The 60948-nt window shown below is 39.5% G+C and overlaps 1 protein-coding gene across 5 annotated transcripts; it reads left to right on the top strand.

Moving 5' to 3' along the window:
- The first annotated feature begins 4676 nt into the window (after positions 1–4676).
- Positions 4677–55461, top strand: Cdc27 (cell division cycle 27). Of its 5 annotated transcripts, none has more exons than XM_048367267.1 (19): positions 4677–4900; positions 16182–16257; positions 19444–19591; positions 23000–23125; positions 27302–27399; positions 28214–28368; positions 28697–28908; positions 29705–29819; positions 34001–34116; positions 36587–36686; positions 38603–38810; positions 39006–39175; positions 42459–42611; positions 43083–43291; positions 45421–45538; positions 47240–47368; positions 49644–49718; positions 51039–51195; positions 53196–55461. In XM_048367267.1, the coding sequence occupies exons 1-19, from the start codon at positions 4874–4876 to the stop codon at positions 53276–53278; spliced, it is 2475 nt and encodes an 824-aa protein (XP_048223224.1). In that variant the 5' UTR covers positions 4677–4873; the 3' UTR covers positions 53279–55461. The 5 variants fall into 5 exon arrangements, with proteins under 5 accessions (XP_048223224.1, XP_048223223.1, XP_048223227.1 ...); XM_048367266.1 differs by having other exon boundaries at positions 39003–39175; XM_048367270.1 differs by lacking the exons at positions 4677–4900; positions 19444–19591 and having other exon boundaries at positions 16190–16257; positions 39003–39175.
- The last annotated feature ends 5487 nt before the right edge of the window (positions 55462–60948 follow it).

Raw genomic sequence — 60948 nt, 5'->3', positions numbered from 1 at the left:
TCAAGGCTGGCACTCTGCCACTTGAGCCACAGCGCCACTTCTGGCCGTTTTCTGTATATGTGGTGCTGGGGAATCGAACCCAGGGCCTCATGTATACAAGGCAAGCACTCTTGCCACTAGGCCATATCCCCAGCCCCTGAAGAACTTCATTTTTAATTTCATTTGATTTTAACTGAACTTTGAATAGCTAGTGCATACGGTCTCGAACAGCTGAGACTTACGTTAGCACTTGCCCTTTGTGGGGCCACACGTATGTAAACAGAATCTAGAGGTGACTAGTGGAGAAGGATAAAATCGTGCTTTAAGAAAAAGATAAGAAACAAGTTGAACAAGAAATGTACTCACTGCCTTACATATGAATCTGTAACTCCTCTGTACTACACTTTGACAATAAAGAAAAATGTTTTTTTTTTAAAAAAGATAAGAAATTGGGAATATAGCTTAGTGGTAGAGTGCGTGTCTTGCATGCATGAAGCCCTGGGTTCAATTCCTCAGCACCACATAAGAAGAAAAGGCTGGAAGTGGTGTTGTGGCTCTAGAGTTGGAGTGCAACTAGCCTTGTGCAAAAAGAAGCCAGGGATAGTACTCAGGCCCTGAGTCCCAAGCCCCAAGACTGGCAAAAAAGAAAGAAAGAAAGACAGACAGACAGACTTCCTTCCAGTATCACCCAAAGGGAGTGACCATTCTAACTGCATTCCATCTGCACACAATTTGGAATGAGAGATATTTCCAGACAATGGAATGTATCATGCCTAGAAAAGTTCTGGATAGAAAATGAACATTGAAAAACTGTTTTGTTTGCTGAAAAACAAGATGCTAATAATTCCCTCTCTTATTCTTTTCTTTTCTTTTAGTTTTGGTCACAGGGTTTGAACTCAGGGCTTTGAGTGCTGTCCCTGAGCTCTTTTGTTTAAGGCTAGTACTCTATCACTTTGAGCCACAGTACCACTTCTGGTTTTTGAATGGTTAATTGGAGATAAGAGTCAGGGACTTTCTGCCTGGGCTGGCATTAAACTATGATCCTCAGGTCTCAGTCTCCTGAGTAGCTTGGATTACAGGCATGAGCCACTGGCACCTGGCTCTCTCATTTATTCTTAATGCCTTAACTTTTAAAAATTCTTTAAAAATTTATTTTTTTTCAAATTTTTATTATCAAACTTATGTACAGAGAGGTTACAGTTTCATACGTTAGGCATTGGATACATTTCTTGTACTGTTTGTTACCTTGTCCCTCATACCCGCCTCTCTCCTCCCCCTTTCCCTTTCCCCCCCATGAGGTGTTCATTTCACTGACACCAAACATTTTTGCAAGTATTGCTTTTGTAGTTGTTTGTCATTTTTTACCCTGTGTCTCTCGATTTTGGTATTCCCTTTCAATTTCCTAGTTCTAATACCAGTATACACGGTTTCCAATATACTCAGATAAGATTACAGAGATAGTGTAGGTACAACCACAGGAAGGTGATACAAGAACATCATCAATAATAGAAACAGATACACACGGGATGTTGAAAGTAGTCACAACAGTGATATAACAATCGTTTCCATAACATGGAGTTCATTTCACTTAGCATCATCTTATGTGTTCATAAGGGTATAGCTATTGGGCTCTTGTAATCCTCTGCTATGACTTGCCTAAACCTGTACTAATTATTCCCAGTAAGGAATACCATAGAGTCCATGTTTCTTTGGGTCTGACTCACTTCACTTAGTATAATTTCTTCCAAGTCCTTCCATTTCCTTACAAATGGGGCATCAAGTGGGCTAAAGACTTACAAAGAGACTTCTCTGATGAGAAAATGAGAATGGCCAAGAGACATATGAAAAAGTGCTCTACATCACTGGCCATAAAAGAAATGCAAATCAAAACAACATTGAGATTCCATCTCACCCCAGTAAGAATGTCATATATCAAGAAAACTAACAATAACAATTGTTGGAGGGGATGTGGCCAAAAGGGAACCCTACTTCATTGTTGGTGGGAATGTAAACTGGTTCAGCCACTCTGGCAAGCAGTATGGAGATCCCTCAGAAGGCTAAATATAGAACTCCCCTATGACCCAGCAGCCCCACTTTTGGGTATCTATCCAAAAGACTACAAACAAAATCACAGTAAAGCCACCAGCACAACAACGTTCATTGCAGCGCAATTTGTCATAGCTAGAATCTGGAACCAGCCCAGATGCCCCTCAGTAGATGAATGGATCAGGAAAATGTGGCACATATACACAATGGAATTTTATGCCTCTATCAGAAAGAATGACATTGCCTCAATTCTTTAAAATTTTTACAAAAAAAATCAGACAAAAAATGGGAGGGTGGGAGAAAAATGAGGCTGGGGGGGTAACAAGTTTGTCAAGAAATGTACTCACTACCTTAAGTATATAACTAACCCCTCTGTACATCACCTTGACAATAAAATTAAATTTAGAAAAATATAATTTGTTGTGCTTCATGGTCAATTTTTACTTACAAGAGTAAGTCTTGCTAAATGCAGCCAAGATACTTTCATTGCATGAGACTGATTTTTCAAGTTATAAATCAAAGTGACAGGAATATTCAATTCTGACTGCTTGGTGCCATGTTCCTCAGAACAGGCTAAGAGCAGTGATCCAGCATGATGAGAGCAGTGCATACCCTTCATGTAAGTGGACTGTCCTGAATAGAGCAGCTATAACCAAAAGAGAACAAAACCCACCTGAGTTCACACCCACCTTTGTTTCAAAAGGCCTTTGGATTATATATGATGTCTCAAGTACACCATGTCAGATTAGTAAAAGAAGAACATCAAGGCCTACACATAAAGTATTCTTTGCTGAGTGTTGGGGAACGTCAGGCTGGCTCCATCTCAGATTAGTTAGGGAGGGTAGAGGTTGGCTCCACCTCCACTAAGATCTCCCCTGCCCCTGAACTTCAGAGTTGAAGGCCATTCTGCACGCAGTGAACAATAGTACACTCACCCCCCAATCCGCCTGCAATTCTAACTAGAGTGATAGGTTGGTTCAAACAGATACCATGTAACAGGTTGTAACTGCATTGGGCACCTGCATGTGACTGGCATGCTCTGTAGGTGCTGTAACCTCATCGGTCACCTGAGTGTGGCAGACTTGACCATGTGGCCTTGGCCTTTATTACCAGGCCCTGAGCACAGCTTGCACGCAGCAGTTCCAGCCCCCACCGAGTCTGGGCTGCGGCCCTGGCTGGTCAGTTTTTTTACTTCCCCAACAGATCCATCTTTTTACTTGAGACTGTCTCTGAGTGGTGGACTCTTGGAGGGACGGGGAATCCCCTCCCTTGAACCCCATAACACTGAGGAGGTAGAATCTGGCAAAACATTTGTTTCAGTAAATAAAACTGGCTGGACATCTCTTCCAACCTCTCGTGGTTATGGAAAAATAGTATCAGTAGTTTACAAATTCAGTATAAATCATGAATAAGATCATTTGTCCTGGTAGTGGTGAGACTGAAATATACTATGTAGAAAAAAAGTGTTCTCTGTCCCATACAGTGGGAGCTGGAGGGAAAGCTTCTCTTCAGCACCACAAACACTGCCAGCAGCAAGAAAGGCCCTCAGTGTCCCCTGGCCAGAAATATCTGCAGGCAAAGTCTAGACTAGAGAGCCAGAAGTGGAAAGACAGGGCATGTTCTCCCTCAAGGCCCTGCATACTTTATGCCTGAGGCCTGAGTTGCAAGAACCAAGAAGCAGACTTCAATCCTTGTTCAAAGTGTATCTGAACTTTTTTCCCCCTGTCACGTCACTGTCATAGATGACCACTGCTGTAAACCACATGTGGAGGACCTTAAGGTCGACAGAGAAGGTCGCTGGACAAGAGTTTGAGCAGGGAATTCTCTCTTGGAGCCATTCGCGGTAAACTACTTCATTCATGACAAAGTTCCCAACAAGTATCCAAATGCAGACTTTCAAAGTTTCAACAATCCTACAAAGTTAAATATAAATAAAGAGAACTTGTTCAAAAATGAGAGGCCCAAGCAATGCTCACAGCAATCTTACCAGAAATAATACCTTAACTCTACCAGACCTCTCTCTTCTTCCTTCACTTTTCTTTCCTCTACTCATTCTTCAAAGCCCAGTTTAAACCTTTATTTTTATTAAGTCTTAATCCCAATTAACTTCCCATATCACATAACATAGCATTTTTGTTGTTGGTGTTACATTGCTTTTCTTTTCAATAGACTTTGAAGACAGACTTTCCTACGTGTTTGCAGAGCTGGCAATCCTTCCAAACAAATTTCCCCCGATATTCCTTGGAGTCCTGAGAAGGAACTTCTGGAACTGATAAAAACTTAAACGCAAAGGATAAATACTTTTTGATTAAAGTCAGCCCCCAAACTCTAAATAGTTTTACCCTTTACTCAATCGACCATGCATCAATTTGCCCAGAAAGGCGGAGCAGCGAACCCATATGGCAATTATGCCACGTAACGCTCTCCCGCCCACTCCGTCGCGCCACGCCCAGCGTGCTAGTTGGCGATTGGGCGTGGCCGAATCGTTAGCGTGGCCGATTGGGCGTGGCGTGCGTGGGTGAAGGCGTGCCTGGGAAGAGCAACGTCCTGATTGGCCCACACTCTATCGTTTCCGGTAATCCTCGACAATATCCGGCAACGGTCTCCTCCTCCGCCGACTCACTTCGGGTATTTCCGTCCTCCTTCGGGACTTTCCGTTTAGCTCTCGCTGGGAGCGCTCCACTTCGAGTGTTTCCGTCACCCACTCGGAGGTATTCGGCTATCGCTCGGCCTCCCCATCCCCCGGTAACGGTCGCTGGTGAGTTTAAATGAGCCGGGGCTGGCCGAGCCGAAGCCGCTACGGGGGGAGTGCCTGAGGCACTGCAGAAAGTGGGCCTGAGCCACTAGGATGACGGTGCTGCAGGAACCCGTGCAGGTAACCATCACCTCCTTGTCGGAGGCTTCGCGTGAAGCCTCGGTCGGGAAGCAGCGTTTAGCCACTCGGCGGCCTGGTGCGGCCTAGGCCTGGCTGCTTCTCCCGCCTCCCCGTCTGCGGGTCCGGCCTGGCTTTCGTCCGTGCCCGAGGCCTTGGCCGCCCACTAAGCCGTGTTGTCCCTGGCCCCGCCGCGTTACCTCTTCTTCCCCCAGTGTGAGGAGGACGTCGGGGCTCGCAGCCACCCCAGCCCCTCCTGTTCGTCTGGGGTCCTCCCCTCATCTCCCAGGCCTGGTCAGGGTGGGAGATGAGGGGCCGGAAGCGCGCCCCAGATGTCCTCTTGTCTCGGGGGTGACAGGGATACTACACATTTGAACCGAGTTGGTTCCATCTTGATGGTGGTGGGGCGAGTTTGCGAGGGAAAAATTTTTGTGTGTTTTCTTTTTTGTTGTTGTTTTTCTTAACTGTGTAAAGGTAGAGAGAGTGGTTATAGAGACTCGGTGTTAATACGAATTTCTGTTTTGGTAGCGGACTTTTCTAGCCTTTCTCACGTTGCCTTCCTCGCTCAGTGGATTTCCCATTGGACATTGATGATCTGAGAGAACTCCCAAAGATCAGTGCTGAGGTGCCAACACCTGAACTAAGGGCAAGGGGGAGATGGAAGTGTGTGAAAAGGGCAAATCTGGGCTTTTCCATTGCCTGTGATGGGGATCAAGACAGTTTTATTGTGCATGTTTATAAGGCATTCTGGAAATATAAGACAGTGTTTTTTTCCATCCATTTAATAGGCCTTAGCACACTAAGGCATGCTTTGACGCGCTGTATTTTGTTGTCAGGGAAGAAACCTTATTAGATTTTAGGTGTATAGTGCAGTGCCAGAACGCCTCTCCCCTGCCATCTGAAGGAAACTGGACCTTAAGTCCTTTGGTGATGGACCAGGTCTGGGAGACTTTAAGCCCACCCTATGGTCTCTGAATTGATGGTAGAAGTTGATATCCATCAACTATAATCATTGTGTTCTGAACTTATTTATTTATTTTTGTTTATGTAGTACTGAGGAATGGAGCTCAGGGCTTCATGCATGCTAGGCAAGAACACTACCACTAAACCACGTTCCCAGCCCTGAACTTTATTTTTAAGTTATAAAGCACTTCAATTTTTAGAAATTCCTTCAGATTGCCCTAAATAGGCTTGAGATAACAAGTAGAAAATACTTTAATAATCTCTGCTTCCATAGTTCCTTCATTTTTCTTCACAGCATGAAATACTCATTTCTCCTGGTTTGGCATGATCTCCAGCTGTTCACATGGAACAGCTATTCATATTTGGAAATATAATGAAGGGTTATATCTTAGGAAATTTACCCATTTATAAGTTGGATCAGCCCTTCCAAAGCTGTGTTTCTGTCCAAATTTCTCATACTGGTAGAGAATACTTTTAAGGCCTAACGTGAAATTAAGTGAATGAAGAAATTCCTCAAGCTGTTTAATTTCTGTTTCATGTTTTTATAATTTTATCTGTGATTCCTTGGTCTTTTTGGCCTGAAAAATCTCTTTAAGTGATAAAGTGGTTGCACTGAGGGCATATAACCATCACCATTTAATAGTAATTTCAGCCTATAGAAAAGAGTAGAAATGTGTAGCCTATTCTAGAATGTATCCATCAGGATTCCTGTTTTACTTAAAGTACTCTTAGTAGTAATACACTCAATGTTTTTTAATACATGTAATATTTTTAAGGATTAAAAAGTCAAGTTTGGGGCTGTGATTGTGGCTTGGTAGGGTGCTTGCCTAGCATGCATGAAGCCCTGAGTTCAATTCCTCAGTACCACATAAACAGAAAAGGCCAGAAGTAGCCCTGTGGCTCAAGTGGTAGAGTGCTAGCCTTAAGCAAAAGAAGCTCAGGGACAGTGCCCAGGCCCTGAATTCAAGCCCAGGACTGGCAAAAAAAAAAAGTCAAATTTTCATATTTGCCCCCCTCCCCACACTTGTTTTTTTCACTAGATTGTAGGATAGTGGTAAGAAATTTAGGATATAAGTAGGTGAGAATATTAGTAGCAATTTATAGTATAAGAAGCTAGTTAAGGAATTTCATTCCATGCATCCTTTCTCCCCTGTAATCTGAACATCTAAGCACTGGGGAGACAGAGGCAGGATGAATTCAAGGCCAGACTGAGCTTAAAAAAAAAAAAAGTAGACAGTGGAAGATAGTGCCAGTGTCAAGGAAATGGGAAAGAATTAGTAAGAAAGACATAAAAATATGATAGTTCAGTAAGGCAGTATATAAACATGTGACTGGTTCCATGAATTTGGAAAAGCATGAGAGTAAGTTGGAGAATTGCTTTCTTTCTTGGAATACCTCAGGGTTGTGGTATTACTAGGCATAGGAAAGTTGACAGAAAAAAGGTTTAAAGTCTTAACATGGAATAGCCAGTGTGATATGCTGTTTATGCTTTAAATACAAGCCTCTTCCCAAATTACTATTATTAGGCATAGGAAAAGTTGACAGAAAAAAGGTTTGAAATCTTAACATGGAATAGCCAATGTGGTATGCCATATATGCTTTAAATACAGCTTCTTCTGAAATTACCTCTCATAGACAAGTAATACTTTGCATTTATGTCTTTATACAAATAACATCTGGAGACAAATGACATGAGTTGGTGTTAATTTGAATGTTCTTAAAAAGTAATCTGAAAAAAGAAGGTTCTTTGAGTTTTGCTTTGTTTTGTGGTACTGGGAACTCAGTTCCCAGTTGAACTTTCTAGGGCAGCCCTCATCACTTACTTGAGCCATACCCCTTAGGGATTTTAATTTGTTTCTTTTGCTTTTTTTCTTTGTTTAGTTACATTTTGGATAGATACTCACACCTTTATGCCAGACCAGCCTTGGACCTCCATGTTCCTACCTGTGCCTCCCTGGAGGGCCCTACGTGTTGACTTGAGGACTCTTAACTTTTTGCCTGGGCTGCTTTGAGTAGCAATCTCATGACCTCTACCTTTTAACTTAAAGCTTATACGCATGCGTGTGGTGTGTGTGTGTGTGTGTGTGTGTGTGTGTGTGTGTGTGTGTGTGTTGGTAGTCTTCAGGCTTGAACTCATGGCATGGACACTATCCTGCTTTTTTCTTCAAGGCTAGCACTCTACCACTTGAGCCACGGCTCTAATTCCGGTATTTTTGGTGAGACATTGGTGAAAGATCTTTCCTGCCCAGACTGGCTTTGAACCACTAAAAAGAGGCAGCCTGCCTTGGTGGCAAACAACTTTAATTCCAACACTGAAGAGGCTGTGGCAGGAGGATGTTGAATTTGAAGCTAGCCTGGCCTACATAGCAAGATGCTGTCTTAACACACACACACACACACACACACACACACACACAGCAGGCATTTTATATAGATTTATCAGTTCTTCTAGGAATAAAATTTCACAATTGGAAATGTTGGATAAAGTTGTAATTGGGTACTATATTACTATGTATATACAACATCATTTGAGAGATCTTTGGATCATGAAGAACTACTGTTGGCTTGGGATAAAATGCCCATTGATGGTATGTAACATTGATTCAAAAAGTAGCCTACTTTGGCTACTACTCAGGAAATGCTGTGGTAATTGGAGGGCAAAAGCAGAAACATTAATCTTAAAGGTGAAGTAATAAGTCTCAAGTAGCAGTGGAGTAGGAAAGAATAGGTAATTTCAAGAAAGGATTTAGAAGCATAAATTCAAGAAATATTTGAGAAATTGATTTGATAGAAAAGCATCAGGAATGACTGCCTGGGTTTAATTATGGTGGTGCCATTTGAGAAATGAAGAATTCCTTTTCTGCATAGTAAGGTTAGGGCAGATTTGAAAGAGGACAGTTAAGAATTCTGTTATAGCCAGGTGCCAGTAGCTCAGGCATGTAATCTTAGCTACTTAGGAAGCTGAGATCTGAGGATCAAGGTTTGAAACCAGCCAGGGCAGGAAAAGTCCGTGAGACTCTGATCTCCAATTAGCCACCAAAAAAGTCAGAAATGGAGCTTTGGCTTAAATGGTAAAGCACTAGGCTTGAGATAAAAAGCTCAGGGACAGAGTTGGGAATGTGGCTTAGTAGTACAATGCTTGCCTAGCATGCATGAAGCCCTGGGTTTGATTCCACAGTACCACATAAACAGAAAAGAAAAGAAAAAAAAGCTCAGGGACAATGCCCAGGCCCTGAGTTCAAGCCCTAGGACTGGCAAGAAGAAAAAAAAAAGCTCAGGGACAGCATTTTGAGTTCAAAGCAATGAACCAGTGCAATAACAATTTCATTAAACAAAGTATGTTGAAGATATTTGTGAGACTACCAAGTATATAAATATAGTGATATGGCTCTTACTCCTTAAAAACAACAACAAGAAAAGACAAAACCCTCCTCATTTATTAGGAGGATAAGATTTCATAGAAAATAATAGTTTTGTTTTTTTTTAATGTTTACTTTTTTTTTTTTTTTTTTTTTTTTGCCAGTCCTGGGCCTTGGACTCAGGGCCTGAGCACTATCCCTGGCTTCTTCCCGCTCAAGGCTAGCACTCTGCCTCTTGAGCCACAGCGCCGCTTCTGAAAATAATTGTTTTAAAATTTAAGAAGATGGAAAGGTTTGGATTGTTAAAGAGAGAGTATTCTTGGCATGAAACAGCATGAGCAAAAAGCCCAAGAGTAAGTGTGTGTGTGTGTGTGTGTGTGTGTGTGTGTGTGTGTGTGTGATAGCTTGAACTCAGCCCTGTGGTTACTAGTAAGGCACTATACCACTTGAACCAGTCTCAAGCCCAAAGATGAGAAAGAAGAAGAAAACAGTAAAATGCTATAATCTTAGCCAGAATGAGAATTCTAGCCAGGCAAAGGAAGATTGTAATAGCCAGGTAAAATCAGTTGATAGCGACTTAACATCTAAGCTAGCAACTTTAGATTTAATGTATTGGTAATGAATCACCATTATTTGGATAAAAGAGGGATTGTTATTGTTGTTGTTATTATTCTTGTTTTGTCTTGTTTTGCAGTCTTGGGGATTGAACATAAGTTTTGTGCATGTTAAGAGAGAACTTTACTGCTAAGCTACAACCTTTGGGTTTGTTTGGGGTTTTTTTTTCCAGTTCTGGGGCTTGAACTCAGGACCTGAGCTTCCTTCGTTCAAAGCTACTGCTTTACCACTTTGAGCCACAGTGCCACTTCCAGCTTTTTAAAGTCATTTATTAGAGATAAGAGTCTCACAGACTTTCCTGCCTAGGCTGGCTTTGAACTGTGATCCTCAGATTTCAGCCTCCTGAGTAGCTAGGATTACAGGCATGCGCCACTGGCTCCTGGCTCAGCCTTTGTGTTTTTCCGTGTCTCTCTGTATAGCTCAGGCTGGCCTCAAGCTGGATTCTCTTGCTTCCCAGATGCTGGAATTACAGACCACACCCAGCTGAGAAGAGTTCTTGAACAGAATTATGTAACATAAGCACTGCTTTGGGAATATTAAATCTGGTAGTATTAGCAACGAGGGGAGAAGAGATGAGGGTTAGAGAGATATACAAACTAGTAGAATAACCCAGCTACATGAGAATATAGATCAAGGTTTCTTAATTTTGGCGCTATTGACATTTGGGCCAGTGATACTAAGGCAAAACAATTTATAGTAGTTATATTTTCAAGTCTGAGTAAAGTTAATGTAAACAAAGACTAAGCCGTTAATGAAATCAGTGTATTTCTCTGTAACATTTTCTTGAAGGAGGAGAGAGAAGGAATGTTGCTGCTTGGCTTCCTAACTTCTTTTAGCAGCATTTGATCCATCTGGCTTTAATTTGTATAACTGTAGAAGAGGTACACTGAGGGCTGTTCTTTTAGGGGGGAGGCCCTCATTGTCAGTTAGGCAGAGGCAGATGAATAACCTGGGAGCCCAGTTTAGCTCTCTGCTCCTCATCACCTATGAATTTGTAGTACCTCAGAGAACATTCCTGCATCCCCCAAGGGAGGCGTCACCTCTCAGGCATTCAGAGGTAACAGCCCAGATTAGGGAAACTGTATAGATTCTCTTAAGTGGCAGGCTTTACTTCTGGGATTTATGTTAATTGTTAATAAAGGAATCATGTTCTGAGCAATGCTTGATTGTTAAATCAGAAAAAGTTCAGACTCTTGAATGTGATACTTTAGTTTTTTGTTTTTTTGCCAGTCCTGGGCCTTGGACTCAGGGCCTGAGCCCTGTCCCTGATCTTCTTTTTGCTCAAGGCTACCACTCTGCCACTTGAGCCACAGCGCCACTTCTGGCCGTTTTCCGTATACATGGTGCTGGGGAATCCATCCCAGGGCTTCAGCTACAAGAGGCAAGCACTCTTGCCACTAGGCCATATCCCCATCCCCTGTGATTGGGTTTGTTGTTTTTTTTCTTTCATTTATTTAACTTTCTTTTTTGGAGGCACTGGGGTTTTGAACTCAGGGTTTGCTAGACAGGTACTCTTAACACTTGAACAATTCCCTCATTTCTTTAACTTTAAAAGTACAGAGACAGTATGGTCTAAAACTATGACTATAGTCTATATGAGATCAAAATTTCCTGATAATCAATAGTACTAAGTATCTGATGACTCCCTTAGGTCTTTTATAGGTTCATATATTTCCAAATAATGAATTGTAGTAGATATGCTATATAATACATCATATTTATTGAATTTGTTTGTATTGAGATTGGAAAGGAAAAGATTCTTAACTGCCAAATATATGCCAGTCAGTATATTTTTTAGGAGTACTATAATATATCATCTGTTTTAACCTACTCTGATTACTCAGAAGAGGACTTTGTTGAGGCTAAGTATTTTCCCCATAATTAAACTGCTGAAAGAGATGGTAGGTTTCAACATCAAATCTTTGGTATTTTCTTCTACTCAACATTTTCTTTCACTGAGAACAAAAATGAAGAAGTGAATTCTGAGGAAATACCTAGATTTAATTTTTTTAACAATTAGGTAGATTATCACTGAATTTATTTCAGTAAACTTGGATATCCTTAATAGTATATAAAGGAATTCTGAGAAATTTAAAGCTAAGACTAACAAGAATGCCAACAATGGAAAACTACAAGAAGATCAAGATTGGGGCTGGGAATATGGCTTAGTGGTAGAGTGCTCGCCTAGCATGCATGAAGCCCTGGGTTCCATTCCTCAGCACCACATATATAGAAAATAGCCAGAAGTGGCAGAGTGCTAGCCTTGAGCAAAAAGAAGCCAGGGACAGTGCTCAGGCCCTGAGTTCAAGGCCCAGGATTGGCAAAAAAAAAAAAAAGAAGAAGAAGAAGAAGATCAAGCTTATTTGCGTATTCATGAAGCATGAATTTACTGAGCACCCTAAAAGATTTTGGAATATAATGATAAGCAAGAACCTTTCTGGCTTTTTTTGTGCTGGTAGTCCCACAGGCCTCATGCTCTGGCTTAGCTTTTTCTTTTCATTCATGGCTGGCACTGTATGACTCTTCTCTAGTTCTAGCCTCTTCTCTAGTTCTAGCCACTTCTCTAGTTCTGGTGTTTTATTGGTTAAATGGAGATAAGAATCTCTTGGATTTGTCTGTAAAGTTAGGCTTCAAACCAGCTCCTGAAATCACAGTCTTCTGTGTAGCTAAGGCTGTATAGCTGTGACCCACCAGCACGCAGCTTTCTGGGAAAGACATTACCCAAATGCTCTCCTAAATTAGTGTAAAATTACAACAGTGAGAAATAGTACAAAGGAAAGTCTTCTGGTGCTATTGAAGTGTTTAATATGGATGTCTAATTATACCTGGGAATCTCAAAAGGCCTCTTTGAGAAAGAAATCTGAAGGATGACTAGAGTTTACAGGCTTGGAGAGAGAAGAGTATGCCAGGTAAATTACATGTTCAGGAAACCTGTGACAGAAGAGTATCAGAGATGTCATTGTGCTAGTGCAGAGCATTAGAAAATATGATAAAAGATGGGAGAGGTAAGTAAAAGCAGTACCATAGTGTTTGCTTTAGAGATTTTGATTTTTTTTCCAATTTTTATTTATGTGTGTTTGTCCATGTACACACATGTGTACATGCTGGTCCTGGGGTTTGAACTCAAGGGTTAGACACTGTCCTCAAGATTTTGTGCTCTACCACTTGAGCTACAGCTCCACTTCTGGCTTTTTGGTGGTTAATTGGAGACAAGATTCTTACGGACTTTCCTGCCCAGGCTGGCTTTAAACCTCAATTCTCAGATCTTAGCCTCCTGAGTAGCTATTATAGGCGTGAGCCCAGCGGAGGCTTTGGTTTTCATCATAAGATCAATAGTAAGAGAAACACTGAAGAGTTTCAAGTAAAGAAGTAATGTGATCGTATTTTAATTTGTGTAAAGCTCACAGGAAGAAAATGCATCATAGGATGGAAAGAATGCAGAGAGGCCAATTAAGACACTAATAAAGTAATACAGGCAAAATATGGTCTGCTCAGAAGATGCAAATGTTTATTGTGTTTCTTCTTTTTTATTACTGCAGTTTGCCTCATTGAAGTGCCTGTTTTTTATTTTGTTGTTGTTGTTGTTGTTGTTGTTTTTGCCAGTCCTGGGGCTTGAACTCAGGGGCTGAGCACTGTCCCTGGCTTCTTTTTGCTCAAGGCTAGCATTCTACCACTTGAGTCACAGCACCACTTTTGGCTTTTTCTATGTATGTGGTGCTGAGGAATGGAACCCAGGGAAGCACTCTACCACTAGGCCATATTCCCAGCCCTTGTTTTTGAAAGATGTTTATATGTGTGCTTCCAGAACTGTAGGTCATATCTAGTCTAGAAGACCATGTTGGTTTCTGTGCAGGTTTAAAATTTAACTTAACCAACCACCGAGATATACTTTTACATTCCTACCACTGACTGCTGATGAGTCCCTTTAATATAGTGAACAGCATTGCCAGATTAATTTGCATGGAGGAATTCTAAAACAAGCACTTAGTACTACTGGAAGAGAAGTAAAATAAGAAAATATTACTATGATGAACCCTTTTGTCTTCTGGAAATTATTCATAGGGCTGTTAGGATAAATCAGCCCTTTGGGCAAGTTAACTTCTGTTTAGCATCCTTAACTGTTTAGAATTCTAGAATTTCTGTGATGTAGAATACCCTAAAAACTGCCTTGTGTTTTTATGTACATTATTGGAATCATGGTACAGAATGCACCAACCACTTCTGAATAAACTGGGAAAACTGAAATTGATAATTAAATTTCATACTAAAAGATTTCTTCTTAGCCACCATTATATCATGATACCTAAAGGTAGTTTATCACCTCTAATAATGTAGCTCAGTGATAGAGGACTTACCTAGTATGCAGAGGAAATTATCCATAAATTTGCATATTTTAATAATAATTAGCAAGCTACTTCTTTTCTTATGGTGATACAGATTGAACCCTTGGGCCATGTACATACTAAGTCAAGCCTTCTCTACCACTGAGCTGCATCTCTAGCATAGTAAATCTTCTTTTTAACAAATGAATTGGAAGATTTTATTCCATGCTCATCATCAAGAAGAAAGTATTGAAGCAAAACACTGGGTTTTAAAAGCAAATCACAAGCCAGGCACTGGTGGCTCACACCTGTAACCTAGCTACTCAAGAGGCTGAGATCTGAGGATTGCGGTTCTAAGCCAGCCTGGGCGGGCAGGAAAGGCCATGAGACTCTTATCTCCAATTAACCACCAGAAAATGAGAAGTGGTGCTGTGGCTCAAATGGTAGAGTGCTGGTGTTGAGCTGAAGAGCTCAGGGACAGTGCCCAGGCCCATAGTTCAAGCCCCACAGCTGACAAAAAAAAAGCAAATCACAGCAGATAATATTCAATAGGATTGTTTGTATTTATTTAAAGTTAGATAAGGAAAATTAAATGTGCTGCCTGGGAATATCTACATAAAATTATGAAGAAAACAAGAAAAATCAATAAAATTTAGAGAAGTTTCTTTTTTAGGGTAGGAAGAGGTAATATGATTAACATATGTTAAAGAAACTCATAGGGGCTTTTGAGGACAGTGATATACTTTGTGTTAGTTTTCATCACTCTTAAAACATAGCTGAGCACTGATTGCTCTTACCTGTAATCCTAGCTACTCAGGAGGCTGAAATCAGAGGGTCATGATTCAAAGCCAGCCCTGGCAGGAAAGTCTATAAGACTCTTATTTCTAATAAACTATCCTAAAAGCCAGAAGTGGGGCTGTGGCTCAAGTGGCTGACATGGTAGAGTGCTAGCCTTGAGCAAAAAAAGTTCAGGAACAGAACTCGGGCCCTGAGTCTTAGACCCAAGACTGGGAGGGGAAACAGACATAGTCCAAGTATGTTTAAAGATTAATCATACAACCTGGGCATCAATGGCTCATGCCTATAATCCAAACTTCTTAAGAGCCTGAGATTTGAGGATATGGTTCCAAGCCAGCTCTAATAGGAAAGTCCATGAGACTCTTATCTCCAGTTAACCAATGAAAAGCCAGAAGGGAAGCTATGGCTCAAGTGGTAGAGCACTAGCCTTGAGCAAAAGGAAACCAGGGACAGTGCTCAGGCCCTGAGTTCAAGTTCCAGGACAGGCAAAAAAAAAAAAAAGAAGAAGAAAGATTTATCCTACAATAACTTTACTCATCTATATTCCAGTATGTCCTTTGAGAGGCTAAGAATTCGGTGGCATTTTAAGTTTTGGTGGAGTTTTGGTAGTAGCTGAAAACCATTATCTACCTTAGTGGGCAGACCCATAATGTAAATATGAATTTTTAAATATATATTTGGCATTTTCAAAAGAAAACAAGGGGCTGGGAATATGGCCTAGTGGTAGAGTGCTTGCCTCGTATACATGAAGCCCTGGGTTTGATTCCTTAGCACCACATATATAGAAAAAGCCAGAAGTGGTGCCGTGGCTCAAGTGGCAGAGTGCTAGCCTTGAGCAAAAGGAAGCCAGGGACAGTGCTCAGGCCCTGAGTCCAAGACCCAGGACTGGCAAAAAAATAAAAATAAAAAACGGCTAGAGATAAGCTAGGAAAAGGCATTATTTCAGCTAGATCTTTTGGGATGAGAAATTTGTCGGGGGAAGCTCCTGAGGGAGCCAATATTCCCTGAAGAAATAGATGTACAAAGGCTCAGAAGCCTAAAGTCTGAGGGACTAAAGGCAGATATATTAGGGACCAGACTCTAAAGAGATTATCTAACACACTGAAGAATTTTCTGTGTGCATTGGTGTTTTATTTAAATTAAGACTATTAATTTGAGTAGTCTCTTTACTAGTAGTTACTTTGAAATTCTGTATGTGTTTAAAATTGCTTTTTTCCCCACTTACAGGCTGCTATATGGCAAGCACTAAACCACTATGCTTACCGAGATGCTGTTTTTCTCGCGGAACGACTGTATGCAGAAGGTCTGTAATCTGCTCATTCATACATAATCACAAGTGAATAAAACGCATGGAATCTCATCACTTTCTATGACAAACATGATTCTTTTTTTTTTTTTTTTTTGCCAGTCCTGGGCCTTGGACTCAGGGCCTGAGCACTGTCCCTGGCTTCTTTTTGCTCAAGGCTAGCACTCTGCCACTTAAGCCACAGCGCCCCTTCTGGCCGTTTTCTGTATACGTGGTGCTGGGGAATCGAACCTAGGGCTTCATGTATGGGAGACAAGCTCTCTTGCCACTAGGCCGTATCCCTAGCCCCTAACATGATTCTTGATGTTATTCTTGTGGGATTTTTTGGTCTTACTGTATTTATACTAGTCATCAGAACTTTAACCTTGTATTTATGTGCCTTAAGTGTAAAGATGGCAGCATTGATTCAACTTTATAGCATCAACTATAAACTTAATCATATCCCAATCTTTAGGAGTTTTTTCCTAAGCTTGGCTTTCTTTTTTTTTGTTTTTTGTTTTTTGTTTTTTGTTTTTTGCCAGTCCTGGGGCTTGGACTCAGGGCCTGAGCACTCTCCCTGGCTTCTTTTTGCTCAAGGCTAGCCCTCTGCTACTTGAGCCACAGCACCACTTCTGCCATTTTCTGTATATGTGGTGCTGGGGAATTGAACCCAGGGCCTCATGTATACGAGGCAAGCACTCTTGCCACTAGGCCATATCCCCAGCCCCTTGGCTTTCTTTTTTGTTAAGACCATTGCTCTACTACTTAAGCTACAGCTCCATTTTTGGCTTTTTTGGTGGCTAATTGGAGATAAGAGTCTTATCATAGACTTTCCTCCGCTGGCTAGCTCAAACTGTAATCCTCAGACCTTAGCCTCTTGAGAATGTAAGTTACAGACATGAATGCACCTGGCTCCTTTTTTCTTTTAATGTGGAAAGAGAAAGGCAGCCCCCTAACGATAAGAGCTGATTTCTTGATTATTTAATGGGATTTGGAGGGTAAAAAACATTTTGTGAAAACTTCAGGTCATCTACAAATTGAATATGACTTGAGAAAAGTAGCTCTACTATTAGTCTTTTTTTTTTCAGCAAGACACTGCTTATGAAATACTTGAATTAGTAAGAAACAGCCCATGCAAACAATTAACTTTAAATTCTTCCTTTTAAAGTTAAGTCATATGTTGGCTTTGGTTCCAGTGTCCTTTCTGATTTGCTCTGGTTTGTATTAAGTTTTTATTATACTGCAGAACACACCAACTTTCCCTAAGGAACTATTTCCTGGAATGTGAAGCCTTGATGCTATTAGTGATCTGTGTGCAGAAAATTTCATAGATTTGAATTTCTTTTTGTGTATTCTGAGGCCTGTTGTGACCAAAATCAGTATTGTTTTAGCATCTATTTTTGGTACAAGAGGGGTTCATTTTGGGGCTGGGAATATGGCCCAGTGGTAAAGTGCTCGCCTCGTATACATGAAACCCTGGATTCGATTCCTCAGCACCACATATATAGATAAAAGCCAGAAGTGGCGCTGTGGCTCAAGTAGAGTGCTAGCCTTGAGCCAAAAGAAACCAGGGACAGTGCTCAGGCCCTGAGTCGCACCCCAGGACTGGCAACAAAAACAAAACAAATAAACAAAGAGGGGTTCATTTTGACACGTCTATTTGCTTACATTTACACTGATCAGATTTCCTTCTATAGCTCTCCCTACTAACATTTCTAATTCTAAATATAAGTGTTTATCCATAAAGAATTACTTTCAAATGGTAATTGCCTCATGAAATTGAAAATTTAAATGAGATAATGTTTTTAAAGCACTTTACACAGCTATTTGGCATGATAATAAATGCTTTAAAAAATTGATAAGGGCTGGTCACATGACTTAGTGGTAGAGTGCTTGCCTAGCATGCACAAAGCCCTGTGTTCAATTGCTCAGTAGTACATAAGCAGAAAAGGCCAGAAGTCGCACTGTGGCTCAAATGGTAGAGTGCTAGCATTGAGCAAAAGAAACTCAGAGACAGTGCCCAGGCCCTGAGTTCAAGCCACAGGACTGGCCAAAAAAAAAGATAATATATGTTCTCTTTCTGTCATTAAAGTATAATTCTTCTGAAATATTGATGTAAATAATTATATAAACAAGGTTAGCATAATCTAAGCATATTTCATTGGTTCCCAAGCAGCTTTATGTTTTGCTGTCTTAAATTTCTAATTTTTAATGTTGAATTTATTAATGTATAGATAGGACCGAGAATGTAGCTCACTTGCCTAGAATGCATGAGGTCCTAGGTTTAATCCATTGCAGGAAGGAAAGGAAAGAAAGGGGAAAGAGCAGTTTCTATTTTATTATATTTAGGCTCCTAAAGTTTATAAATGTGTATTTAAATTTTAGATGATTAAAAGTTTCTCAAAGTATTCTTAGCAGGATTTCCAGCCCAACCAGATAAATCTAAGAAATTGTTATCTCCAGTTAACTAGCAAAAGCAGGAAATGGAGGTACCATTCAAGTGGCAGAGCACCAACCTTGAGCAAAAAAACTAAGCAAGGGCACAAGGCCCTGATGAGTTCGAATCCTGACACACAGAAAAAAGGAGGAATAAGGTACAGATTGTTGAATAACTCAGCTTCTTTACCTTGGAACACAGTTTAACCTGTGTTAGTATAAAGTCTATCAACTGAATTATTAATATTACGAAGGTATTCAGAGTGTAGACTTTTTTTCATTAAAGTTATCTTGTAATTTAGTATATATTTGGTTTTAGAAACAACTTTTTAAACAACTGATCTCTTAATGAGGAAATTATTTCAGATTAATAATGAGGTTTATTTACTTTCAGTTTTATTCTAATGAAATCTGACTTCTTTCTAGCCAAATGGTATACTGGATAAATGCTACCCCAAACCAGAATGTTTTATGGTAGTCTGTTTAAATAACTGGATTGTATGTGTATGGTTGTTTGTGGTTTTGTTTTTTTTTTTGTTTTTTTTTTAAGGATTTACAGAGTATACTGTGATTGCCTTTATTTTCTTGGTTCCTTGTGGAGAAAAGATAATATTTCCTCATAATTCAAATCTGGATGGATATTTCTGGAGTAAATAACACAGCTGATATTTTGTTGCTAAGCTGGTTAATTGACAGATACACTGTATATTACTTAACATGCTGAACAATAGCTAATTTCTTTGTTCTTTTTTTAATATCTGTTCTTAGTGCACTCAGAAGAAGCCTTGTTTTTGCTGGCAACCTGTTATTACCGCTCAGGAAAGGCATATAAAGCATATAGACTCTTAAAAGGACATAGTTGTACTACACCACAATGTAAATACCTGCTTGCAAAGTGCTGTGTTGACCTCAGCAAGTAAGTTCTTAAATCTTTAGCTATTTTGTTCTACTTAGAACTGCCGAATTTTGGATAAAACTTTTCTGAACAGATTAAAATCTGATTGTGTTCACTTTTCATTTATTTATTTTATTTATGTGTTCACTTTTTAGATAGCAGTGATTTACCTATGCTGGTAAATTTGAAATGTCTATACTCTTGCCTGTGGCATTATTTTAGTTATTGAGAAATGTGGTGATTTAAAAAGAAAAACAGGCCAAGCGCCAGTGGCTCATGCCTATAATCCTAGCTACTCAGGAGGCTGAGATCCGAGGATCATGGTTCAAATTGAAGCCTTAGCCACCAAACCAGGAGTGGCTGTATGGCTCAAAGTAGTAGAGCGCTATTCTTGAGCAAAAAAAGCAATCTCAAGGACAGAACCCCCCTGGGTTCAAGCTCTATGACCAACTTCCCCCTCCCCCCAAACAACAATTTAACTCTGGATTGGCAAATCTCATTCCCTTGCGTTGGCTTTCAGAGTTAGACCAACTTGAATAAACCTAAAAATTTGGCAGTTCACTGAAGGATAACATGTCTAAGTGTATTGTTAAACCTCTTTTTGAGATCATTTTATTTGGGAACTACTGCCTACCTCAACCCCTTTGAAGCAAGAAGTGAATCAGAAAAGTACTTCTTTTGCTTATTACAGTTAAACTAAATCAGCTCTCCTTATTCCAAATTTAGAGGCAGTTGGAGATGTTTTTTTCTTTTTTCTTTTTTTTTTTTTTTTTTTTTGCCAGTCCTGGGCCTTGAACTTAGGGCCTGAGCACTGTCCCTGGCTTCTTTTTGCTCAAGGCTAGCACTCTGCCACTTGAGCCACAGTGCCACTTCTGGTCGTTTTCTATATATGTGGTTCTGGGGAATCGAACCCAGGGCTTCATGTATACAAGGCAAGCACTCTTGCCACTAGGCCATATTCCCAGCCCAAGATGTTCTGTTAAACATTTTTCTCTGCTGTAAAAGGTGGAATAGTGGTAAAGGTAAACAAGTATTTGTAAAAGCCTATGTGTGTATTTTGTAGGTTTACATATGGAGGATACAACTAGTTCTCAGAAAATCTTATTCTGTGTTTGTCCAATGACTTTTTTTTTAATTAAGGCTAGTTGAAATATATGTACATTTTCTGAAATACATCTACGTTGTTTTCCTAGTTTTCTTTTCTTTTTTTGATACCTATATTGGGACTTCTTGTTGGATTCTTTTTTTTTTTTTCCCTGTTGTGAGGCTTGAACTCTGGGCCCGGGCATTGTCCCTGGGTTCTTCAGCTCAAGGCTAGCGTTCTACCACTTGAGCCATAGCACCACTTCCGGTTTTGTGGTGGTTAATTGGAGATAAGAGTCTTACAGACTCTTCCTGCCTGGTCTGGCTTTGAACTGAGATCCTAAGATCGTAGTCTTTTGTTGTTGTTCCAGGACCAGGACTCCTTCATATCTAATGCTGGCTGGTCTACCATCTGAGCCATGCCTCCAACCCCTATCAGCCTCTTTTGAGTAGCTAGGTAATATTATGCCTCCTGCACCTGACCATGCTTTGTTAGTTAAATTCCCAGTTAATCTAAGCTAACTTTTCCATGGACATTCTTATCCAATGTATAGTTATATATGTAAGATATCTTAATGTGAGGATGAACAGTTAAAAAGTTCCATTGAGCTAGAGATCCTGTGGTTACAAGCAGATAAACATCTTTATACTGAAAAAAAAAAGTTCCATTGACAATGAGAAGGCACATACAATTGTCCCTACAATATACTGTATACAACTTAAGAGTTTTCTTTATATGGTGATACTATCTTTAAACAAAATAGCCAGGGGCTGGGAATGTGACTTAGCAGTAGAGTGCTTGCCTAGCATGCATGAATCCCTGGGTTCAATTCCTCAGTACTACATACACAGAAAAGGCCGGAAGTGCCACTGTGGCTCAGGGAGAGGGAGAGGTAGAGGGCTAGCCTTGAGCAAAAAAAAAGAAGACAGGGACAGTGCTCAGGCCCTGAGTCCAAGAGCCAGGACTGGCAAAAAAAAACTAGCCAGAAACATGGCTCAGTGGTAGAGTACCTGCCTAGCAAGTGCAAAGCCCTGAGTTCAAACCTATGTACTGCCCAAGAATATAAGCTTTATAAAACAAATCATTATAAACTATAGCAGGCTAAAACTATATAATTAAATGAAGTGATTTTTTTCCATTTTGGGAACATTTGATTTCATTTGAAAAAATATTGAAAGAATAGATTAGTGGTAATAAAGCTTCATTCATAAAACTAAAACTGAGGGCTGGGAATATGGCCTAGAGGTAAAGTGCTCATCTTGTATACATGAAGCCCTGGGTTCGATTCCTCAGCACCACATATATAGAAAACGGCCAGAGGTGGCACTGTGGCTCAAGTGGTAGAGTGCTAGCCTTGAGCCGAAAGAAGCCAGGGACAGTGCTCAGGCCCCAGGACTGGCAAAAAACAAAACAACAACAACAAAAAAAAAAAAAACTAAAACTGACAGGCTGTCAAGTATGCAAATTTTAATTGAAATATGTTAGTCTTGTTCATTTTCCTTATCCCTATTTTAGAGAATTCTGAAATTAAGGGCCACCATATCAGTATGGTGAATATGAATATGGAAAGTAGAAATATTAACCATTGATATTTTTTCCTCAGTATAATCTTTTGTTTTTGACATTAGCTATAAATATACTGCTCAGGCTAGATTTGCTTATTTTAGAAACACCTGAGTTCAAAATCCCAATACCACCAGAAAGAATTTTTTTTTCCAGTCCTGGGTCTTGAACTTGGGACCTGAGCACTGTCCCTGGCTTCTTTTTGCTCAAGGCTAGCACTCTACCACTTGAGCCACAGTGCCACCTCTGGCCATTTTCTATATATGTGGTGCTGAGGAATCGAACCCAGGGCTTCATGTATATGAGGTGAGCACTTTACCACTAGGCCATATTCCCAGCCCAGAAAGAAAATTTTAATAAATGGTTTTGTGTGTATGTGTTTTTTTTGGGGGGGGGAGGGGTATCAGTCCTGGGGCTTGAACTCAGGGCCTGGGCACTGTCCCTGAAGTTCTTTTGCTCAAGGATAGCTCTCTACCACTTGAGGCACAGTGCCACTTCTGGCTTTTTCTGTTTATGTGGAACTGAGGAATTGAACCCAGGGCTTCATGCAAGCTAGGCAAGCACTCTACCACTAAGCCACATTCCCAGCCCTTAATAGATGTTTTTTAAGGCAAACTTAAAATTTAAGATTATAAATATCCAGCTTTCCCAAATGATTCTAAGTACATATTTACTTTTTACTTTTCTGTTTCTGTAGTTAGACCCACTTTGATAACAAAGGGTGTATTCTTGGAATGGTTTTTATATTGATTTTGTTAAATCTATCAATTGATATCTTAAAGGCTTGCAGAAGGGGAACAGATCCTGTCTGGTGGAGTATTTAATAAGCAGAAAAGCCATGATGATATTGTTACTGAGTTTGGTGATTCAGCCTGCTTTACGCTTTCATTGTTGGGACATGTGTATTGGTAAGTAAGAATGACTCCACTACTCAAACTATAAGTTTCCCTATGAGAATACTTTGTGATTAAAAAACCCTATGTTGTTGTGTGTTGTTAAATAAACTTGGCTAAAATGTATAAAATATTACAAGTAGTAAAAAAAAAATCCTCTGAGTCTAACCTTCTTAAATGTGGAAATGTTGATCTCATTTTTTTTTAATTTTTCACTTTGTCATGATGCTAATAGCTACAGCAGCATTAGCACTTAAGTGGACAGAATTTTATTTGATTTTTCTTTTTGTTAAATCTTGGGTGAAGAGAGTGTCTTATGTGGCTTGATGAGGAAGAGTGAACTTTGTCTTCTCTAATATTAGTATCACTGCTACTCCCTAGAAAGAGACTTTGAAAACAAGTTGTTTGGGTTTTTGTTGTTGTTGTTGTTTTGGCCAGTCCTGGGCCTTGAACTCAGGGCCCAAGCACTATCCCTAGCTTCTTTTTGCTCAAGCCTAGCACTCTGCCACTTGAGCCACAGTGCCACTTGTGGCCATTTTCTGTATACATGGTGCTGGGGGATCGAACCCAGGGCTTCATCTATACGACGCAAGCACTCTTGCCACTAGGCCATATCCCCAGCCCCAAAAACAAGTTTTAATAATAAAAAATTGACAGTTTTCAACTGGGTGCCAGTGGCTCATGCCTAGAATCCTTGCTACTCAGGAGGCTAAGACCTGGAGAATCATGATTTGAAGCCAGCCTAGGCAGAAAAGTACATGAGACTCCACCTCCAATTAATAAGCAAAAGGCCAAACTGGAGACATGACTCAAGTGGTAGAGCATCAGCAGTGAGCAAACATGCTGAGCTAGTATGAAGCCCTGAGGTCAAGCCCAGATGCCGGGGGCGAGGGGGAGGGAATAATTCTCAACTACTATATCATTAGTAATTTTGAGGTGTATCACTAGAAATTACAATAGTAGTTGAAATAGTCATTTTCCAAGTATTTTAAAACTTATTAAAATTAAAAACTTTTTTAAAGTGGGTAAAGTGATCATTAATAATATTGTTTTGTACTCTGACATATCTTGGGAGTTGGGGAGTACAAAGTACATATACAGAGTAACAAGAATTGTTCATAACTGCCTTTGTACATTATGAGAGAAGTGATTGAGGACTACTTGTGTAAAGTAACAGAGTAGCATCTGTTTTAAAATAAATTGAGGCTAGTTTTAGTAATGGTTTCATTTCTTTAAAAAAGTAAAATAAAATAACTTGAGCCTATAGTCCTAGTTACTTCATACACTGAAATCTGAGTATTGTGATTTGAAGCCAGCCCAGGCAGAAAAGTCAATGAGATTCTTATCTCCAGTTAACCACAAAAAGCCAAAAATTAAGGTGTGGCATGGTTCAAATAGAGCTCCAGCTTTGAGTAAAAGAGCCAGCACAAAGAGCTGATGCCCTAAATTCAAATCCTAGTATCAGCACTCATACACACACTTGAAAAATCATATTTATGTAGAACAAGTGAACCAGCTGAGCTTGGAGACCCATATTCAGGTGTAATAGCAGTAAGTCCTAGTAATTGATGCCCCTCTTCAGAACAGAAGGAATGATACCAATAGCCTCATCTAAGAAAGGGGCTATCCATTTTTAATTTAGTTTTTATTCTACTTTTCATTCATTTGAGAAACATTGATATCCCATTCCTATTATAGTTAAACATAGTAAATAGTTGGCACTGAGAGTACAGAGATACATAGTTCATAGTTCAGAATCTCAAGGGTTTATAATGGTGCCAAGCACCGAACACTGGTAGCTCATGCCTCCTCTTCTGGAGGCTGAAATCTGATAATCACCATCAAACTGCTGGAAGTGGAGCTGTGGCTGGAGTTCAAGCCTAAACTCTGAGTTTAAGTCCCAGGACTAGCCAAAAAAAAAGGAAAGGAAATGACAGATGAAGGAAGGAAGGAAGGACGGACGGACTTGAGACACTGTTGAAAAATATCTAAAGCCAAAAAGTGTGGGTGAAGGGTGGCTCATATGGTAGACACCTAGCCTAGGAAGGAAGGAAGGAAGGAAGGAAGGAAGGAAGGAAGGAAGGAAGGAAGGAAGGAAGGAAGGAAGGAAGGAAGGAAGGACTTGAGACACTGTTGAAAAATATCTAAAGCCAAAAAGTGTGGGTGAAGGGTGGCTCATATGGTAGACACCTAGCCTAGCAAGCTCTAGACTCTGGATTCAAATCCAGTACCACAAACAAGTCTCAAATCAATTTGTAAGCTTCTCCCAAAAGAAACTAAAATAAAAAATTGAAGCTTGCACTGGTGGCTCACGCCTGTAATTCTAGATACTCAGAGGCTGAGATCTGATTGCAGTTTTGTGTTTGGGTTTTTTTTGTTGTTGTTGTTTTTTGTCAGTCCTGGGGTTTGGGACTCAAGGCCTGAGTGCTGTCCCTGAGCCTCTCTGTGCTCAAGGCTAGTGCTATCACTTGAGTCACAGTGCCACTTCCAGCTTTTTCTGTTTATGTGGTACTGAGGAATTGAACCCAGGGCTTCATGCATGCTAGGCAGTCACTCTACTGCTAAGCCATATTCCCAGCCCGAGGATCGCAGTTTGACGCCAACCTGGACAGGAAAGTTCATGAGATTTTTTTTTTTTTTTGCCAGTCTTGGGGCTTGAACTCAGGGCCTGAGCACTGTCCCTGGCTTCTTTTTGCTCAAGGCTAGTACTGTGCCACTTGAGCCACAGTGCCACTTCTGTGTGGTGCTGAGGAATTGAACCCAGGGCTTCATGTATAAAAGGCAAGCACTCTTGCCACTAGGCCATGTTCCCAGTCCCTCATGAGACTCTTATATCCAATTAACCACCAGAAAACTGGAAGTGGTGCTGTGGCTCAAAGTGATAGAGCATGAGCCTAAGTGATAGAGCTCGAGCCTTGAGCAAAAGAGCACAGAGCGCCTAAGTTCAATCGTCATGACAGACAAACAAACATAAAACTCCATAAACTTAACCAAACAAAGAAGAAAAGACTAGAAGTTAGTGAAACTGGAAGCAGGAAATAATGAGGAAAAATCACTGAAACCAGAAGTTGATCCTTTTTTTTTTTTTTTTTTTTTTTGGCCAGTCCTGGGCCTTGGACTCAGGGCCCGAGCACCGTCCCTGGCTTCTTCCCGCTCAAGGCTAGCACTCTGCCACTTGAGCCACAGCGCCGCTTCTGGCCGTTTTCTGTATATGTGGTGCTGGGGAATTGAACCTAGGGCCTCGTGTATCCGAGGCAGGCACTCTTGCCACTAGGCTATATCCCCAGCCCAGAACTTGATCCTTTTGAAAATGTCAATAAAATTAATAATACACCAAAATTGACCAGACACTAGAACAAGAACACACATTACTTCATGAAAGCAAAAAGGAGTGTCACTACTTATCCTAAAGACATCTGTATGCTCAAAACTCAGAACCAAATTACCAAATTTATCTGGTAATTAGTAACCTGTACTAAATAATCCTGAGGTAATTAAAGAACTTTTAATTTATAGTTAGAATTCTTCCTGATTCTATACTGTCTCTCTGACCCAGTAAGCAATAGTCCTAAACTACTTATAAGGACAGCATCACCTGATTTAAAAAAAAAAAAAAACTGTCTAGGCAGTGGTACCTGGCTTATGCTTAGACCAGTTGCTTGCTTATACCTGTAATCCTAGTTATTCAGAAGACTGAGATCTGAGGATCAAGGCTCAGAGACAGCCAGGGAAGACAAATCTGTGAGATTCTTTTCTTCAGTTAACCAGCAAAAAGCCAGAAGTAGATATGTGGCTCAAATAGTCAGTCATGGGGCTTGAACTCAGGGCCTGAGCTTTTTAAAAGTTCAAAGCTAGCACTCTACCACTTTGAGCCATAGTGCCACTTCCAGTTTTCTGGTGGTTAATTGGAGATGAGAGTCTCTTGGACTTTCCTGTCTGGGATGACATGGAACCTCCATCCTCAGATCTCAGCCTCCTGAGTAGCTAAGATTACAGGCATGAGCCAGAGCCACCGGCACCCAGTTCCTGGGCTCTATATTGACATTTTGTCTCAATGGGGGGAAAAAGGAGATAGTGATAGTTTAGGAAAGCATATTTTTAAAAATTGCCTAATTTCCTACACAAAAAGTTGTTGCTATAGGAAATGTTTTGGGGTTTATAGCTTATTTAATCTATTGTTTCTCTCCACAGCAAGACAGATCGGCTTGCCAAAGGATCAGAATGTTACCAAAAGAGCCTTAGTTTAAATCCTTTCCTCTGGTCTCCCTTTGAATCCTTATGTGAAATAGGTAGGCTTGTGGAGGTTGGGGAGGGATGATTCTCTCTTATCTCTGTCTCTTTCCCCCCCCCCCTAATTTTTGGAGACCCACACAATCATCTATCTGCAAGTAAAATATTTTGCAAAGCAAAGGACTCAAATTAAAATCATGATTCAGGAATGTGACTTCTTATTACTCTGCCCCAAAGATTAAATTTACTATTCTCTTCCTTTTATTGAATCTACTTTGTACTCTAGAATGAAATGTATTTTATATATATGCATATATATAACTAAGCAAAAACACTTTATGGATAAGAAATTAACAGGATTTCTAAAGAAGTAATAATGTGCCTGGTACAGAAACTGTTAGATGAATAAGACCTAGACAATACATGGTGTCTCCATATATATGTTCTAGAATGTATAAAGGACCAGGGCTGGGAATATGGCTTAGTGGTAGAGAGCTTGCCTTGCATGCATGAAGCCCTGGGTTACATTCCTCAGTACCACATAAACAAAAAAGGCTGGAAGTGGGGCTATGGCTCAAGGGGTAGAGCACTAGCCTTGAGCACAGAGAGGCTCAGGGATAGTGTCTAGGCCCTGAGTTCAAGCCCCAGGACCAGCAAAACAAAAACTAGTGTCCCTGCAATTTAATTGATCAAATTTACATATTTTATCATAGGCTTTTTTAGGAAATAATTTTGATGAACATAATTGGGCAGGAGAATTTTAAAACCCTCCATAAGGCCTTATTTGCACTTAATTATTCATGTTTGAAATAAAGATCATCCCACAAATGTAAACATTATTGTTGTTTGTTTGTTTGTTTTGGGTTTTCACAGGTGAAAAACCAGATCCTGATCAAACGTTTAAATTAACATCTATACAGAACTTCAGCAATTGTCTACCCAACTCTTGTACAACACTAATAACTAATCATAGTTTATCTCATAGACAGCCTGAGACAGTTCTTACCGAAACACCCCAGGACACAATTGTAAGTGTATCATCTCTCATGCTCAGAATATTATGAAAGGGGCTGGGGATATGGCCTAGTGGCAAGAGTGCCTGCCTCATATACATGAGGCCCTGGGTTTGAGTCCCCAGCACCACATATACAGAAAATGGCCAGAAGTGGCGCTGTGGCTCAAATGGCAGAGTGCTAGCCTTGAGCAAAAAGAAGCCAGGGACAGTGCTCAGGCCCTGAGTCCAAGGCCCAGGACTGGCCAAAAAAAAAAAAACAACAGAATATTATGAAAACTAAAAAGAATGAGCTGAACTAAATAATGCATCACAAGTGATATAGTACAAATTTTCTGTTTCAGGAATTAAACAGACTGAATTTAGAATCTTCCAACTCAAAGTACTCCTTGAATACAGATTCCTCAGTGTCTTACATCGATTCAGCTGTAATTTCACCAGATGCTGTCCCTCTTGGAACAGGCACTTCCATATTATCTAAACAGGTTCAAAATAAACCAAAAACTAGTCGAAATTTATTAGGAGGACCAGCTGCTCTTAGCCCATTAACCCCAAGGTAAGTCGAACAAAAGTTACTTTAATTAGTATTAACAATATTAAATGATCTTACGATTCATACTATTAGTAATATAATTAATATGAATAGCAATGTCTCAAAGGATACATTCTTTTCAGAAAATAAAGTAGAAGAAATACAGCACATGATAAAATTTTAATTTCTGGGGCAGGGATAATACTGGATTTTTTCTGAGACATGATAGGTCTTGACCTATCAATGGAAAATATTCTGCCAAAATTATTAGAAGTATATTTATGTATAAATACAGAAACCCATTCCAGAGGATATATATCCAAAAGTATCAAAAAGCTACATGCTAGAACAGATTGTGTGAATGAGGTCTTGGGGCTACAGAGCTACTAAAATACCATGACCATGAAATGGCATCTTCAAAGACTACTGGATGATTATATCAGTGACATTATTGAGTAATAATCAAGTGATCTCTATAGACATAATCTCCATATTGTAAGTCCCATAGAGACCAAGAATTGGAAGTAATTTGATCATTTGGATCTTAGCTTTCAAAGTCACTCTATTTCTGATATATCTTCTAAGATCCATAATGGCTGCTCGGCTTCCTTGCTCATTGTTCCTTGGTTTTAAAACATTTTAATTATGGTGGGTAGAATAGTTGACATTCACAACTTATTTTAAATCTGCCCCTTAGAACATCAATGCCCCCAAGACTGATTTGCCATTCTCTTCCTTTTAGACCTTCTAATTTAAGTATACTGCTGCTTTATATATGCCTTGATGACTTTTTGACACCTTGATTTCAACCTCTTCTCAGTTTTGGGATTTTGCCATTAGAAACCCCAAGTCCTGGAGATGGATCCTATTTACAAAACTACACTAATACACCTTCTGTAATTGATGTGCCATCTACCGGAGCACCTACAAAAAAGGTATTTTCCATACATACAAGACACAGTTTTGATACTGTTTAAACAAACATAAAAGTCCAACCTAAACGTAATTTCAGAGATAATCATTTCATGTAACTCTTGCCTGAATGTTTTTAATTTTCCATTTTTGTTTGATTTTTGAGGCAAGGTCTCACTCTGTAGTCCAGGTTGTCCTTGAACTCAAAAGCCTGTCCAGCCTCCCTAGTGCTAAGATTACAGGCATGAATTCCTTTTTTCCTGGCATCAGGGCTTGAACTCAGGGCCTCATTCTCATTAAGGCTTTCTTGCTTAACTGACACTCTACTACTTCAGCCATGTCTCCAGCCCTAATTTCCTTTTTTGTTAAATTGTGTGTGTGTGTGTGTGTGTGTGTGTGTGTGAAAGTGTGTGAAAGAGAGATAGCGAGAAAAAGAGACTACTGCGCTTGAATTGAGGGTCTTGCACTTTTGCCTAGCTTTTTTGCTCAAGGCTAGAGCTTTACTTCTTGAACTCCACTTTCACAAAATTATGTCTGCCATTATTTTTGTTTTCCACTAATGTGTTTATGTTATTTAGGGGTTTGGGGAATTTGGAGGTACTTTATTGTTGTTGTTACTTGTTGGTTGGTTTGTTTGTTTTTTGCTTTTTGCTTTTTTAGTGCTAAGTTTCAAACCTAGAGCTTTGGACATGCTAAGCCTTTGCTCTGCCCCTGAGATCCCCAGTGTATGCTTTTTGGGGGTTTTGTTTTTGTGCTAGAGCTTGGACTCAATGTTTCTCACTCTTGCTTAGCTTTTTCCCTCATAGCTGGCATTTTACCTCTTGAGTCATACCTCTAATTCTAGCTTTTTGCTGGTTAATTGGAGGTAAGTGTCTCACATTTTTCTACATGAGTCTACTTCAAATTGAAATCCTCCTATCTCAGGCTCCTAAGTAGCTAGGGTTATAGGCCTAAGCCACCAGTGCCCAGCACACATCCTATGTTTTTATAGTTAGTACTAATAATTATCATGGAAGACATTTGTTAAATTCATTTAGGTAAGCCAGATGTTTCTGATAACCTTTTTTCCTCCCATACTTGGGCTTGAACTCAGAATCTGGGTGCTGTCCCTTAGTTTTTCACTTCATCACTATACTACTTGAGCCACACTCAGCTCCACTTCTGGCGTTTTCACTAGTTGCTTGGAGATGATAGTCTCAGGGGCTTTCTTGCCCAGGTTGGCTTTGAACCTTGATTCTCAGATCTCAGCCTCCTGAGTACCTTTGATAACATTTTTATAGTGGGTCCTCATAGATATGTAGTAAAACTTTTCAAAAAATTTCAAAGTGTCCTTATAAAAAATACAGGAACAAGTTTCTTGAGGCTTCTTTTGTAATGCTTTGTTGTTGTTGTTGTTGTTGTTGTTGTTGCCAGTCCTGGGGCTTGAACTTAGAACCTGGGTGCTGTCCCTGAGCTTCTTTTGCTCAAGGTCAGCACTCTACCACTTGAGCCACAGTACCTCTTCTGGCCCTTTCTGTGTCCATGGACTGGGGAATTGAACCTAGGGCTTCATACATGCTAGGCAAGCACTCAACCACTAAGACACATTCCCAGCCCTGTAATATTCTTTTATATAGGTATATGACATTAAAGTCTAAAAGTGCTGTTTGTGTAATGGGTAGTGCCCGACTATCTTCTGTGAGAAATGACATTATGTATTTACAAGCCTATTGCCATGCATTATAGGTGTTCAAGAAATGGAAGGTAAATAAGTCTAAGATGTGAATAACAGGTGTAGCCCCTTTACTTTCCTGGAAATGCGTCTTCTTGTTTTTTACTTTTACTCCTGAACATTTTGAGTCCGCAAGACTAACCATAACTCCTTAGTGAGTAGTATTAGGAACTATGAGTATATTATAGTAATGAAGAAGGCATAATAGAATGGTAGCATGCCAAGTGAAGTAGGCCATAACCAGAAGAGCCATAGCAACCCAATCATAAGTTAGGCAGTGAACAGATATGTGATTTCAGTGCCCAAATAATATAAGCCACTTTCTGCCTTACTTTTTTGCTGTTGTTCTCCTTACCCTGTTATAAGATAGTCCCAGAAAGTTACATGTATAAGTGCATTCAATATCAACAAAGTATCAAGATACATCATGAGTGCCATATAAACTTACGTGTTCAGAGGTTTTATTATTATATTCATTCATGAATATAAGGCACTTTTATCAAATTTGCCCCCTCTAGGGCAGTATATAGGTCAGTTTGTAGGCCAGAATTGACTTGTTTGTTTGTATCCTGGGGCTTCAGCTCAGATCCTGGGCACTGTCCCTGAGCTTTTTTGCTCAAGACCAGCCCTTTACCACCTGAGCCACAGCTCCCCTTCTGGTGGTTAGTTGGAGATAAAAGTCTTAAAGACTCATGCCTGAACTGGCTTCAAACTATGATCCTCCAATCTCAGCCTCTGAGTACCTAGGGTTATAGGCATGAGGCGTCAGCACCCAGCCAGGATTTACTTTTTAACTTTGTTCCATGGGGGCTAGTGATGGAGTTCAGTGAGTGGTAGAGCTCTTGTATAACAAACATGTGCTATCCCTGGGGTTCAGTCCCCAGCACTGAAAAAAGAAATAAGATACATTTATATAAGTGAGTCAAAAGTTCCCAATTTGAGGTGGTGGTAAATTAGGTGAAAATATTCAGTGAACAGTCATACAGAAAAGAATATATCTGGTGATGGAAATAATGAATGTCGCAGCTCTCCTAGAGAAAGAGTAGCTACTGAACATAATAAGATACCTAGTTTAAGAAGCTAGCAAAAGAAGTGGAAAGACAACTAAGATAGTATACTATTCTGGAGTTATACAGCGTTTCTAAAAGGAAAAGATGACCAATGATTCTGAATGCAGGAAAGACTAAAATAAGGCTTTCATATCTGGTAATAAAGTAATTATTAGCAAGTATTTGTAATACTTTAAGAATTGCATACAGGATAAAAGAGATGTTTGCTTTCTAGTTTTGGTTTTATTTATTTAATTTTTTTGTACTTAAGGTTTGAACTCAGGGCCTCTCAGTTGCTAGGCTGGCATTATAGCTTTAAGCCTGACCTCTAGCCCAGATAACAGTAAGTTCTGAAGAAAATTATCTGATAGTCTGAAAAGGTCCTTGATATCTTCAAAAACTCTAATGAAGCTTAGTGTTAAAATGAAGACATATGGGTAATAAATTAGAGATAACAGAAGAGGCAAGCAAAGATTTTTTTTTTTCTTCAAGGAAACAGAAAGCAAGATTAAAGGCCAGTGTCCTTATAATTTGGAAGATGATCGGATTTTTTTTGAAGTCCTCTAAAGATCTGTAGAACTGTTTTACTAACTGCCAGAAGAGTATAAAAATCATAAATTAAAGTTAAATCATAAATCTTGAGATTAGTAGCTGTCTTTAAAATTTTAGAACTTAGCCCCAAGGATAGAAGGTACAGTGATAAATGGAGGATGATCATAGTAAGATAAGAAAAAATAATAGCTTCTGAGAACTTTGAACCTTAGAGGCCAAAATAAAAGATGACAGAACATTAGGGAAGTAAAAATACCCAGCAAGTAAGCTGATGTTCATATTAATATAACAATTAACAGGGCTGGGAATATGGCCTAGTGGCAAAGAGTGCTTGCCTCCTATACATGAAGCCCTGGGTTTGATTCCTCAGCACCACATATATAGAAAATGGCCAGGGGGCTGGGGATATAGCCTAGTGGCAAGAGTGCCTGCCTCGGATACGCGAGGCCCTAGGTTCGATTCCCCAGCACCACATATACAGAAAAACGGCCAGAAGCAGCGCTGTGGCTCAAGTGGCAGAGTGCTAGCCTTGAGCGGGAAGAAGCCAGGGACAGTGCTCAGGCCCTGAGTCCAAGGCCCAAGACTGGCCAAAAAAAAAAAAAAAAAAAAAAAAAAAGAAAATGGCCAGAAGTGGCACTGTGGCTCAAGTGGCAGAGTGCTAGCCTTGAGCAAAAAGAAGCCAGGGACAGTGCTCAGGCCCTGAGTCCAAGGCCCAGGACTGGCAAAAAAATAAAAATAACAATAATGGCACAAATAATAGTTTATGTTTTGAGTTAACAAGTATGTATTGTAAACTCTTGTTGGGAGAATGTGTGGGGGGAGCATCATTGTGTCTTTTATCATTTCTGGTTCAATAAGTGGTCACAAACCTTAGACTTTTTGTCTTTTACAGTCTGTTGCCAGAATGGGCCAAACTGGAACAAAGTCTGTCTTCTCACAGAGTGGAAATAGTCGAGAAGTCACTCCAATTCTTGTTGCACAAACACAAAGTTCTGGCCCACAAACAAGGTATGTATTACAGTGTCCTTAGTAGTATTTGACTTTTCTTGCTATAAAGCTTGATTCTTTATATTTCTTCATTTTAAGAAGATGTTGATACAAATATGTAAATTTTAAATTTATAATTACTGAAAAATTAGTATAGCTTTTAGTTGTATTCTATAGTGCAAATAAGACAGTAGTTAGCTAAAATAAATAGCTTTTTAGTTTGTTCTATATGCCTTATGGATTTATTTAAACCAGCTAATATTGTTTGGGTTTTTTTTGTTGTTGTTGTTGTTGTTGCCAGTCCTGGGGCGTGGACTCAGGGCCTGAGCACTGTCCCTGGCTTCTTTTTGCTAAAGGCTAGCACTCTACCTCTTGAGCCACAGTGCCACTTCCAGCTTTTTTCCATATATGTGCTACTGAAGAATCGAACCCAGGGCTTCATGTATACGAGGCCAGCACTTTGCCACTAGGCCATATTCCCAGCCCCTTAAACCAGATAATATTAACTATTTCAAAATGATGTTCTTTTTGTGCCCAAGGCTAGCACTCTACCACGTTAGCCACAGGACCACTTCCAATTTTTTCGTGGTTAGAGATGAGAGTCTCATGGACTTTCTCATCTAGACTGGCTTTGAACCATAATCCTCAGATCTTAGCCTCCTGAGTAGCTAAGATTACAGACATGAGCCATTGGCACCCAGCTCAAAATAATGTTCTTACACGTGTAATCATTTCTATAGATCAAGTAGAGATAGGTTTCATTTTCCCCTTCCCCATTATAAATGTCTATACACAGGTCATACAATGAACCTTTAAATAAAGAAGTCACGTTGCGGGGGAGGGGGTTGTGCATGGGTGAGATTGTACTGGGGTTTAAACTCTGGGCCTCAAATTCTTGCTTGGCTTTTAGCCACTAGTTTCTAATTTTTTTGGTGATTAGTTGGAGATAAGAGTCTCAGGGGGCTGGGGATATAGCCTAGTGGCAAGAGTGCCTGCCTCGGATACACGAGGCCCTAGGTTCGATTCCCCAGCACCACATATACAGAAAACGGCCAGAAGCAGCGCTGTGGCTCAAGTGGCAGAGTGCTAGCCTTGAGCGGGAAGAAGCCAGGGACAGTGCTCAGGCCGAGTCCAAGGCCCAGGACTGGCAAAAAAAAAAAAAAAAAAAAAGAGTCTCAGGAACTTTTCTGCACCATCTGTCATTGAACCTTGATCATCTGATCTAAAGTTTTGTAGGTAGCCAGGATTACAGGCATGAGCCACTGGCATCCGGCTGGGTTTTTTTGTTTGTTTGGGTAGTAGTGGGGTGTAAACTCAGAGCCTTGTGCTTGCTAGCCAAGCACTATACCTCTGAAGCCAACCCTTTTTGCTTTGTTTTTCTTTGTTTTGTTTTTTGCCAGTCCTGGGGCTTGGACACAGGGCCTGAGCACTGTCCCTGGCTTCTTTTTGCTCAAGGCTAGCACTCTACCTCTTGAGCCACAGCGCCACTTCCGGCTTTTTCTGTGTATGTGGTACTAAGGAATCAAACCCAGGGCTTCGTGCATGCAAAGCAAGCACATTACCGCTAAGCCATATTCCTAGCCCACCTTTGTTTTTCTAATAGGGTCTCATTCTTTCCTAGGCCTGCCTGGACCTCAATCCTTCTACTTACATTTCGTACATACCTAGGATATCAGGAGCACACCTAGCTTTTTCTGTAGAGATAAGAGTCTCATGAACTTTTTGCCAGGGCTGGCCTTGATCCTCCCTATCTCTGACTAACAAGGTTACAGATATGAGCTATGGTACCCACCCAACTTAATTTAGTTCTGTTATGGCTTTGTCTAGTAAATCTGTTACTGGTTTATTTTTTATTTTATTTTATTTGACTACTTTTTTTCTTTTAATTAGAGATTATATTTTCTGCTTTACATGATTAGTATTTTTTTGTTGGATGCCAGTTACTATATATTTTACATCGTTGAATGCTCAATCTTTTAAAATACTTCTTTAGGTTTTTTGTTTTGTTTTGAAATATCATTCTCATGCTAACCACCCAGACTCCACAGAATGGTCACAGTCCCCACAAGAATTCTCAAACTGAGGACAGTTGTGGGTAAAGTTCCTTGGGCAACTTACTTTTCTGACCACCTAGGTACAAATGTGAGAATTGCCACTAATTCCTCGTGTTCAGCAAAACCTGAGGAAAAACAGGGGTGTACTAGAAAAACTTAGAGGGAAGTGCTTAGAGGGTCAGGTAAAAGAAGAGCCGAGCCACCAGCACCTGGCTGACCAAGATGTTTTTTTGTGCATTGTTTTAAGTTTAAATAATAAAATGATCATTTTATAGTAACATGAATAGTTGTTAAATGCTGAATTTTCATAGGACAAGGACAGGCAACTTACCAATTTGCATGATGAATCTGTACTTTTTCATAAGGCAGAACTGAAACAAAGTTATTGGCCGTAAGCTAAATATAAAATAAATGTCTTCTTTTTAATTTTTGTTTAGTACAACACCTCAGGTATTGAGCCCTACTATTACATCTCCCCCAAACGCACTGCCCCGAAGAAGTTCACGACTTTTTACTAGTGACAGCTCTACAACCAAGGTAATTTAAAAAATTCTGAATGTTTTGTTACTGAATGCTTCCACTGCTAAAATTTTTGTTTATTGATGACTTCCTCCCTAATAAATAGAGCTAATTTTAAATTTTTAAATAATTTTTAAATTTAGGGCTGGGAATATGGCCTAGTGGTAAAGTGCTCGTCTTGTATACATGAAGCCCTGGGTTTGACATTCCTCAGCACCACATAATATATAGAAAAAGCCGAAAGTGACACTATGGCTCAAGTGGCAGAGTGCTAGCCTTGAGCAAAAAGAATCCAGGGACAGTGCTCAGGCCCTGAGTTCAGGCCCCAGGACTGGCAACAAAAACAAAAATAATAACAAACAAATAATTTTTTAATTTAGAGGACTATCTCTTGGTCCTTTGGTTAATACATGACTTTTGGGGGAGGGGGCTTCATGCATGCTAGGCAAGCACTCTACCACTAAGCCACATTCCCAGCCCTACATGACATTCTTGAAATGATAAAATTATGGTCAAGTGAGCACTGGTGGCTCACGCCTATAATCTTAGCTACTCGGGAGGCTGAGGTCTGAGGACCATGGTTCAAAGCTAGCCTAGGCAGAAAAGTGAGCCTCTCGTCTCCAGTTAACTTCTCAAAAAACGGATATGGTACTATGGCTCAAAGTGGTAGAGCTCTAGCCTTGAGCAAAAGAACTCAGGCACCCAGGCCCTGAGTTCAAGCCCCACAACTGACAAAAAATATTATGGTCAACTATTAGTAGCTATAGGAAGGGATCAGAGCTAGGAAGGGATTTGGTCTTTCTTGCTTTCTTGCTTGCTTGGCCTCAGGGCCTGTGCACTGTCCCTGGCTTCTTTTTGCTCAAGGCTAGCACTCTGCCACTTGAGCCACAGCGCCACTTCTGGCCTTTTCTGTATATGTGGTGCTGAGGAATTGAACCCAGAGCTTCATGTATAGGAGGCAAGCACTCGTGCCACTAGGCTATATTCCCAGCCCGGGGTTTGGTTTTTCAAATAGCGCTCAAGTATTTCTTTGTGGTACTAGACAAGTCCTGCATCTTAAGCATGGTAGTTGATTACATGTTCTTTTTTTTCCATCCTTTTTATTAGTCAAAATTACTTCAAAGTTAAAAGTTTAAAATTTTAGAGAACTTCATTGTTTTATCACACCCATTTGTGTATATAATGAATGTTAATCATAGTCATTCCTCTGTCATTCTCCCTTCCCATTCTCAAACCATGAATGACCTTAACTTTGACATCAGATCAACAGTGTTAAGATTTATCGATTAAAGTGTTTGAAGATAACACTTCAAAGATAGATACTATTGCTTCCTCTCATTGTTAAGTGATAATGTGATATGCTTTTACAAAGAGTAATACTTAATGTTGGTGCATAATCAGCATTAACTAATGTAAACTTATGTTTAGAATTGCTGCATTTAAAATTAAATGACTTTGAAGTCTTTGTTTTGATGGTGGTGGTACTGGGTTTTAAGCACTTCCTATACAGTTGCTCTACCAGTTGGTTCATATTCTCAACCAAGACTTTAGTTTTTATAAAATTTCTTCTGAGAAAAGTAGAGATTAATCAAGATTATACATTTATTTTATACCTAATACCCAAGAAAGTACTAAGGGAGAAGTCTAAAAAATACATGAGTATAAGCTGGGCACCAGTGGCTCATGGCTATAATCCTAGCTAAGATCATGGTTCAAAGCCAGCCCAGGCAGGAAAGTCTGTGCGACTGTTATTCCCATTTAGTTAACCACCAGAAACCTAGAAGTAGAGCCGTGCCTCAAGTGGTATAATGCCAGTCTTGAGCAAAAAAGCTTGAAGACAGTGCCCACACCCTGAATTAAAGCCCCAGTACCAGCACTAAAATAAAATAAAATGCATGAATATAAAAAGTTTGGAATTTTACCTTTTTTTACAGGAGAATAGCAAAAAATTAAAAATGAAGTTTCCACCTAAAATCCCAAACAGAAAAACAAAAAGTAAAACTAGTAAAGGAGGAATAACTCAACCTAACATAAATGATAGCCTGGAAATTACAAAATTGGACTCTTCCATCATATCAGAAGGGAAAATATCCACAATCACACCTCAGATCCAGGCTTTTAATCTACAAAAGGCAGCAGCAGGTCTGTTTTAAGTGCTTAATATTCCACTTACTTTGTTTTATCATATAAATTTATTTTAATTAAATATCTTTGTGCTCATTATGCTGTCTAGATAATGTTTCTGGATATATTTTGGAATTTTAGTGACTTTGTTTTCTAGAAAACCAAGTTTTACTGCTTTTCTTCTTTGTTTACTATATTTTTTTCTCCTAGAAGGTTTGATGAGCCTTCTTCGTGAAATGGGGAAAGGTTATTTAGCTTTGTGTTCATACAACTGCAAAGAAGCTATAAATATTTTGAGCCACCTCCCTTCTCACCACTACAATACTGGCTGGGTACTGTGCCAAATTGGAAGGGCTTATTTTGAACTGTCAGAGTACATGCAAGTAAGTATAGAAAAGTTATATATATGCCTTTCTAGAAATAATTTAAATTTAATTAAAATAGCCATGCCCAAGAAGATGGGATCTAAGAAGGTCAGTATTTAATGTACAGTGTTTATGTGATTGTGTGATTATTTTTGTGAGTATTTATAATTTATAGATAATAAGTAATTTAAATTCTTTGGACTTGGTTGTGGTGGTTGCAGTTGGACTGGACTTGAACTCACAGCCTTATACATCCTCAGCTTGCTTGCTTGGCTAGCACTCTGCCAATTGAGCAATGACTCTAGCTCTTCTTTGGACTTTTCTTGAAATATATTTGTAGAGAATGAAGTTATTAATACATTCTTAAATGAAGTTCTTGTACACTATTCAGTTAGATCTGAAAATATATATTTATCTTGTAAACGAGTTGAGCTGGCCACCAGTGGCTCATACCTGTAATCCTAGCTACTCAGGAGGCTGAGATCTGAGGATCATGGTTCAAAGCCAGCCCTAGCAGGAAAGTTTGTAAGACTGTTATCTCCAATTAATCACAGAAAAAACTGGAAGTGCTTCTGTAGCTCAAGTAGTAGAGTGCTAGCCTTGAGTTAATGGAGCTTAAGGACATACAACATCCAGGCCCAGGATTCAAGGGCCAGGCCTGCCAATAAATAAAAAAGTAAGTAAATAAGTAAATATAGGTAGATATTTATAATCTAAATCCTTTCTGCAATACAGAGTTATTTTCTAAGACAAGTTCTTGGCCTTTAATATGTTTTATAAATTTGAAGAATGCAACTTAATACTGGTATTCAAACCTATAAATCCTATGAGTAATCTAGGGAGGGTGGATTATGGGAGGATAATGATTTGAGCTCAGCCCTGGTTTTTTAGTTTTCTAGGCTCTTTTCCAAAATAACAAAAAGCAAAGCTGAGCTGAGTGCCAGTGGGTCATGCCTATAATCTTAGCTACTCAAGAGGCTAAGATCTGAGCATCACATCGGAAAGCCTGTGAGAATCTTATCTCCAATTAACACCAGAAAATTAGAAGTGGCTTTAGCTCAAAGTGGTAGAGTGCTAGCTTTGAGCTGAACTGCCACGGATAGCACCAGGCCCAGAGTTCAAGCCCCATGACCAATAAAAACAAAAACAAAAACTGGAGGTATAGCTCAATTAGTACTGCACCAACCTAGCAAGCATAAGGCCCTCAGTTCAAATTCAGTACCACCAAAAAAAAAAAAAGTTGAAAAATATTATGAAGAAAACTGTATGTAATTGAGAACATAATGTTTTTACCACAAGAGTTTTGTTCTTTTCATCTTAATTAAATTTGTTGCATAGATTATCTGGTTATATTAAAAGAGAAAAAGATTACTAACTCAAACACTTTCCAATATGCATTAAAGTTAATAAAGTTACTTATTGTTTGTTTATTTAGGTGGTATTTCAGTACATACTGTGTCCTAGACTGTCTTCTAAATTTTCTAATACTAGATATGCAGTATCAGTGCTCCAATTCTCAAAACATATTACTTTCTAATAAGAGACAGATTGCAACCCAATGAATATTAATGACAGGTAGGAAAAAGTCATATAAAGAAAAGTAAAATAATAGTAAAGAGACTAAAGAACAGTGAAAGTATAGTAGTAGGTTTTTGTTTTGTTTTTTATGCCAGAGCTGAGGGTTATTCTTGCTCAGCATTTTGCTCACGGCTGGCACTCTATCACTTATCCCATGTCTTCAGTTCCAGCTCTACACAGGTTAATTGGAGATAAGAGTCTCATAAATTTGTTTGCCTGGACGGGCTTCAAACTGTGATCCTCAGATCTCAACCTCTTGTGTAGTTAGAATTATGGGCATCCAGCTCCTTTTTAAAAAATATACTCAGGGAAGGAAGGTTATTCCTCCCTTCTAGTTATTGTTATCTAGTTATTGTTTCACAGATACTATAAAATAGTATTTGTTGTTATCCCAAGTTAATGAGCAGTGGCTCAAATAATCAGAGCCTTTTTTCATTTTCTGGTCTGAGATTAGGAATTAAATTTAGTATCACTTGTTGGCTGGCTCTACAATCTGAGCAATGCCTCCAGCCCCAATTAGAGCCTTTATATTGTTCTTCAGTTTTTGTTCATTTTTATTTTTATCTGTGGTCACTTCTCAAAAGAAGCAATAGATTTTGTATTTGATAAATGATTAAGTCTGCTTAATCATAAAACTGAAGTTCACAATGTCTTTTCCTTTTATTTTAATTTCATTAAGAACAGTCCAGATGGGTCTAGGAATGTGGCTTAGTGGTAGAGTGCTTGCCTAGTATACGTGAAGCCCTGGGTTCCATTCCTCAGTACCACATAAACAGAAAAGGCCAGAGTGGCACTGTGGCTCAAGTGATAGAGTGCTAGCTTTGAAAAGAAGCTCAGGAACAGTGCCAGGCCCTGAGTTCAAGCCCCAGGACTGGCAAAACACGCACACACTCACACAGCTGCCCAGATATTCCTTATTCCAAACTAAGTTTAGGATTTTGAATTTGCTAAGTTGGTAAGCAAAGTTAATAATTTTTTTTATTACTAAATCTCAAACTTGAGGAAAGAAGTTGTGTGTGTAGTGAGAAAAAAATGTGACCTAACAACTGAGGGGAGATCCCATAAAGAAAAAGGCACTTAGGAAAAGACACAATTCAATTCCCAGCAGATAAAATACTAAAATTTGACATGCCATAAGATTTGTAGCCATCTTACCTTGTTTCTTATGTTTTCAACTCAGCCTCACAGTAGAAGTGGTCTGTCTTTGCTTATAGAAGTCATTCCATATCTTCTAGAGAATTATTCTGCAAAACCACAACTAAAGCTTGAGAAGAAAATATTGACTTACCCATTTTTGCTCGGGATCAACCAGGGCCTGTGTGGCATTGTACCACTGAGCTACTTCACTAACCTTTCAGTTTTTAAATTTTTTGCCAGACTGAGGCTTAAACTCAGAACTTGGAAGTTGTTTTGTTTCTTCACCTTTTTATTTATTTTTTTGCCAGTCCTTTGGCTTGAACACAGACTTGGGCTCTGTCCCTGAGCCTTTTTTAAAGCTCAAGGCTAGCACTCTACCACTTCAGCCACAGCACCACTCCTGGACTTTTCTGAATAGTTTATTGGAGATAAGAGTCGCATGGACTTTTCTGCCCAGGTTGGTTTTGAACTGTGATATTAAAACCTCAGCCTCCTAAGTAGTTAAGATTGCAGGCGTGAGCCACCAGTGCCCAGCTTCATACATGCAAATTGTATCAACTTGTTTTCCCTTGTTTTTAAATTTCAGGCTGAACGAATATTCTCAGAAGTTAGAAGGATTGAGAATTACAGAGTTGAAGGAATGGAGATCTACTCTACAACACTCTGGCATCTTCAAAAAGATGTTGCTCTTTCAGTTCTTTCAAAAGATTTAACAGACATGGATAAAAATTCACCAGAGGTATGTAGACCAAAACATTTTGCTTATATAGTTCCTTTGTTTCTTTTTTGCTGTGCTGGGGAGTGGAACCCAGGGCCTCTGAGCATTGGTAGCAAAGCATTGTACCCCTGAACTTTACTGTCACTCCCAGCCCCTCTTGTAGTTAGGTTTTGTTTACTCATAACAAATGGGAGGTCTAAGGAATGCTTGTTCAGCCTCAGCTGAAACTATGCCCCATTGAGGAACTCAAATATTAAATCCCTGAATGAGCACAGAGCTCTGTGAGTATTGGTTTTGGTTTTATAGCCACATTTTAGTAAATCAACAAATAGAGACTCCACAGAGAATGAGCATGGCCTCTTAGCCAAAGCCCTTTGGTTTTTGTTTATCTATGCTAAGTGAATTATGAGGTTTGATTAGTCCTAGAGTTTTATTAGAAAAAATAAAATTTTAATTGTGTTTTTACTTATTTTCATTTCCATTTTTGCTCAGGCCTGGTGTGCTGCGGGAAACTGTTTCAGTTTACAACGTGAACATGATATTGCAATTAAATTTTTCCAGAGAGCTATCCAGGTTGATCCAAATTATGCTTATGCCTATACTCTGCTAGGGCATGAGTTTGTGTTAACTGAAGAACTAGACAAAGCATTAGCATGTTTCCGAAATGCTATCAGAGTGAATCCTAGACACTATAATGCATGGTAAGTGCTAATGAAGTGCAAAAACAAAGGCTTATTAATGAATTTTTACAGTAATGAGGTACCTAACAAGAAAAATTACTGAATACCTGATACCTGTTTTTTATGTATGGTTTTCCATGTATTATATCTCATTTCAAAGTAGTTAAACTGCTGAAATGATGGCCGAAAAAGCTAGCTTGCTATCCCTTCAGATATGTAATACTGTTGTTTCTGTTTTGTTTTATTTTGTTCTTATTGTTTTATTTTTATAGGTTTACTTATTTATTTTTGCCACTTTGGGAGCTTCAACTCAGTATTTCCCATTCTTGCTTGGCTTGCTTATTCATGGCTGGCACTTTACCATTTGAGCCACAGCTCCCTAGCAGCATTTTGATGGTAATTGGGGATGTGAGTCTCTTGGATTTGTCTATACTGACTGGCTTTGCATTACAGTCCTCAAATCTCATCCTCCTGAATAGAATTGAGCATCTTGTACCAGCTTTTAGCTATATAACATTAAAGAATTTAAGTACTCTGAGCTTCATTTTCCTTATTTGAATTGTGAAATGACAACAATGTTCTCTTGGTTCTTTTTAGGATTCAGTGAAATAATTAATATTAAGAATTTAGGGCTGGGAATATGGCGTAGTGGTAGAGCGCTCACCTCGTATACATGAAGACCTGGGTTCCATTCCCTAGCACCACATATATAAAAAACGGCCAGAAGTGGCGCTGTGGCTCAAGTGGCAGAGTGCTAGCCTTGAGCAAAAAGAAGCCAGGGACAGTGCTCAGGCCCTGAGCCCAAGGCCCAGGACTGGCAAAAAAAAAAAAAAAAAAAAAAAAAGAATTTAGCACCTGGTAAATGGTAGAGGGTTATTCTGGTTTAAATAAATATATACATGTGTAAAATACCATGGTAAAACCCTTGGCACAATTAATATACACTTTTTTTTTTTGCCAGTCCTGGGCCTTGAACTCAGGGGCTGAGCACTGTCCCTGGCTTCTCTTTGCTCAAGGCTAGCACTCTACCACTTGAGCCACAGCACCCCTTCTGGCCATTTTCTATATATGTGGTGCTGGGGAATCAAACCCAGGGCTTCATGTATATGAGCCAAGCACTCTTGCCACTAGGCCATATCTCCAGTCCAGAGTTTTAGGGTTTTTGTTTTTTTTTTGCCAATCCTGGGCCTTGGACTCAGGGCCTGAGCACTGTCCCTGGCTTCTCTTTGCTCAAGGCTAGCACTCTACCACTTGAGCCACAGCGCCACTTCTGGCCATTTTCTGTATATGTGGTGCTGGGGAAGTGAATCCAGGGCTTCATGTATAGGGGTCAAGCACTCTTGCCACTAGGCCACATTCCTAGCCCAATATACACTTTTAAAAAGAGAATGACAGGAAGGTAAAACAGATTTCATTGGTGGTGCGTACCAGTGGCATGAAGGAAGGCAAATGGAAAGGGTGACTGAGGGTGAATACAATTGATGTACTTCATACACAAATATGAAAATAGAACAATAGACTGGTTGAAATTGTTCTAAGAAGAGGATGAAGAGATGAGGGATATTGAAAAGGTATGTACTTGTGTGAAATGAAACCCTCTTTGTATATTAACTGCTGTAGGCTAACTTTAAAAAAGTTACAGATGAGAAGAGAGAAGTAACAAAGTGGTATAGATGTAAACATATGACTTATCTTTGTATTATTTAGAAGAAGAAAGGAGCCCAGTGCTGGTGGCTTATACCTGCAATCCTAGCTATTCAGGGGGCTGAGATCTGAGAATTGTGGTTCAGAGCCATCCTGGGCAGGAATGTGTATGAGACTCTTACCTCCAGTTTATCACCAGGAAACTAGAAGTGGCACTATAGCTCAAATTGGTAAAGTGCTATCCTTGAGGCTAAAGACTTGAGGGACAGTGCCCAGGCCCTGAGTTCAAGTTCCATGACCAACCCTCCCCCACTCCCCGAAAAAAAAAAAAAAAACGCTCCTAAAATGTTTAATTGATTTTTATTATAACTGATACTATTTCCCTTCACTAAGTATTTTTTCAGTGCTTTTAAAGATACCAGATACCATGTGTATCATTATAGTAGTTGAAATAAGTTGGCAAGTAAAAGTTTTAGCCCTAAAATTAATTTTGTTTTGTACTTTAGGTATGGTTTAGGAATGATTTATTACAAGCAAGAAAAATTTAGCCTTGCTGAAATGCATTTCCAGAAAGCACTTGATATCAACCCTCAAAGTTCAGTTTTACTTTGCCACATTGGAGTAGTAAGTACATTTTTAAATATTTTTGTTCTTCTACTACCCTTTTAAAATATTTTTATTGACTGACTTGTTATTTGAAAATTGGGGCTGGGCTGAGAATGTGGCTTAGTGGTAGAGTGCTTGCCTAGCCTGCATGAAGCCCTAGGTTCGATTCCTCAGTACCCCATAAACAGAAAAAGCCAGAAGTGGTGCTGTGGCTCAAGTGGCAGAGCACTAGCCTTGAGCACAAAGATGCTCAGTGACAGCCCAGGCCCCGAGTTCCAGCCCCAGGAATGGGAAAAAAAGGAAGAGAATGGAGTGAAGGAGGGAGAGAGAGAATGAATTGGGGCTTTTTTTTAATGATTGTTATTTGAACAACATCTCTTGAGTCTTCACAGCATGAAACATTGCCTCTTTGGCTTGATATAAAATAATAATAGTTGGGAAGCATGGTTTGGGTGTTAGTGTACCAGCCACTGAGCAAAAGCAAGCATCAGATAGTGAATTCAAGTTCTGATCTCAGACAATAAAATAAAAAAATAGGAGTTGGATGTATGACTCAGTTGGTAGAGACTACCCAGTGAGTGAAAGCCTCAGGTACAGAGACAGAGACAGGGGAAGGGGAAGGGGAACAGAGGGAGGGAGGGAGGGAGAGAGAGAGAGGAGAGTTCACTGTTAAGCTCTTATCCTTTAAACAAGTCACTTGTTCTTTTTGGAATTTTTGTTATATGAATGACAAGTAATAACACAATCTTGCCTACCTCCTAGGATTATTATGTGACTCAAATGAGGGTTGTTTCTTTTCTTTTCTTTTTTTTTTTTTGGCCAGTCCTAGGCCATGATCTCAGGGCCTGAGCACTGTCCCTGGCTTCTTTTTTGCTCAAGGCTAGACTCTGCCACTTGAGCCACAGCGCCACTTCTGGCCATTTTCTGTATATGTGGTGCTGAGGAATCGAACCCAGGCCTCATGTATATGAAGCAGGCACTCTTGCCACTAGGCCATATTCCCAGCCCCAGGGTTGTTTCTTTATATGTTTGTTTTGCTTGTTTTTTAGTGTTGGGAATTAAACCCAACATTTTGAGCATGTTATTACACTAGTCCCCCACCACACAAGTATGCTGTCAACCCCCATTTGTCAAATAAATTCCTAAACTATAATTGTTATGAATATTACAAGATTGATTGACAAGAGGCTCTTTGAATAATTTTTTAAAACTTAATAGTAAGAGGAGCATGATAAAAACTTTTAATGCATTATCTGATACATAATACATTCTTTCCTTATAAAGAGAAAAATCAAGGTTTTACTTGCTTTTTGGGTTTAAGGGTATGCAAATAACTGCTCTAAATAGAATTGTGATTATTCTTAGGAAAATATAATGGTCATTTGGGAGTCAGAAGAAGGACATAGGTTTTCAACTCAGCAAATTATTAACTAAAATTAAATGTATCTCTTTGTTGTTAAATGGTGCAGCATGCTCATCTTTAAAATGAAGTAGATGCTACAAATAGAATAAATTTAGAGCTAATCTAGATCATCATTTAGATCAACATTTGTTCAGCAGTTACTACATCCACTTAACCCGGTGGACAATACAGCTAGACCATCTCATCTCCTCTCTACTAATTTTGTTGTCTTTCTATTTGTTTTGAATCACATTATATGCTTCTAGCCTTCATTAACATCAAGAGGGAGCATTAACATGACCTTTTTTTTCTTAAAGGTTCAACATGCACTAAAGAAATCTGAGAAGGCTTTGGATACTCTAAACAAAGCCATTGTTATTGATCCCAAGAACCCTCTATGCAAATTTCACAGAGCCTCTGTTTTATTTGCAAATGAAAAATATAAGGTAAGATAGGTAGTTCACTTGTGTTCCACATTGTATTAACTTATGCCCTGTTTTTAAACCAAAACTTATTTGTACGTTAATTTCTTTGTTTTTTGTTTTTTGTTTTTTTTGGCCAGTCCTGGGTCTTGGACTCAGGGCCTGAGCAACTTCCCTGGCTTCTTCCCGTTCAAGGCTAGCACTCTGCCACCTGAGCCACAGTGCCCCTTCTGGCCGTTTTCCATATATGTGGTACTGGGGAATCGAACTGAGAGCTTCATGTGTAGGAGGCAAGCACTCTTGCCACAAGGCCATATTCCCAGCCCTGTACGTTAATTTCTTAACTGAAGCAGTTCATTTTCAAAAATTTCTGGTTTAGTCTTCTTTAGTGATGTTATTTCTTCATGAAATATAAGAAGTATGCTGTGTGGATATTTAGAAACATGGTTATTCCTTGTAAAGATTCCTTATATATAGGGGCTGGGAATGTGGCTTAGTGATAGAGAGCTTGTCTCATATACATGAAGCCCGGGGTTCAATTCCTCAGCACTACATGAGCAGAAAAGGCCAGGAGTGGCACTGTAGCTCAAGAGGTAGAGTGCTAGCCTTGAGCAAAAAGAAGCCAGGGACAGCACTCAGGTCCTGAGTCTAAGCCCCAGGACTGGCAAAAAAAAAAAAAAAAAAAAGATTCCTTATGTGTAATAGAAAGGTGGTTTTTTTCTATCAGGGAGCTATTTTAATTGTGAAAACTTAACCGTCATCTCAGGATCAAAGTAAATGAACAGGTGACAGATGGATGTGTATTCACTTTTTTTGTAGTTGGTTGTGAGTCTTAAACTCAGAACCTGGGCACTGTCCCTGAGCTCTTTTTACTCAAGGCTGTTATAACACTCTACCACTTTGAACCACAGCTCCACTTCCGATTTTCTGGTGGTTAATTGGAGCTAAGTGTCTCAAAGACTTTGCTGCCTGGGCTGGCTTTGAACCTTGATCCTCAGATTTCAAGTCTCCTGAGTCTCTAGGAATTATAGGCATGAGCCACCCATGCCCAGCTGTGTATTCACTTTTAAAAGAATATTTACTTGCCAGACACAGGTAGCTCATATCTATAATCCTAGCTACGTAGGAGGCTAAGATCTGAGGATGTATTTCAAAGCCAGCCAGGGCAGGAAAATCCTTGACACTCTTTTTTTTTTTTTTTTTTTTTTTTTGGCCAGTCCTGGGCCTTGGACTCAGGGCCTGAGCACTGTCCCTGGCTTCTTCCCGCTCAAGGCTAGCACTCCGCCACTTGAGCCACAGCACCACTTCTGGCCGTTTTCTGTATATGTGGTGCTGGGGAATCGAACCTAGGGCCTCGTGTATCCGAGGCAGGCACTCTTGCCACTAGGCTATATCCCCAGCCCCCTTGACACTCTTAACTCCACTTAACCACCAAAAATTCAGACGTAGACTTGTGACATAAGGGGTAGAACACTAGACCTGAGATTTAAAAAAAAAAGAGTTTAGGGGCAGTATCCAGGCCCTGAGTTGAATCCCCAGGACTAGCACACATACACATAAAAGAGTATTTGGTAATACTTAGCTATACACCTAGTGTGCACAAAGCCCTGGGTCCAATCTCTAGCACTACCAGAAAGAATAAAGGCATTTATTGAATACTTACTGTATATTGTCACTAGGAATATCATAGGTGTAATGCAATTATTTCCTTTCTTTGCCTAAGTTATCTTATAGTATCCCTCTATTGAGAGAATAGATATTAACCAAATAATCACAAAAATAATACATCCAGCACATAAAGTATAGTGAGTTAAGGTAGGGTATAACAAGGAGACTAGATGTAGTTTTTTTTATTTCTCACTCTTGATTTTCAAATTAATTCATTAAAGTTATGTAAGTTCGTATTTAAAGTTTAGTGTTTGTATGAGGGAGAAGATCCAGACAGAACTTGTGTTCTGCAAGCTAGTTTTTTAAGGCACCATTTTCATAAATTCACACTAATATGATGAGCTTAGTATTTTTAACTAAAATGGTCACAGAAACAGGGCTTATCCCAGTTTTCATCTTTCATAATAGTGTGTATATGTTTTCATTGTACTCTGGTGAATGCCTACTATTTCTTAGTTCTTAGTACAGAATTATTTTTCATGCATTTTCAGAATAAGAATTGATGCAATGTAGAACATTGATTAAGGTCTCATAAGCTTTTGTTAAGATGATTTCGGAAATCTCAAAGAATACTTGCTGTGCTAATATGCCATAAAATTTTGTGCTCTAAGTTTTTTCTTTGCCTTTTCAGTCTGCTTTACAAGAACTTGAAGAATTGAAACAAATTGTTCCCAAAGAATCCCTCGTTTACTTCTTAATAGGAAAGGTAAAGTTGTGGCCTTGCTCCTATACTGTGACTTTTGTAACTACATTAATTAACTTTTGAAGAACAAATATAATACTTGTTTCATAACATCTTGAACAAATTCAACTAGGCTTTGAACTAAGGGCTCCAAGAATAATGTGTAAGAAGATGGTATCTTATTGAAGAAACAAAAATATATAACTCAAATCCTAACCTTGCTGTGGTATTAGAAATAAATTAGTATTTGCAGTTTAAAGTGAATAGTAAGAGTACCACATAGAAAGCCCTTAAGTTCCAATGCTTGATAAAATATTTAGATATCCCTTACAAGAGGAACATTAGCTGGGCACTAGTGGCTTATGCCTGTAATCTTGGCTATTCAGGAAGCTAAGATCTGAGGATCGTGGCTCAAAGCCAGCCTGGGAAGGAAAGTCTGTGAGACTCCTTTCTCCACTAAACTACAAAAAAAGCCACAAGTAGAGCTGTGGCTGAAGTGGCCCATTGCTAGCTTTGAGGAAAAAAATCTCAGAGAGAGTGCCCAGGCCCTGAATTCAAGTCTCTAGACCAACACACACACAAGTCTCTAGACCAACACACACACACACACACAGACACACACACACAAAAGGAAAAAGAGAGAACATTATATTGGCACTGTACTTAGTAAGTTTCTTGAGATTCTTAAGGCCAGACTGGTCAGGATTTTACAGATTGGGCCTCCACAGTGTTATGAGCTTTTGCAGTCCGTTTCTTCACATTGTAAGTGTTCCAATCAAAGTGAGATTTATTGGAAACTTCCTACCTGAAAAGAATTCTCCCCTCTCCTGCCCTCCCCTGTGCTCTCCCCTTCCACTAGTCCTGGGGCTTGAACTCAGACCCTGGGTGCTGTCCCTGAGCTCTTTTGCTCAAGGCTAGCAGTCTACCACTTTGAGCCACCGCTCCACTTCCAGTTTTCTGGTGGTTAATTGGAGATAAGAGTCTCACGGACTTTCCTGCCTGGGTTGGCTTTGAACTGTGATCCTCAGATCTCAGCCTCCTAAGTGGCTAGGATTATAGGCATGAACCACCAGGGTCTGGCAAGGCAAGGAATTCTGAGAATAAATCTGACTGTATTAGAAAAGAATCCAGTCTCTAGTACCGACACACACACACACACACACACACACACACACACACACACACACACACAGCACTTATGAGTTGGTCTATTTGATGAAAATGTCTTTGATTGATAGAATGGATTTAGAGCTTACAAATCAGAAGCCTGCTTTATAAATGTTTATGTTTTATAGTAGAAGCCCACAACTTAATGAAAAATGCAGTGTCGCTGTTTGTTTTTAGGTTTACAAGAAGTTAGGTCAGACACACCTCGCCCTGATGAATTTCTCTTGGGCTATGGATTTAGATCCTAAAGGAGCCAATAACCAGATTAAAGAGGCAATTGATAAGCGCTATCTTCCAGATGATGAGGAGCCAATAACCCAAGAAGAACAGATCAGTGAGTATCTTACATAGGACTTTTTAGTATTCAGAAAGCTACCTTTTATGTAAGAATTTGTGGGATTCTTTTTAATTTTTCTAACTGTAGTGTTTGCTTTACACAAATGGAAGTTTAGGGAAATTCAATAGAGCGATATATACGGAAATGCATATGGAGTCAGGTAATTAGTATTAGTTCTGGATCTAGTTTGTTGTGTGACTTTGACCGATCGTTACTCATTATTTTAGCAGAACATCAGTTTGCATTTGAATATGTAATACTGCTGTAACTACCTTAATTGGATGTATTAGAAATGCTAGATGTGAAAATATGTGGAAAACATTGTAAGTTAGGTGAAGGAGTGAGTTCATTAAATGTTAAGGTATATTTTAAAGCTCTGTAGTAGTGGCTATTTTTTTGGTGGTACTGGGATTTAAACTCAGGACATTGTACCCGCTCATTGTACCATATCATTATTTTTCAAAAAGAGAATTAAAATTCTTTCTGGTGCGGTAAACTCTGCCTAAATGTTGTTCCAGAAAACTTACTAGAAAACAAATGAGGGGGCTGGGAATATGGCCTAGTGGTAGAATCCTTCCTTGCCTCGTATACATGAAGCGCTGGGTTCGATTCCTCAGCACCACATATATGGAAAAAGCCAGAAGTGGCACTGTGGCTCAAGAAGTAGAGTGCTAGTCTTGAGCAAATTGAAGCCAGGGACAGTGCTCAGGCCCTGAGCTCAAGCTCCACAACTGGCAAAAAAAAAAAAGACTAATGAATTACGAAAGAAATTATATTGATCAAGATGCATTGTACTCACAAGCTGACATGTTGAATTGAAATCTTTTTGTACAACTGCTTATAGATAATAGTTTCTTAAAAATAAGAATAGCTGGGGCTGGGAATATGGCCTAGTGGCAAGAGCGCTTGCCTCCTACACATGAAGCTCTCAGTTCGATTCCCCAGCACCACATATATGGAAAACGGCCAGAAGGGGCGCTGTGGCTCAGGTGGCAGAGTGCTAGCCTTGAGCGGGAAGAAGCCAGGGAAGGTGCTCAGGCCCTGAGTCCAAGGCCCGGGACTGGCAAAAAAAAATAATAATAATAAATAAAATAAAAAATAAAAGTTAACACAAGTGATTTAAAAAAAAATAAGAATAGCTGAGCGCTGGTGGCTCATGCCTATAATCCTAGCTACTCAGGAGGCTGAGAACTGAGGATCGCAGTTCAAAGCCATCCCAGGCAGGGAAGTCCATGAGACTCTTATGACTCCAATTAACTACCAAAACACCTGAAGTAGGGCCGTGGCTCAATGTGCTAAAAAAAAACCAAAAAGCTGAAGGAGAGCACCAGGCCCTGACTTAAAACCTCATGACCGGCAAAAAAAAAAAAAAAAAAGAAAGAAAGAAAAAATAAGAAGAAAAGAAAATTGTAAGTCCGCGCCTGGCATAGAGTTGTAAGCCTGTGATCCTAGCTATTTGAGAGGCAGAGGTCAGGAGATTATAATTCCTGGCTGACTTGGGCTCACAAGAATAGTTTTCAGACACCATTTTGTCTAGTGGCTGAGCACAGTAGTGTGCACTTGTCATCTCAGCAACACCGGGGAGCACAAACAGGAATCTTGAAGTCCAGGACAGCCTGAACATTAAGTGAGACCCTATTTAATAACAAACTGAATACCAGTGGCTTGCATCTGCCCAGCAAAAAATCCTTGAGGCTTCATCCCCATTTAACCAGTAGAAAGCTAGGCTTAGGGTGTGGTAGTTAATTGGAGATAAGAGTCTCACAGACTTTCCTGCCTGGGCTGGCTTTGAACCTTGACCTTGAGATGTCAGCCTCCTGAAGAGCTAGAATTTATAGGCATGAGCCACCAGCACCCAGCTTATTGAGAATTTTATTCTTTATTTGGGGTCTGCTCTCTGAATATAATGCAGTTTTCCTTACTTACTTTTGTAAATCAACAATATGTATGAGTCAGGCACCTTACTGTAGAGTTTTGTTGTTGTTTTTTTTTTACAGTGGGAACAGATGAATCACAGGAGAGCAGCATGACAGATGCAGACGACACACAACTTCATGCAGCGGAAAGTGATGAATTTTAACTTCTAGAAATCATTTGCAACTGGATGCGTGACTAGTGCTGACACGCTTCTTGTCCCTCCATATACTGAGTCTTCACTCTTGAGCCGGCAGTGTCATCATCTATCACTTATACCATGAGTGTGCCACTTTCATTGGACCCTGACTGTACACAGAATGAAAGGCAGTGCAATATTTAGCTGCTAAAAAGACTGGCTCTTTTACCAGTATGAATGACAATTTGGGGGAGTAGGGTGGGGAACTTTTCTTTTTTTCTTTAATCTCCCTTAGTTGAAAAGCTATCATGGAAGGAAGAGTTATGTTTTATCCTGAATGAACCATTAGATATGGAAAATAGTGATGAACTAGAATTTCTTGGCCATTTTCCTAAAAATTTGTTTTTATTTGGTTCTGTTCCTGATAAACAGACTGACCTTCATTTCTAGGTTCTTCAAGAATGGTGTTAGCAAGTGCCAGATGGAACAATAAAAGACATTGCCTATAACATTAACTTGATTGCCAAGGAATGTAAATTACCTTAAAGTTGCAGTGTCTCAAATGTAGCGGGCATATTGGGACTTGTATGTAGGAATCAAATATCCTGCCATACAGTGTACTTATTCTTGGCAAGAATGCTTTAAATGTCTAACCAAGAATTTTAATTTATTCACCTTGCTTCAAAGTGTTGATCATTGTTGTCTTGGTATTGCAAACTTAAAATTTGTCCTTACCATATTGCCTCTTCTCTTTGAGCTCTGTGGGATCACCTTTAACATTCATAGATGAGAGTGGTTCCTTACTGAAAAGCCAAAACAAGGCCCTTAATAACCACTTAAATTCACCATGAGAATCAGTATGAGAACACTATAGAGAGACTTTAAGAGATCATGATAGTGAAAGCCTTAATACAATCAGAATTGTACCATAATCTTGAATCTACATTTGTTCAAGACAGTATCCCTTTGACTCTTCTAAGTGTATAAGTAGAGTGGTCATCAGAACTTCTACTGGGACTAATTTAGGATATCAGAAATTTTTAGCCTTGGGAGAAAATACTCTTGTCAAGAAGACAAGATTTCTCCTTAGTTCATCATAAAATAGGTTGATGTCTTTGGGAATGGCCACAATTTTAAAGATCTAATTATGCATATAAAATAAGAATTATTGGAATTTCACAGTAACAGATATAAACAGTCTTAAATTGTGTATCTCCTTTATTGTAATGTATTGAAATTTTTAGAAAAACTTTAGTTAACATTTTACTAAGTGCCAATGTCAGAATAGAACGAATTTTAGTTTCTTATGATAACAACAGGCCTACAGTTATTATTTTGGATTATTTGATGAAGGACAAACTTACCTATGTACTGGTTACCTGTCTTTGTAAGTCAAGCTGTGAAATAAGGTGGGTTACAAACGATGTGAACAAAAATTTTATCTGTAGACCTGGTCATTTCTGTCATTATTGTTAATCTCATCCAAACATGGATTAGACACCATAATTAATTCAAGGCTGTCTTGAGTTAAAATATTAAGTGCCAGAGATGCGTCTTAGAAAATTTCTTACTTAGGTCTATGTATGTGTGCTATCTAAAAAAATAATTTATAAAGAAAAATAAACATTGGGAATAAATGAGTACCATTAAAAATTCCCAAAGACTAGCACTTAGATTCTAAGAAATATTTCACCTTACTATCCATTAGTTCTTGAGTGTTTAATTTTATATTCTTTTACTTTTTTTAATTGATAACTCACAAGCCAGCAATATATATCAGATGAACAGTTTCATAGAAAGCTTCACCCTGAGTTCTGTGTTACACAGCCTACGGAAAACTGAGCTCAGAACATAATTTGCTGAAGCATAATTTATCTTTTCGTAGTAGGAATTTATGTCCTGTGCCAGAGAGACTTTCTGGTACTGATTTGAGACCAATAATAAAAGGATGTTGTGTAAGGCACACCATGGCAGTAGCTGGCTAAGGGAACTTTCAACCCACGCTTGGCCTGGTTTCATTTTTCCTCATACCTGCTTTTAAAGTCACTTACGCATTTGAAGCTTTATGTCTCACCTAGTAATGTAACCTTCCTTGCTCTTTTTTTCTTTCCCTTTTATTTTTTTAATTATAACTATTATTATTTGCATGAGATAGCGATCAAACAAACAGAAGAAACACATTTTTGATTAATCAAAATGTTTGTTTCAAATTTCAGAAGTTACTTTGAAGGAAATTAAAAATATTAAATATTTTGACATCATTTTTTCTGTTTAAGCTTTTTACACATATGCACATATATATATATTTACATACTCATAGAAGTTATGTTACAACATTGGACTTTTTCCCCCCTGGAAATGGTTGTTACTCTGGGATTTTAGAAGGTTGGAATATTTTTTTCAAGAAAACAAATGGTACTCAAAATAATGAAAGGTGATCCCTTGTTTTTCTGTATTTCATTAAATTTTTTTATTTTTTCTAAGAACTGCAAGTAACATTTGAACCATGCTGCTGTTGTACCTTAAACACTCAGTGATAACCAGTATTTAGTCTATTAAAAATACTCTTTTTGAAGAAAACAGTTTCAAAGTCTCTGATTAGCCAGATTATAGTGTGAATCATCACTGAGAAATATGACCCATTTTCTTTGGGAAGACCTGGAAAATGTGTGTGGGTGTGATATGTGTGTTCTATTTGCATTGAAACAATGTAATTTAGTGTCTTCTTTTTGCCTTTCCTGACTTATAGAAATTGTACAATTTGGGGGGGATTCTTTTCTGTTACTATATTTGCAATTCATTAAAGAATATGGAAAATCCAAATAAATTACTTTTGAAAGCTATTAATGATCAAGTTGTTACAGCTATATTAGAGCTGTGCCTTTTGTATCTTCATAGTAATGCACAGCAGAATAATTATGAAGACTTATCTTACATTCTTCAAAAGCCTAAGAGCAATGATTCTCATAACTTTTCTTAACCTATACTCCTAAATATACATAGATATATTTTTTTAAAGTTCAAAAACTTCTTTAGTATTATTTGGAATTCCAAAATAAATACTATGACAAAAAGTGGTGGTAATTTTTAGAATACATTATTTTGAGTCAAGCACTCTTGCCACTAGGCCATATTCCCAGCCCTAGAAATACATTATTTTTAAAACTACAGAACTTCCTTACAACAGCTACAACTTTGCAAGTCAACTGCTTATCCTTTGATTATATGATTTTCTGAAATCCCTCTAAAAAAGACATAAAGCTTTTAATTATTACTTAAAATGTGTTTTGAAGAACATCAAAATCTGGAAGAAGTAAAATATAGACAGTAATTTTTACTCTAGTTTCAAAATCTTTTTTTCCCCCTCTGTTTTCTTGGAGATAGTAGAGAGAGTATAGGGTTTTATTCAGGCTTAGAGAAGATAGAGGGAGCTGAAGGTTTTTTCAGAGTTGGAGAAGGGAAAAGATTGAAGTGTGAGGCAAGTAGATCAAAGGAAGTGACTCACACTTCCTAACTTTCCCTAGGAGACCTACCTGCCATTACTGTTAGCTAAGCAAAGATAAATATAAATTTAGATAGCTTGGGTAGATGTTAATTTGTGGTTCAAGAAAGTTCAATATAGGCTTTAAATGCAAACTTAAATGTCTTTGTTTAATGAAATCTTGCTCTGTGGACAGCATTTCCCATGAAAATGATTCTATAAGGTAGGTATTACTCCACTTAGAAAAAGAAAGCTGAAGGGCTAGGAATGTGGCTTAGGGGTAGAGTGCTTGCCTAGCATGCATGAAGCCCTGTGTTTGATTCCTCAGCTCTCCATAAACCGAAAAGGCCGCAAGTGGTGCTGTGGCTCAAGTGGCAGAGTGCTAGCCTTGAGCAAAAAATAAGCCAGGGACAGTGCTCAGGCTCTGAGGCCAAAAAAAAAAAAAGAAAGTCTAAAACTAAATACAAGGTTTTGAACATACATTAATGCCAGAAGTACCCAACTCTGTCATTTAATAAGTAAACTTCAGCTTGCTTTTTCTTTTTTTTTTTTTTTTTTTCCAGTTCTGGGGCTTGGACTCAGGGCCTGAGCACTGTCCCTGGCTTCCTTTTGCTCAAGGCTAGCACTCTACCACTTGAGCCACAGCGCCACTTCTGGCCGTTTTCTATATATGTGGTGCTGGGGAATCGAACCCAGGGCTTCATGTATGTGAGGCAAGCACTCTTGCCACTAGGCCATATTCCCAGCCCTAGTTTTAGACTTTCTCTACATGTTTTAAATGATACCTTAACATGAACAGTTATGTTCTCTAGCTTTTTTCTTTTTTACAGAGTATCAACTCAGGACCTTTGGTGTTTTCCTTAAACCAATACCTTCAACCCTTTTTGCCTTTTCATGTAGAGCATCAAGTTTTTACAGGAGGTCTGCCTCAGACTATGATCCTACTGCTTATGTTTCCCAGTAGCAGGTAACATTTTTTTTTTTTTTTTTGCCAGTCCTGGGCCTTGGACTCAGGGCCTGAGCATAACTATCCCTGGTTTCTTTTTGCTCAAGGCTAGCACTCTGCCACTTGAGCCACAGCGCCACTTCTGGCCATTTTCTATATATGTAGTGCTGGGGAATTGAACCCAGGGCTTCATGTATATAAGGCAGGCGCTCTTGCCACTAAGCCACAAGGTTGTGTGCACCATTACCTTGTTTTGTTTTTGTTTTTTTTTTTTGTTGTTGTTGTTGTTTTTGTCTTTTATAGTTTTGTGATTTTTTTTTTCTGGAACCGGGGACCGAACCCAGGGCCTCGTACTAGCCAAGCGTGCGCTGTTCCGCTGAGCCAGATCCCCAGCCCCAGCAGGTAACATTTTGCTTGCTGGGCCTCAAATTTTAGTTTTTCCCATCTCCACCTCCCAAATAGCTGGAGTTATAGGTGTGCACTAGCAACACTCTCAGTTCTAGTTTTGTATTGTTTTTGTTGGTCTTGGGGCTTGAACTTAGGGCCTGGGCACTGTCCCTGAGCTTTTTCTTTTAAGCCTAGCACTCTGCCACTTTGAGCCATAGCACTACTGGTTTTCTGCTGGTTAATTGGAGATGTGTCAGGCTCTCCTACCCCTGCCGGACTTGAACTGCGATCCTCAGATCTCAGCCTCCTGAGTCACTAGAATTACAGGCATGAGCCACCAGTGCCCGGCTAGTTCTAGTATTTTTAAAGAGTCTTACTTAATAGACTATTATCCCAGGTTTTACAGAAAAAAAAACTTTATTTGTCACATATGTAGACTTTTTTTTTTTGTCAGAACTCTGCCTGGGCACTGTCCCTGAGCTCTTTCAGCCCAAGGCTAGCACTCTTGAGCCACAGCACCACCTTTGGTTTTCTGGTGGTTAATGGTGATAAGACTCAGGGTCTTGCTTGCCACATGGGGCTGGCTTTCAACTGCAATCCTCAGATCTCAGCCTCCTAAGTAGCTAGGATTACAGACATGAGCCACTGGTGCCGGCCATGTGTAGATTTTTGATAAGCCATTGATATGTATCCTGCTTTCGACTATGTTTTTGTTGTGGGGGGAGGCTTCTTTAGGTTTGTTTGCGGGGGGGGGGGATTGTTTTTTGGTTGTACTGGTGTTTGAACTCAGGGCCTTCCACTTTTTAGGCAGGTGCTGTACTGTATATGTGGTGCTGAAGAATCAAACCCAGGGCTTCATGCATGCTGGGCAAGCACTCTACCACTAGGCCACATTCCCAGTCCGTAGGTGCTGTACTGTTGAACCATGTCTCAAGCTTTCTTTTTCAACACTGAATGTTTTTAAAATAGGGACTCACTTCCTGCCCACGCACAAATCTGGACTGAAAACTACAAATCTCCCACAATAGCTGGGGTGGTGAGTATTTGCTACTCGCATTGGACTGGAATCTCCAGACTTTTCTCCCCAAACTGATCTGGAACTACAGCCCCCTGATCTCAGCCTCCTACACACCTGGGATTATAGGTATGAGCTCCTTGTGCCTGGTTGGTGGTTTTGTTTTTTAAACCAGTCCTGGGGCTTGAGCTCAGGGCCTGTGCACTGTTCCTGTCTTCTTCTTGCTCAAGGCTAGCACTCTACCACTTGAGCCATAGTGCCACCTCTGGCTTTTATTTTATTTATTTATTTTTTTTACTGTGTATGTGGTGCTGAGGAATCGAACCCAGGTCTTCATGCATGCTAGGCAAGCACTCTTCCACTAAGCCACGTTCCCAGCCCCGGGTTGTTTTTGGGTTTTTTTTTTCTTTTTTTGTACTCTGAAGTCAGAATTATATTTTCTTGCTTTGTGAAGCAGTGAAGTGGAAATTTTTGCATCTTAAAATTTTCTTCATTTCTTGCATATTATCAATTTCATCATGAACATTTTTATATTCTATATTCAGCACTATTAAAAAGAAATTGCTTATTTATGACACATGAAAATAAGGCTATTTAAATGGTTTCATGGAGAGAGATGCAAGACCATTGTGAAAGTTTCTTCATAGTAGGAAAGAAGACGTAGCTCTGGTGGCACATGCCTATAATCCTAGCAGATGGAAGGATGAGATCTCAGGATCATGGTTTGAAGCAGTCTGGGGAAGGTTAAGTCCACGAGACTTCAATTAACCAGCAAAAAGCCAGATGTAGGGCTAGAAATGTGGGTTGGTGGTAGAGTGCTTGCCTAGCATGCAGGAAGCCCTGGATTTGATTCCTCAGCACCACATAAACAGGAAAAGCCAGAAGTGGTGCTGTGGCTCAAGTGGTAGAGTACTAGCCTTGAACATAAGAAGCTCAGGGACAGTGTCTAGGCCCTGAGGTCAAGCCCCAGGACTGGCCAAAAATAAGCCAGAAGTAAAGTAGCTAAAGTGGAAGGTGTTCTTGAGTGTAAAAAGGCCAAGTTCAAGCCCCAATACTAACACAGAAAAAAAGAGGTGGGGGAGGGAATTGTTCTCAACTCTGACTCCACTCCACAGTAAGTGATTTAGCCAGGTGCCCGTGGCTCATGCCTATAATCTTAGCTACTTGGGAGATTTAAGATCTGGGGATCAAGTTTCAAAGCTAGCTCAAGTAGAAATCCCTGTGAGACTCTTATCTCTAACCACTCAAAAACCAGAAGTGGTACTATATAACTCAAGTGGTAGAGTGCTAGCCTTGAGCACAAAGAAGCTCAGAGACAGCAGCCTAGACCCTGAGTTCAAGCCCCACAACTGACCTTCCCCCCCAAAAAAAAGTGGAGATTTATAATAAAAGACCAAGGTAGGAAAAATTAGTGGGAGATTACTAAGAGATTATCAAGGATAGTTTCTAGCTGAGCTTATTTTTGTCTGAAGGCTAGACAGGTTGGTAAGATTCCAACGTTGGAGATTTTTGCTAAATGGATTTAGCAGGATTCTCCTTTAAATTGTGGTAGAAAGGGGCAGAGAGGTAAATGGCTCATAGTTTGTAATCCTAGCTACTTGGAAAACTGAGAATGGAAAGCTTGTGGCTCAAAGATAGTTCAGGCAAGAAACGGGACGGGGGAGTGACTCAAGTGGTAGGATGCCAGCCTAGTAAGCTGGATGGCCCTCAGTTCAAGCCCCAGTACTACCAAAAAATAAAAAGTAAATATCAAGCCATCTTCACAGGGAAAGTCTGTGTGACATTGTTGGAGGCCCTTTGTGCTGAGCACCACATTAATGTCATTAACTTTGAAGATGAGAAGCCAGTGGAAATGGGTACCAGGGGCC

This window comes from Perognathus longimembris, chromosome 17 (assembly GCF_023159225.1).
Source record: "Perognathus longimembris pacificus isolate PPM17 chromosome 17, ASM2315922v1, whole genome shotgun sequence".
NCBI classification, from domain to species: Eukaryota; Metazoa; Chordata; class Mammalia; order Rodentia; family Heteromyidae; genus Perognathus; species Perognathus longimembris.
The sequence above is the reverse complement of the archived record's forward strand: the minus strand, read 5'-3'. Positions and strand labels throughout refer to the sequence as shown.

Excerpts from the sequence above, each read along its gene's own strand:
- Cdc27 (XM_048367266.1), top strand. The coding sequence starts at position 4,874 with ATGACGGTGCTGCAGGAACCCGTGCAG. Across the intron at positions 16,258-19,443 it reads GGAACGACTGTATGCAGAAG|TGCACTCAGAAGAAGCCTTG; the intron begins GTCTGTAATCTG and ends ATCTGTTCTTAG. Across the intron at positions 28,369-28,696 it reads AAACACCCCAGGACACAATT|GAATTAAACAGACTGAATTT; the intron begins GTAAGTGTATCA and ends TTTCTGTTTCAG.